At 33.4% G+C, this 72089-nt stretch overlaps 3 protein-coding genes across 3 annotated transcripts; 1 reads left to right on the top strand and 2 right to left on the bottom strand.

Moving 5' to 3' along the window:
- Positions 1-39046: 39046 nt before the first annotated feature.
- LOC111985178 (protein ROOT HAIR DEFECTIVE 3) lies at positions 39047-51992 on the bottom strand. The gene is made up of 22 exons (XM_065783085.1): positions 51732-51992; positions 50612-50761; positions 50058-50124; positions 49871-49973; positions 49169-49239; positions 48947-49010; positions 48793-48858; positions 48662-48709; positions 48517-48579; positions 48351-48407; positions 47649-47807; positions 47498-47566; positions 47285-47376; positions 46681-46759; positions 46025-46190; positions 42501-42625; positions 41539-41801; positions 41356-41452; positions 41106-41270; positions 40155-40259; positions 39520-39614; positions 39047-39417 (listed from the first exon to the last, which is right to left on the bottom strand). The coding sequence occupies exons 1-22, from the start codon at positions 51733-51735 to the stop codon at positions 39219-39221; spliced, it is 2307 nt and encodes a 768-aa protein (XP_065639157.1). The 5' UTR covers positions 51736-51992; the 3' UTR covers positions 39047-39218.
- LOC136071603 (protein ROOT HAIR DEFECTIVE 3-like) lies at positions 42906-44669 on the bottom strand. The gene is made up of 5 exons (XM_065783150.1): positions 44562-44669; positions 44411-44479; positions 44198-44289; positions 43579-43672; positions 42906-43103 (listed from the first exon to the last, which is right to left on the bottom strand). Exons 2-5 carry the CDS (start codon positions 44474-44476, stop codon positions 42906-42908), a joined length of 450 nt encoding a protein of 149 aa, XP_065639222.1. The 5' UTR covers positions 44477-44479; positions 44562-44669.
- A 9522-nt stretch (positions 51993-61514) lies between the features above and the next one.
- LOC111985253 (WD-40 repeat-containing protein MSI4) lies at positions 61515-69787 on the top strand. The gene is made up of 15 exons (XM_065783081.1): positions 61515-61834; positions 62977-63040; positions 63570-63656; positions 63793-63855; positions 63988-64053; positions 64201-64275; positions 64449-64524; positions 64867-65092; positions 65430-65511; positions 65813-65886; positions 66080-66191; positions 66311-66385; positions 68932-68999; positions 69195-69294; positions 69513-69787. Exons 1-15 carry the CDS (start codon positions 61707-61709, stop codon positions 69606-69608), a joined length of 1392 nt encoding a protein of 463 aa, XP_065639153.1. The 5' UTR covers positions 61515-61706; the 3' UTR covers positions 69609-69787.
- Positions 69788-72089: the final 2302 nt, after the last annotated feature.

Genomic DNA, 72089 nt, shown 5'->3' with positions numbered 1-72089 from the left:
CAAAATATAGCAAAACCCAAAAATTTTTTAGAATAAGAATAAATCACCTAGGTTCGGCGAGGTACAGCGGCGGTGGCGGAAGGAGGTCCAACAAGCTAGTGCAGTGGCAAACGGAGGTCCGATGAGGTAGTGCGGCGGCAAACGTTGGTCTGGCAAGGATGGGCTGGAGACGCATGAGCTGAAAAGTGATATGAGATTCTAAGGAAACGTGAAATAGGTTTTAATTATTCGTTTGTAGGGATGTTATTAGGTGTATTAGGATGTATTGATTTTACAATGAGTTTAAGTAAAAATCTGATGTGGCATTTACTTATTGGCTGGTGTAAACCCTTTGGTTTACACCCTGTCCTTATTAAATTTAATCTCATGAAGAAAATATTGCTGAAATAGTTAACCTGACAGGCTTTCCTACAACAGACATAATAATGACAGATTCCCCTTTAGAAAAAGAAATTTCACATGATAAAGAAATTGATCATAATAAACATAACATTCTGAGTTTAATTGACAGAGTTATTTTTCAAAAATAGCATACAGAAGTCACTCTAGTAATTAATAAAGAATTCTCTTTGACAGAAGTTGCTTTGATAGATTCTGGAGCTGACATGAATTGTATACAAGAAAGATTAATACCTCTAAAATATTATGAAAAATCATCTGAAAAATTAACTCAAGCCAATGGAGAAAAGCTGATAATTAATTATAAATTACCTAATGTTCACATTTGTAATGACGAAATATGTTTTGAAACTGTTTTTGTTCTAATAAAAAACCTTTCTTCCGAAGTCATTTTAGGAAATCCCTTTATGGCCTTACTTTACCTCTTTTTAACAATCGATGAAGGAATTAAAACTAATGTGTTAGGAAAAGACATATTTTTTATATTCATTTTACCACCTATCCCGAATAGGGATGGCAATTTTGCCCCACCCCGCTTTGACTCGCCCTACCCTCCCTCGCTCGTGCGGATTTTTCCCGCCCTGTAAAGGTGGTGGGGCAGGGATGGGGCAATATTTTGTCCCCGCACCCCAAGGCGTGGCAAGGATGGGTTTAGTATTTTTATCCCCGTCCCACCCCTCCCTGTCCCCACCCCGCACTAATAAGGACTATAATTATAAATTTAGTAACCCTAAATCACTAATATTTAAAGTGAAGCACAAGAGTATAAGACATGAGATAAATATTTTTTATTCTAAATCCCTAATACTATTGCCACCCTCTGACCCATCCCTCTTCTCTATAGTCTATACTTGATTTTCAAGTTTCAAGCCAAACTCCACTCCAAGTCCAAGACATTGCATTTTAGGTTCATCTCATTCACTATCTTCCTTTTGTTTTAGTGTTTCTTAAATCAATTTTTTTCAATTTAAATTTTGGTTCTTTTTTTCTATCTAAAATTAGAATTTTTGTTTATAGCTATTGAAGTTTGAAGAAGCACAGTTGGAAGGAAAAAAGGCTGGTCACGTAGTGCTTCAAGTGGGCAATAGGTTTGGTTCTTATCGTATTCCAAATGTTTCATTTTTTTTTTTTTTTTTACCAAAACAGCAAAAAAAAAAAAAAAAAAAAAAAAAAATCGTCCCTACTAGGATCAAACCCATATCTTTCCTTATTTCAAAAGAGCAACATACCCAAACCACGAAGATATCAAAATATAGCAACGGCCGAATCAATCAAAATATAGCAAAACCCAAAAATTTTTGAGAATAAGAATAAATCACCTAGGTTCGGCGAGGTACGGCGGCAGTGGCGGAAGGAGGTCCGACAAGCTAGTGCAGTGGCAAACGGAGGTCCAGTGAGGTAGTGCGGCGGCAAACGTTGGTCTGGCGAGAATGGGCTAGAGACGCATGAGCTGAAAAGTGATATGAGATTCTAGGGAAACGTGAAATAGGTTTTAATTATTTGTTTGTAGAGATGTTATTAGGTGTATTAGGATGTATTGATTTTACAATGAGTTTAAGTAAAAATCTGATGTAGCATTTACTTATCGGCTGGTGTAAACCCTTTGGTTTACACCCTGTCCTTATTAAATTTAATCTCATGAAGAAAATATTGCTGAAATAGTTAACCTGACAGGCTTTCCTACAACAGACATAATAATGACAGATTCCCCTTTAGAAAAAGAAATTTCACATGATAAAGAAATTGATCATAATAAACATAACATTCTGAGTTTAATTGACAGAGTTATTTTTCAAAAATGGCATACATGACATAATAAAATATTTTTCAGAGTTATTTTTCAAAAATGACAGAAGTCACTCTAGTAATTAATAAAGAATTCTCTTTGACAGAAGTTGCTTTGATAGATTCTGGAGCTGACATGAATTGTATACAAGAAAGATTAATACCTCTAAAATATTATAAAAAACCATCTGAAAGATTAACTCAAGCCAATGGAGAAAAGCTGATAATTAATTATAAATTACCTAATGTTCACATTTGTAATGACGAAATAGTTTTAAAATTGTTTTTGTTCTAATAAAAAACCTTTCTTCCAAAGTCATTTTAGGAAATCCCTTTATGGCCTTACTTTACCTCTTTTTAACAATAGATGAAGGAATTAAAACTAATGTGTTAGGAAAAGACATATTTTTTAGATTCATTTTACCACCTATCCTGAATAGGGATGGCAATTTTGCCCCACCCCGCTTTGACTCGCCCTGCCCTACCTCGCTCGTGCGGATTTTTTCCGCCCCGCAAAGGTGGTGGGGCAGGGATGAGGCAATATTTTGTCCCCGCACCCCAGGGCGAGGCAAGGATGGGTTTAGTATTTTTATCCCCGACCCACCCCTCCCCGTCCCCACCCCGCACTAATAAGGACTATAATTATAAATTTAGTAACCCTAAATCACTAATATTTAAAGTGAAGCACAAGAGTATAAGACATGAGATAAAATATTTTTTATTCTAAAACCCTAATACTATTGCCACCCTCTGACCCATCCCTCTTCTCTATAGTCTATACTTGATTTTCAAGTTTCAAGCCAAACTCCACTCCAAGTCCAAGACATTGCATTTTAGGTTCATCTCATTCACTATCTTCCTTTTGTTTTAGTGTTTCTTAAATCAATTTTTTTCAATTTAAATTTTGGTTCTTTTTTTCTATCTAAAATTGGTATTTTTGTTTATAGCTATTGAAGTTTGAAGAAGCACAGTTGGAAGGAAAAAAGGCTAGTCACGTAGTGCTTCAAGTGGGATAAGGTTTGGTTCTTATCATATTCCAAATGTTTCATTTTTTTTTTTTTTTTTTTGCACATTGTTTCATGTTTTTCAATCAAATAACTATAATATATTTATCTCTTGATAGTTGTTGATATATTCGGCCCCACACTTGGATTTCATTATGTATTATGCAGTTTGAAGCTAGATGTGATTCATTATATGTTCAACTCCACACTTGCTATTAGTAATCTATCCTAATCACTATTATAGTAAGGAAAGAAGCAAGGCAAATCGTAATCGTACTGAATCTATAAAGAAGAAAGTGGTGTCACTACATTAGGAGAAAGCGAAACTTATTCTTAAAGAACTAGTCAATTTTTATTTGTTATAAGACAATGTTTATTATTTTATGTTTATTTAAAAAATTATTTAAAAAAAAAAAAAAAAACTAGTCAATTATCCTTGATGATTCTGTCCATGCAAAGACAGTGTTGATTTTGTTATAAGAAATTTTGAATTATGTTGTTACGTATTAGACTATTTAAATACTTGGTTTATTTAAATGCTTGGATTTTAAAACATTTTGTTTTGTTGTGATTTATATTATTGTAGCAAAAAATTTATTTATATATATAAAATTGTATTAGGGGCGGGGTGGGGCGGGTCCTCGCGAGGCCCCAAGGGGCGGGAATGGGGCAAGGTAGTTTGCCCCACACCCCAAGACAGGGCAGGGACGGGGAAGGGCAACAACCACGCGAGGCAGGGACGAAGATCCCATCCTCCGGCCCCGCCCCGCCCCATTACCATCCCTAATCCCGAAAGAGATTGGTTCACTCAATAATACTTCCATAATAAAAAAGATTGATAAGGAAAGAATTGATAGAAAAAACAGGCATTTATTATTTTAAAAACAAAAATAATATATGAAAGAATTGCTAAACTATTGACAGACCCCATATTGAATCATAAAATAAAGCTTTTTAGACAACAGATTTAGACAAGTTCCAAAAGAACTTGATCATTTTAAAAACACAATATGATGTGTACATGAAGTTACAATCATTGAAAGTGCACATAAAGTTGCAACAATTTGAAATTGCACCTGAAGTTGCAATAATCAACTCACAATTAAAATTATGTGATAAAAGATACACATATCATGCCTCAAATATGTTCCTGCAATGTCAATATCGAGAATTTAAGTTAAAGAAGTATTCTGAACTAATTTAATTTGTTGAGTAAACATTAATGAGTTTCTATTGAGAAATCACCAATCAGGCCTGACTAACTCCACACCATTCCCTAAAGTGAATGGAACTTCATTTGAAAGAAATGGAGTAAATGTAACTCATCTTGAAGATTCTGACTTCTTTGAGAATATAAATTGCAAGGTTGAGAATCTTATTGATGATCAAAATGATCACACAAATTAAATATTTCCTCTCATTATATCATCACATTATCCTATGTAAATTATGTTTGTGTTTAAATTAATAAAGTTCGATTTAAATTTAACATATGATCTCATTAATTAATTAGTCGAGGAAGACCCTATTATTCAAAAAATTTCAAGAATTATTCTGACATACCTAGAAACCTATTTATTGTTCATGCAGATGGCTTGTCAACCATCCACTCACTACACTAGGAGACAAAAATCTAAAAGCAATATCCTAAGGGATCCTTTGCGTTAGATTTAGAGGATTTTGTCCCACAAGTGATAAGCTTTTAGCTGCTAAACCCCTTCCCCCTTCCCTCTATATATACATATGCATACATCCATTATAAAACACACTAGAAACCAGAGAAAAGACAGAGACATATATTTGCTATCAACAATATGATTTTCTTTTCTTTTTTTTCTTTCCATTCTCCTTATGATCTTTGTGTATCTATGCATGTAAATTGTGCAATACCATTATTCTACTTTGTATTCTGATTATCATCTATAATAGATTTAAATTTACTTCATTATATGTTTATTTTCTTTCAAAGATTAAAATTTAGTGTATATTTTTGCATATTTGAAAGATACGTGGATCTTACTGATGGATTTAATTTCAAGATGACTAGAGAAAATTTTCTAGTAGAAAAAGCAACAACACATACAATCCTTAAAGATAAGAAATATTTTCAAAAATTAACATTAATCAAAGTTAAGGTCAATACCATATCTAGTTCATTAAACATAACTGAAGGCTCTAGATGAGCAAATTTCATGTTGCCTAAGTGCACAAAATTTTGTATTGATGATGCTTTGTATTCTTCTAAATCTAGAAGAAATTTACTTAGCTTTAAAGATATACATAATAATGGTTATTATATTGAAACTGATAATGAAGACAATGAAGAATATCTTTATATTACTTCAATAGTTTCCAGCCAAAAGCTCGTATTAGAGAAATTGCATATTTTCTCTTCTGAGTTATATTATACTACGATGAGAACAATTGAAGCAAAGGTTGCATTGCACCAAAAATGCTCTAACCCAAAGATTTTTATGCTTTGGCATAATCGTCTTGGACATCTAGGACCAACAATGATATCTCAAATCATTGAAAACTCTCATGGACACCCCTTAAAGAATCAAAAAAATCTTTCAACAAATGACTATTCATGTAGTGTCTATTCTCATGGAAAATTAATTATCAGACCATCACCATAAAAAATTGTTTATGCATCTCCATCTTTCTTAGAAAGAATTCAAGAAGATATTGGTGGACATAAAATCCACCTTGTGGACATTCAATGTGTTATTATTTTGCAATTGTATTCAAATTTCATCACCATGACCACCAAATTTCCTTTATCTTCAAAGTTACGATTATCATGCTTGACATTAGTTTTACATTTATCCCTGAAATTTGAATTGCATAAGAAATCTATATATGAATTGTTGAGGCTCAAAAATGGCCAAATACCACAGATGGCTGAAATTTTCAGCAAATTATAATTGTTTGTATGCTTTATATACATCCAAATTAGCACCGTGTCTCACTTACCAAGCTGAGGCGCAACGTGGACAATTGCTGCCTTGGAGTCAACCAAATACACATAAAATTAAGCAAAGAAAATACATGAAAAATTATTTTTCAACCATATGCATCCAAATTAAATGAAAAATTATTTTTCAACCACAATGTCAATGATTTCTTTTATTCAGTATGCTACAGCTTCATATTAGCATCAATGTTAAAAAGTTTTAAAAAGTCAACCTACTTGGTAATCAAACCCACTAGCAAAGAAAATACAATAATTAGTTTAAGAATCATACCTTTGAAAAATCAAATCCAATTTACTCAAAATGGAGAGACGAGAAAATAGATGTGAGAAGTGATCAGATGGATCAAATTTGGGATTTTCTATTGGAAAAAGAGCTATGGATTGAGTGAGAGTGGAGGGAAGGACTTGGGTTTCTAGTGAGAGGAGAGGAAAAGAGAGACGGATTTGATTTCAATGGTGAGGAGAGTGAAGGAGATCAGTGAGGGACAGGAGTGAAGGAGAGGGAGAGTGATTGAATGAGAAGGATATTCATAAAACATGAGAACATATTGTTTTCAGGGTTTAAGTTGCTGTGGAACTCGATGTTAGAAATTTTGAATTCCACTTTATTTTTCTTTTAAATTTGTAAAGAAATAGAGTATTTGAATATCAAGTTCAACTTTAAAAAATTTGCAAAGAACTCGAGTTTAGTTATACCGAGCTCTACTTTAATTTTACAAAAAATTTGCGAGGAACTCAATTTGCAAGAATTTTTATGGACAAATGGCACATCACCTGGTGCCAATGTGGCAAAATCCTCATGGAATTCGATATATGAAAAAATCGAGTTATATGTGGAACTCGATCTTCAAAAAACTAAATTCCTAAAGGGTGGTACTTTGCTACAAAATTCATGAACAGTGCTACTTTGTTGAATATTTCAGACATTAGTGCTATTTGCCAATTTTGCCCAAAAAAGCTTTATTCTCTATTTTTAACATTGGTATTGAGTTATCATAAGCAAATATTCACAATACATTTTTATGGAAAATTGTCAAGAGGCCTCCTAAACTTTGAGGTTGTGGCCAGTAAACCCCCTAAACTTTTATTTTAGCCAATTTACTCCATAAATTTCACTCATGTGCCAAATCAATGCATTTGTTACTACTGTTTAAACTCACTAAACGTTGCCAAATCAAATTATGAGTCAAGTAACATTATTAATATATTACCTAAACAAATAACAAAAGCAATGCAATTGAGAAAATTGTTGAAATTAAAGAAGAATCGTAGAGAATCAAAAGCATGAGAAAATGAGAGAGAATACTTCCACGAGATAAAACTATAGTCACTATGTTTTACTGTATGCTCAATTATTAATTACAATGAACTATATTATAGTATAAGCAGTGTTTATTACACACACATGAAAAAATAACTAAAATCATGACTTCATTTTTAGCTATACTAAATAACAGAAGTTACAATAAATATTTTTCATAAAATGTTTTATATCGAAACAAATATAGAATTAATTTCATTTTTAATCCAAATAAACAAACAAGTTGAAATATGATTAAAAGATGATAACTTCACAAAATGTCGTATACATCTCAAATCCAAAATATTTTCTTTCATTGTTTTTTCTTCTTCCCCAAACAATATGTGTGTGTGTGTGTGTGTGTGTGTGTGTGTGTGTGTGTGTGTGTGTGTGTGTGTGTGTGTGTGTGTGTGTGTGTGTGAGAGAGAGAGAGAGAGAGAGGATAATAGAAACCGGCTTGGGTCCATTCAAATATGGACACATGTAAAATAATTGTGAAGTGTCAACATTTCAATATGTCCAGTGCACAGCTGCATTGAACCCAACCTTCCCCCAAAAACTTAATACCATAATAGTAAACCACCATTTATCCCAAAAAGTTAAATAATAGCTTGAAAATATTGAATTTAATCTATATATACTATAAAACCGAAATCAAAATCATCTATCTCACACTCTCTATTCTACTCCATGCTCCACAAATCAAAATAAAGTAAGTTTGGTACTACAATTAATTTCACAACTTTGCCCAATGACAACCCGTGAGTGGTGGAATCATGGACCCATTTGGACCCACCATTTTATTTTCACCGCTTATAACTCGTCACGTAAACAGGTTATGTCAAAAGTAATGGAAATTATTGTGGCACTAGACTTACTCATCAAAATAAGCCACATGTCTCTTAGTTCCTAATTTTAAGCTATTTTATTCAACTTACCTAAAATAAATTAGAAAGAAAAAACCCAGCACATATTCGTCCCAAACCCTCCCACCACCATCCTCCGCCCAAGGTCACTGACATGAGTGCACCAGCGCCGTCAACTCTTGTCATAGCCACTAGGTCCAAAGACTCCAAACAGATCTGAATTCAATTTGAATGCCCATAACCCCACCATCATTGTTGACTTTGCCTTGTCCCTTATTCGCTCTCAGACCATTGTCCCTACCTTCGCCTACTTCTTGTCTTCTTGCGATAAATGCCCAAGTAGCACAACCTGAACACAACACTTAGAAGATTTTGATTCGATAAATAGAACATGCTGGTGGTGGTCCCAGGCCCTTATTCTTCTTAATTTCGATTGGAATGTTTGAAATTTCTAACTATGTTTATTCTCCTTAAAATATATATTAGCTAGATACCTTCTTAATCATGATTCAAAATTTTGAAATTTTGGAGTTGAACCAGCGAGAAAGAATACAATCATCACTTCATCATTATAAGAATAAGGGAACCAGACAAAGTCAACAATGACGATGGTGGTGAGTATTCAAATTGACTGCAATTATTCCTGGACTTGGTGGCGGTACGGTGGCTATAAATGGAGTCAACGGCGCCAGTGAACTTATGTCAATGGCGTTGGGCAGAGGTTAGTGGTGGGACGGTTGGGGATGAATATCTACTGGGTTTTATCTTTCTTATTTATTTTAGGTAAGTCAAATAAAATAGCTTTAGGAATTAAGAGACATGTGGCTCATTTTGATTTGTGGAGCATGGGGTGGAATAGAGAGTGTGGGACAGATGATTTTGATTCATAAAACTGAAGTTTATTGACTTTTTGTTAATCTTTTCATATTGCTTCATATCGGGTCACATAAACTTTAGAAGCTCCACAATTTTATACATCATTTTAATTTTTAATTAAAAACCACACCAAATCTTTGAAAACCACCCGATTCTATTTCATGTACACTTCTTTGCTTTCTCCAAACCCTAAAGTAGCCTCCTCTATCCATCGAAAGAAAAAACTCTTTGGTACGCTTGTTCTTGCTCTCTCTTTTTTGTGAATAAGTTTTTTTTTTTTTTTTGCTTTTGTTTTTCCTTAACCCTTCTCAGCTGAGTCTGTTGGAGGTGATCTTGCGGCTGATTGTTCTTCAAGGCCTAATGAGATTTCACTTAACTTTTGTTGGTGATGGAGTAGTGCTTTACATTGTAGAGTATAACTACAAGTACTGCAGTAAGTTTGCTCACTTTTGTGTGGTTCAAAGATGCTATATTCTATGTTATTTTAGATTTGATGACCTTAAGCTTTACATTATGGAGATCTGATGGAGTAGTGTTTTACATTATATAGTATAACTACGAGTACAGCAATAAGTTTGCTAACTATTGTGTGGTTTAAAGATGCTATATTCAATGTTATTTTAGATTATATGACCTTAAGCTTTAAATTATACAGACGTATGTTAGACTGTCTCACATCAGAAGCAGCTTATTGCATTTGTTGTACAAGTCTTCAATTCCTTTTATGTGGATGTTTTTTCACAGCTGTGGTAAGGTCTATACACTATATGTTCAAAATGTTATCTTATGTTTTCTCTTATGGTGTCATGCTTCTTTATTAATTGAAGATTACATTGGAAGCCTATATTATCTGCCCCTTCAAAGTGTTCCAAAATGTCTGAACCAAATTTTTCATCGCTTAGGAAGAAAGTTTTACATCCTTACTGAAACTGTCTTGCAACAACGACTAAAGTCATGAATAGTGTAGTCACATATTTTTTTTTTGTTTTGTTTTGTTTTTATAATGTATAGGCTCTGAATCTTTTGATTTTTAATTTTATTGCCTTTTGAAAGTTTGAACATCTATATTCTTAGGTTCTTTTTTTTTTTTTTTGCAATATCTTAAATTGTTTGGCAAATTTCAACAAGTTATAACAATGGATTATTTTCTTAAAGATAACCCATCTTTTTCTTATATTTCTCTATCTATGTAGTCATATATATTTTGTTTTGTTTTAATAATTTCTAGGTAGTGCCAGAGAATCTTCTGATTCTTTAATATTTTTTGGCCTTTCAAAAATTTTAAGATCTGAATTTTTGAGTTATTTTTTTGCAATATCTAAAATTGTTTGCCAGAGTTTTTGCAAGCCATTACAAGTTCAAAAAATGACTTATTTATCAAATCATAACTCAAAAGAAATGTGAAATTCATGCAAATTTATAGTTTCATAATCAATTTAAAATTTTATAAAATTATCTTAGTCTATTACTAAATAGGTAGGTTCTCGTATTGCATTGCACCAAAAATGCTCTAACCCAAAGATTTTTATGCTTTGGCATAATCGTCTTGGACATCTAGGACCAACAATGATATCTCAAATCATTGAAAACTCTCATGGACACCCCTTAAAGAATCAAAAAAATCTTTCAACAAATGACTATTCATGTAGTGTCTATTCTCATGGAAAATTAATTATCAGACCATCACCATAAATATTGTTTATGCATCTCCATCTTTCTTAGAAAGAATTCAAGAAGATATTGGTGGACATAAAATCCACCTTGTGGACATTCAATGTGTTATTATTTTGTAATTGTATTCAAATTTCATCACCATGACCACCAAATTTCCTTTAGTTTTACATTTATCCCTGAAATTTGAATTGCATAAGAAATCTATATATGAATTGTTGAGGCTCAAAAATGGCCAAATACCACAGATGGCTGAAATTTTCAGCAAATTATAATTGTTCGTATGCTTTATATACATCCAAATTAGCACCGTGTCTCACTTACCAAGCTGAGGTGCAACGTGGACAATTTCTGCCTTGGAGTCAACCAAATACACATAAAATTAAGCAAAGAAAATACATGAAAAATTATTTTTCAACCATATACATCCAAATTTTAACAATATACATCCAAATTAAATGAAAAATTATTTTTCAACCACAATGTCAATGATTTCTTTTATTCAGTATGCTACAGCTTCATATTAGCATCAATGTTAAAAAATGTTAAAAAGTCAACCTACTTGGTAAACAAACCCACTAGCAAAGAAAATACAATAATTAGTTTAAGAATCATACCTTTGAAAAATCAAATCCAATTTACTCAAAATGGAGAGACGAGAAAATAGATGTGAGAAGTGATCAGATGGATCAAATTTGGGATTTTCTATTGGGAAAAGAGCTATGGACTGAGTGAGAGTGGAGGGAAGGACTTGGGTTTCTAGTGAGAGGAGAGGAAAAGAGAGACGGATTTGATTTCAATGGTGAGGAGAGTGAAGGAGATCAGTGAGGGACAGGAGTGAAGGAGAGGGAGAGTGATTGAATGAGAAGGATTCATAAAACATGAGAACATATTGTTTTCAGGGTTTAAGTTGCTGTGGAACTCGATGTTAGAAATTTTGAATTCCACTTTATTTTTCTTTTAAATTTGTAAAGAACTCGAGTATTTGAATATCAAGTTCAACTTTAAAAAATTTGCAAAGAACTCGAGTTTAGTTATACCAAGCTCTACTTTAATTTTACAAAAAATTTGCGAGGAACTCAATTTGCAAGAATTTTTATGGACAAATGACACATCACCTGGTGCCATTGTGGCAAAATCCTCATGGAATTCGATATATGAAAAAATCAAGTTATATGTGGAACTCGATTTTCAAAAAACCAAATTCCTAAAGGGTGGTACTCTGCTACAAAATTCACGAACAGTGCTACTTTCTTGAATATTTCGGACATTAGTGCTATTTGCCAATTTTGACCAAAAAAGCTTTATTCTCTATTTTTAACATTGGTATTGAGTTATCATAAGCAAATATTCACAATACATTTTTATGGAAAATTGTCAAGAGGCCTCCTAAACTTTGAGGTTGTGGCCAGTAAACCCCCTAAACTTTTATTTTAGCCAATTTACTCCATAAATTTCACTCATGTGCCAAATCAATGCATTTGTTACTACTGTTTAAACTCACTAAACGTTGCCAAATCAAATTATGAGTCAAGTAATATTGTTAATATATTACCTAAACAAATAACAAAAGCAATGCAATTGAGAAAATTGTTGAAATTAAAGAAGAATCGTAGAGAATCAAAAGCATGAGAAAACGAGAGAGACTACTTCCACGAGATAAAACTATAGTCACTATGTTTTACTGTATGCTCAATTATTAATTACAATGAACTATGTTATAGTATAAGCAGTGTTTATTACACACACATGAAAAAATAACTAAAATCATGACTTCATTTTTAGCTATACTAAATAACAAAAGTTACAATAAATATTTTTCATAAAATGTTTTATATCGAAACAAGTATAGAATTAATTTCATTTTTAATCCAAATAAACAAACAAGTTGAAATCTGATTAAAAGATGATAACTTCACAAAATGTCGTATACATCTCAAATCCAAAATATTTTCTTTCATTGTTTTTTCTTCTTCCCCAAACAATATGTGTGTGTGTGTGTGAGAGAGAGAGAGAGAGAGAGAGGATAATAGAAACCGGCTTTGGTCCATTCAAATATGGACACATGTAAAATAATTGTGAAGTGTCAACATTTCAATATGTCCAGTGCACAACTGCATTGAACCCAACCCTCCCCCAAAAACTTAATACCATAATAGTAAACCACCATTTATCCCAAAAAGTTAAATAATAGCTTGAAAATGTTGAATTTAATCTATATATACTATAAAACCGAAATCAAAATCATCTATCTCACACTCTCTATTCCGCCCCATGCTCCACAAATCAAAATAAAGTAAGTTTGGTACTACAATTAATTTCACAACTTTGCCAAATGACAACCCGTGAGTGGTGGAATCATGGACCTATTTGGACCCACCATTTTATTTTCACCGCTTATAACTCGTCTCGTAAACAGGTTATGTCAAACGTAGTGGAAATTATTGTGGCACTAGACTTACTCATCAAAATAAGCCACATGTCTCTTAGTTCCTAATTTTAAGCTATTTTATTCAACTTACCTAAAATAAATTAGAAAGAAAAAACCCAGCACATATTCGTCCCAAACCCTGCCACCACCATCCTCCGCCCAAGGTCACTGACATGAGTGCACCAACGCCGTCAACTCTTGTCATAGCCACTAGGTCCAAAGACTCCAAACAGATCTGAATTCAATTTGAATGCCCATAATCACCACCATCATTGTTGACTTTGCCTTGTCCCTTATTCGCTCTCAGACCATTGTCCCTACCTTCGCCTACTTCTTGTCTTCTTGCGATAAATGCCCAAGTAGCACAACCTGAACACAACACTTAGAAGATTTTGATTCGATAAATAGAACATGCTGGTGGTGGTCCCAGGCCCTTATTCTTCTTAATTTCGATTGGAATGTTTGAAATTTCTAACTATGTTTATTCTCCTTAAAATATATATTAGCTGGATACCTTCTTAATCATGATTCAAAATTTTGAAATTTTGGAGTTGAACCAGCGGGAAAGAATATAATCATCACTTCATCATTATAAGAATAAGGGAACCAGACAAAGTCAATAATGATGATGGTGGTGAGTATTCAAATTGACTGCAATTCTTCCTGGACTTGGTGGCGGTACGGTGGCTATAAATGGAGTCAACGGTGCCAGTGAACTTATGTCAATGGCGTTGGGCAGAGGTTAGTGGTGGGACGGTTGGGGATGAATATCTACTGGGTTTTATCTTTCTTATTTATTTTAGGTAAGTCAAATAAAATAGCTTTAGGAATTAAGAGACATGTGGCTCATTTTGATTTGTGGAGCATGGGGTGGAATAGAGAGTGTGGGACAGATGATTTTGATTCATAAAACTGAAGTCTATTGACTTTTTGTTAATCTTTTTATATTGCTTCATATCATGTCACATAAACTTTAGAAGTTCCACAATTTTATACATCATTTTAATTTTTAATTAAAAACCACATCAAATCTTTGAAAACCACCCAATTCTATTTCATGTACACTTCTTTGCTTTCTCCAAACCCTAAAGTAGCCTCCTCTATCCATCGAAAAAAAAAATAAAAAAACTCCTTGGTACGCGTTCGCTCTCTCTTTTTGTGAATAAGTTTTTTTTTTTTTTTTTGCTTTGTTTTTCCTTAACCCTTCTCAGCTGAGTCTGTTGAGGTGATCTTGCGGCTGATTGTTCTTCAAGGCCTAATGAGATTTCACTTAACTTTTGTTGGTGATGGAGTAGTGCTTTACATTGTAGAGTATAACTACAAGTACTGCAGTAAGTTTGCTCACTTTGTGTGGTTCAAAGATGCTATATTCTATGTTATTTTAGATTTGATGACCTTAAGCTTTACATTATGGAGATCTGATGGAGTAGTGTTTACATTATATAGTATAACTACGAGTACAGCAATAAGTTTGCTAATATTGTGTGGTTTAAAGATGCTATATTCAATGTTATTTTAGATTATATGACCTTAAGCTTTAAATTATACAGACGTATGTTAGACTGTCTCACATCAGAAGCAGCTTATTGCATTTGTTGTACAATCTTCAATTCCTTTTATGTGGATGTTTTTTCACAGCTGTGGTAAGGTCTATACACTATATGTTCAAAATGTTATCTTATGTTTTCTCTTATGGTGTCATGCTTCTTTATTAATTGAAGATTACATTGGAAGCCTATATTATCTGCCCTTCAAAAGTGTTCCAAAATGTCTGAACCAAATTTTTCATCGCTTAGGAAGAATTACATTTTATCTTACTGAAACTGTCTTGCAACAACGACTAAAGTCATGAATAGTGTAGTCATCATTTTTTTTTGTTTTGTTTTGTTTTTTATAATGTATAGGCTCTGAATCTTTTGATTTTTAATTTATTGCTTTTGAAAGTTTGAACATCTATATTCTTAGTTCTTTTTTTTTTTTTTTGCAATATCTTAAATTGTTTGGCAAATTTCAACAAGTTATAACAATGATTATTTCTTAAAGATAACCCATCTTTTTCTTATATTTCTCTATCTATGTAGTCATATATATTTTGTTTTGTTTTAATAATTTCTAGGTAGTGCCAGAGAATCTTCTGATTCTTTAATATTTTTTGGCCTTTCAAAAATTTTAAGATCTGAATTTTTGAGTTATTTTTTTGCAATATCTAAAATTGTTTGCCAGAGTTTTTGCAAGCCATTACAAGTTCAAAAAATGACTTATTTATCAAATCATAACTCAAAAGAAATGTGAAATTCATGCAAATTTATAGTTTCATAATCAATTTAAAATTTTATAAAATTATCTTAGTCTATTACTAAATAGGTAGGTTCTCGTGTGTTGCACAGATTTCAAACTAGTTGTTTAATAATTATAAAGCCCAACCCAAAATCTAAGAAGCATAGATGGACTAGACCACCCAGCTTAAACCCAATTGGGATAATGTTATATTCTAGAAAGAACTCAATTTAGATTAGGATTAGAATTCTATGGATTAGAGATATTGTTATTTTCTTGGAAAAACACAATTTCGAATGGGTCTATAATTATCTTTAACTAGCAAGTTACTCGTGTGATGTACGGATAATATTTTAATATTTTATGTAAGACGATTTTGGATAATATTGTACATATATTATAAAGAAAAAGTAAACTAAATTAGAGTAAAAAAAATATATAAATTTTGAGATATTAAAAATTAGTTTAGTAGTTTCACTACATATTTGTAGCCTTCTCAAGGTAAGATTAATTTTTTTTTTTTTTTTAAATCATGAAACTAAAGATAAATGCAAAAGAGTAACAGGACCATGAAAATCAACTAATTTGTGTTGTATTCACATATTTCATACCATGAAATGAAAGTATGTCCAACTCTCTCACCGTCTCATCGATAGTGTGACATTAAGACATGATGTGGACAAGTGTGTATGCATATATCTTATAGATGATTTAAAATTAAACTATGATAGAATATGGTTTTACATTGCGCACCAAATACTCTCTCTACTTATATAACCAAAACAAAAATTATACAACCAAACTACCCAAACTTAAATCATATTTAAGCCCCTAATTTTTTTATAAAAAAAAAATTTACCCGTAAGGGTTTTGGCATCTTGATGATAGTGGGAGGCCTGTATAACAAAGGTGGTGACCTCTTAGATTCCTCTTTCTCTCTCTTTCAAATGTTTTGTCAGTCTCAGGTCTTTTATTTTGGTAATATGCAGTGAAACAGTGCATTTTATTTAACAATCCACAACATTTTTGTGTCTCTCTATTTCTCTTCAAGGTCTTATGTAGTTAGTTATTACTATTAGTCCTTAATTTTCTTTTTCTTTTTTTTTAAATACTAAAATGGTAGGTATGCTAAAAGACATGAAGAATAGAGAAATGTGTGGTGTAAACCTAGTCAATTAATGAGATAACAGTAAAATAAGTTAATGTGAACTTTTGGGTAACAGTAAAATAAAATAAATAAATAAATAAAAATAAAATAAAAAACTTAATAAAAGAGGTAAAAAAAAAATGCTAAATGCAAGCTTAAAGCGCCACTTGACAAGACCTCATGCACTATCGCATGAGATTTTCGCTATTATATTCACTAGTTGCAAACCCACGTAATGTGTGGAAATATATAATTATATTTAGTTATGGTATAATATATAATTTGTTCTCTAAATTTTGAGGAAAATAATTTGTTCTACTAAAAACTTAAATAATTTCTAAAATTATTTTTCATTTATCTATCTCAAAAAATATATCATCCTTTATTATTTGGATTTATTCTTCTTATACAACTAAACAGTTTGAGCTTTAAATATATTATTCAAAAATTTTATTCTCTTAAATAGAGATTATTATATTTATAATTTTTCTTATTGTAGGAGTAGTTTCAAATTATTGATTGAGTTTTGTTTACTAATATAGATACATGAGTTTGGAATTGCATATTTCTTAGACATTCCTAAGAAACTATACCATATTATAAATATAATATTTAAAATAATATGTAGGAAAAAGGTAGACTTTATGTCTAAAATTGAACCCTTCACCTATCAAAATGAAAGAAAATAATATGTATAACAACAAAAAGAGAACATGATCTTTTTCTCACTTTTTTACTACATACACTTTTATTTATTAAGATTTAATTGTCTTTAACTGGATCTTCATATCGCATTTTTGTTGCTATGCTCCTGTTGAGTCTTCTCATTCGTCACATCATTAGCCACATCATTATTCTTTTTATTATTTATTTTTTACTTTTAATTTTTTGACAATATTATATATATATATATATATATATATTGAATTTACAAATTCATCTTAGGCAATTTTAACTTTACATATTCATTTACTTTAATTTTGATGTTATAACTAAATAATAAATCAATGAAAAATAAAAATAAAAGTATTGTTTATACATATTCATCTTAGGCGGTTTAATTTTAATAGTTGATAGACACATTCAAATATATAACAAACATTGTATTTTAATATAAATTCAAAATCTCACTTCTAAAATAACTAAGTATTATGTCAAAAAAAAAAAATCAAACAAAAGCTAAAAGAGGGGGAGAGAAGACTTGTGACGAAAATCTTAAAAAATCAAACATACTACCAAATCGTATTGACCAATAATATTATAAAAAAATAAAATAAAATGATTCATCAACCTAAAGTAATGTTGCAAAAAAGAATAAATAATATATATATATATATAGAGAGAGAGAGAGAGAGAGAGTAATCACCTTTTTTGGGAAAGAAATAGAAAATAAATGAGAAAAAGAAGCATCAAACTCTTCTTTTATAGTTTTCATCTTCCTATCTCCTGCTTCCATCTGTTGATCATCTATTCGCTTTTCTTCTGGTTGTCCGTCCCATCAGAGGCCTTATCGGTACTCAAGTGGCTCGCTCTAACCAACGTTATCCTGTCAAAGGGTTACCTCCCCATTAATGCGGCCAGGGGGGTTAGTTGAGTGCATTCAATGCGATAGTGACAACTTACTTTGGGGTTAAACTCTCCCCAAAACCACCCTTGTCAGGCCGAGGACAAGGTATCCTCGGCCTGACCCTAGGAAAGTAGGCTTCCCCCCCCCCTTCTCCTCAGAAATAGCTTGCACTCCTCGGCATGGGCCTTGGGCTTGCTATATGATGGGCCGAGGTTATCAGGCCCACAGGCCCCACATAACCCAAAGTAAAATTCTAAAGAACACATAAATTCATCAATCTAAAGTAGAGATACAAAAAATAAAAAATTCACACAAAAATAGAAACATGAGAGAGAGAGAGAGAGAGAGTAATAACAATTTTCATGTGAGAAAACATGTATAGAATGTGAGAGTGTTATAATTATAGTAATAGAATGGAGATAAGAAGAGTCAAAATAAAAGGAAGAGGAAGAGATAGATGAAGAGTGACATTAAGGTTGAGAGTAGTAGAGAATTGAAAAGGTAAAAGAGAAGTTATGGTTAGAAGTAGTGGAAAAAAATAGGAAATAAGTAAATGATATGATCATTGATGTGACTTAATAAGAGCGTAGCAATAATGAATGTCACGTTTTAGTTTTTAGATATATATAGGTATTGAATATTGATTATGAGAATATATGCAAACACTGTTGCTCTTGCTTTACGGTTCTATTTGAGTGATTAGTCATGGATGTTGTGCGATGCTCTTGCTCTCTTTTTCCCTGTCCGTCAATAGATGATCTTCCCGACTGTTTGTTGAATGAAATCCTGACCCGGCTGCCTCTGAAATCTATATTCAATGCATGCGCGTCTCACACCGATGGTGCTCTCTAATCTCTGCTTCTTCCTTCACTTACTTTGTTAACAGGCTCCACGCTTCTTCAATATTGCAACGACCCTCTACCTTGCTCATCAGCCACTACATTTATGGTATGAGGAAGGTCCTCGTGACATCGGAGGAACCAGAATTCAAATCTCTAGCCTCTTTAATAAATCAATATTACAGTAATAACAGCTTTGTTTCACTTGACAGCTTTGTTCCGCTTCACATTGTTCAAGCTTCGGGTCATGACTTGCTTTTATGCTGCGAAAATAAAATGTGGTAGGTGATGATATGGGGTCTGGTTCTATGACTGTGTACTATATATTAAATCCAATTACAAGGCAATCGGTGACGCTTCTTCCCCTACGTTATAGTGGAAGTGCTCGGATTGGATTCATCATCAGCTGTTACGACAATATTGCGCATGATCATGATAAGCAACATCAGCAATTCAGTTATAAGGTGATGCGCATTCCTAGATTTGAGGATGAATAATTCGAAGTAGATATATTCTCGTTCCACATAGGCAAATGGAGTGAGTCAGTAGTGTCGTGTCCGCAGGGGTTTCACTTGGCTGACTATGCCTACGCTCAGGGACGGAACCACCTTGGACTAGGGGGGCGATAGCCCCCTAAATGTTTTTTTTTTTTTTAATATTATAATATATATGTACTAATTTTAGCAATTTTGTTCTATAAAATTTCATTTTGTTTCCCTTTAACAATATTATTGATTCTTTTAAGAGTAATGTTATACTCACAAACTTTTTTATAACATTTTTACAAATTGTTTTGGTAGCAAATTCTTATTGGTTCGCATATGAGTACACCACTCACACCATTTTTTTACTTCCCAATAACCAATTATCGCATCAGTATTTATAAACTTGTAGCTGACAAATGACAAACCCATAGAATTGGCACCGGACCGTGAAATATTCAGCGCCCTGGTGTTTGTAATGGTGCCTTGAGAATATGCCAACTTCAAGGTTATCCTTAGGATGATGATGATACTGAGTTACTTGTTTGGGAGCTCAAGGACTATGATACAGAAGGCAAATGGTCTTTAGAGCACAAGCTGTTTTTCAACCAAATGGTTTCGAGGCGATGGCCCCTTAAATGTTTTTTTTTTTTTTAATATTATTATATATATGTGTACTAATTTTAGCAATTTTGTTCTATAAAATTTCATTTTGTTTCCCTTTAACAATATTATTGATTCTTTTAAGAATAATGTTATACTCACAAACTTTTTTATAACATTTTTACAAACTGTTTTGGTAGCAAATTTTTATTGGTTCGCATATGAGTACACCACTCACACCATTTTTTTACTTATCAATAACCACTTATCGCATCAGTATTTATAAACTTGTAGCTGACAAATGACAAACCCATAGAATTGGCACCGGACCGTGAAATATTCAGCGCCCTGGTGTTTGTAATGGTGCCTTGAGAATATGCCAACTTGAAGGTTATCCTAAGGATGATGATGATACTGAGTTACTTGTTTGGGAGCTCAAGGACTATGATACAGAAGGCAAATGGTCTTTAGAGCACAAGCTGTTTTTCAACCAAATGGTTTCGAAAAATCCTTCGCTCACAGAATGCATAAAACATATGTATATAGAGTCAGTGCTAGGCTATCATCCGTATGACAGGGATATTGTGTATTTGATGCTTCCACTTCCACTTTAATCTATGGTTGTTGCATCACTCGACTTGAGGAGAAAACAGTGGAAATGGTCTGTGATATTCAGAGGCCTTATCTGTTCAACGTCTTCAACTTTGTTCTTCCTTGTTGGCCAACTCCCATTCCTTCTTCTCCCTTAGAGAATGAGATGGCTGCCAAATTATTCTGCCGCTTGGATCTTAGGCAATGATTTGCTTACATTGTGCTTTATAGTATTTTTCTTTTTCTTTTTCTTTTTCTATTTTTTATTTACTGTTTCGTATTTGTTATATCAATAATCAATTATTTCGTAATTTATTCTTACGGTGATTTTGTAAACTTGGTTATCACTGGCTCTGGCTTTATATTCAACAATTAATAGACATCACAGGCAAGACCCATATATAGTTTTCTTAGTTTTTCTTGGAAGAAGAGAAACAAATGCACAAACACTATCCATAGGGTCAAGCTTAGGTTCAGTATCTAGAAATACTGAACCCGTTGAGATAATGACATGTGTTCACTTTTAGACACGTGTCACTATCTAATCGGGTCCAGTGCATGCACTAGACCTAAACCAATCCATAAATATAATTCATTGCCTGGAGTAAGCAAGATGCATCTATGAACTCTCTTAAAAAAGAAAGTAAAAGACTTTCGAAAAGGCTTTGCATCACAACTCAATAGAGGAACTAATCTAGTGGCCATGCCACATGCAATGAGGACTTGCAAATATAATTATTTTTAAGGGCAAATTACAACTTACCCAATTGTAGTTTGGTAGAAATGCTGAAATTTAAGTTACCTACATATAGTTCAAAATTTGACACTTAACATTCTATTAGAATTTCGTAACCCACCTTTGTTAAAAATAGGGCTTAATATGTAAATGTGCTCCACTTTTATGTCTCTTTCTTCCAAAAACATTTATAAAAAAAATATTAAAAAAATAAATAAAAATACATAAAAATACAAGAGAAAATAAGATCAAAAGGTGGTTGGTAACAAATTTTATTCAATGTCTTAGCATTTGCATTATAAGTAACTACCTACAAGCAAGCTCGAGCCTTGATATCTCTAACAATTCAGTTTGTGAGTTTATAGAAAAGACACACACAATGAGAGGATACATGAAAAGATTCACAAAGAATAAATTTTCAAAAAAGAGTTACCTCTACATCTGCGTAGGTTGAATGACACCTAAGACTACAACAATGATACTTAACAACTGATTTTGAACCATACCACTTTAGCTTTAAGGGTCTGTTTGGTTGCAGGGGTGAAAAAGTGAGAGGATAAAAAATGATAAGAGGGTGGAAAAGTAAGAGGATAGAAAAGATTTTAATTTCTCTCCTTTTTGTTTGGTTGGCAGTGGAAAAGTGGAGGGATGAAAAAATTGTGTTTATATAAATTTACTTATATACCCTTGTTAAATAATGATACCCAATTAAAACCAAAAAAAAAAAAAAGTAGTCACCCAAATTTATTAAAAATAAAAATCATGTCTAAACAAACAAAAAAACTCAAAAGAAAGTAAAAGAAAAAAAGGGGGGGAGGGAAGAAAAAGAGCAACGTACTAGACAAAGCCTGCCCAGGAAAAAAAAAAAAAAAAGTAAGCCCGCCCATGTGCAAATACACATAGGCATTTTCGCCATTTACCCATCAAACTCCCCCCACTCAGTTTTCTCTCCATTTTGAAGAGAAAACTTTTTGGTAAGTTCTGGGAAAAAACACCCAGGTCCTACTATCATTTTCCTCTCTCCCCCTCCCAACCAAACACTCTCCAAAAAACTTTCTCTCCTTTTCTTTCCATCCTCCCTAAAATCTAATCTACCAAACACACACCTAACTATTATCATATAACAATTTGTTAAACCTCATAGGCCAATAAACAATCACATAAATGATAATTTCAGTTCGAAATTGAGATTGAAAAGAGTTAATCAAGTTGACATCTACTTTATTAAACATGTCATCAACTATCAAAGGTTTGTCACCGAACGTAACATGCATCCCCTGCCTACAACAACAACAACAAAAAACCTGCATTAAATTCAAAGAAATTACACATTGCCAAACCATAAATTTAATGACACGAAGATGGGAGACTTGATGGGACCCACGAAGGGATTCTTTACTGGCAAGGTCAATGGGTTTCTTTATTAGCAGAGTCGATGGGAGTATGGGACCCATGAAAATGTAAGAGGGAGACTCTGTGTTGGCGCAGGTTGCTGAGTTTTTGCTGGGTTTTTACAAATTTGTGTTGGGAAATTTAGACCCTGGTTGATAGAATTAATAAGTTTTAAACCTAAGTTGTTAATTAAATTTATTACGAATAAAACTTGTTAAACCAAACAAACATCAATATCATGTCAAAATCATGCAGCGGAAAAATAAATAAGATAAGATATGATGACCCATAAAAACCAATGAAACCAACCAATTTCACAGTAAAAAACCTGGGGGGAAACCTTCCCGAAAAGCAATCCACTATAGTAAAGAGAAGTTTTAGACCTAATACAAAACCTTTGTCCCTAGACTCTACAATCCCCGTAGATGAACTCACAGCAGAAACCTTCTACCGCTTCAGAACCTCTGAATTCTTCAATATATGAACGCCACCCTTTTATGTTGCACAAATCCCAATACGTGACTAACTCCTTTGTACGAATCCTAGTACGTGACTTACTCACCAACTTAAGGAAGAAGAATGTTGGCTGCAAAGTTCTTCACTTCATCAACAATGAAGATCAAGAAACACTTGGTTACAAAACCCTAAGACACAAAGACGCAGTAGCTTCTTTCAGAAAGAATAAGGTATTAATCACCTTTTGCATATGTTCTTCTTGTATTCTCTTATGTGACGGCCTCTAAAATAAGCCTTATATAGGTCTAGGGTTGTGAGAGAAAAAACCCTACACAAATACAAAAGCTTGGCCTAAAAATCAGATTTGAAAATTCTGATTTTCGTAACCTCGATCGATTGGAAGGTGTCGAGGAGGCGCCGAGCTTTAAACCTCGATAGATACAGCTATCAAGAAGGTATCGAAAAGGTGTCGAGGGGACAGAAACTTTCTCGATCGATCCACCAGCTGTCGAGAAGGTGTCGAGATTGCGATAAGAAACACCTTAAAAATCTCGATAGATAGCCAGTTGTCGAGCTATCTGTCTGCAGGTGTCAAGCTATCTGTCCAACTTTAATGAACACCTTTTCTTCACTTGTTTCTTGGTCCAATCTTCATGACTTTAATACTAGACTTGAACAACATGTTTCTTGAAATATTAAACACATCCTAGATCAACCCAATTATAAGTAAAGTGCGTTTTGTCAAAGGATTAGCCAACTACATAAAATAATGACATATGTTCTTTAACAAGTGAACCACATATGTCCTAACAATCTGGGTTGTGAGTTCTGTTCTGATGATGCTTAGGTCTAAATAAATTTGAGTTCAAGATTTTTGTGGGTAAAAATTGATGAAGGAATTTGTATGGTTGTTGGATCTGATGATTCTTTTATGATATTTGTTTGAATCGTTGCATTTTGATGCAATAAGTGTAAATACATGTTTAAAATGCTAAGACATTGAATAAAATTTGTTACCAACCTCCTTTTGATCTTATTTTCTCTTGTATTTTTATATTTTTTATGTTTTTGAAGGAGAGAGACATAAAAGTGGAGCAAAATTACCTATTTAGCTCTGTTTTTAACAAAAGTGGGTTACGGAACTCTAACTAAGCTAACCCTAGGTGAGTAAAATGTCAAATTTCAAACCACAAAAAGGCAACTTAAATATCAGCCAAACCACAGGTAGGTAAATTGTAATTTGCCCAATTTTTAAACTTAAATGTTTGGGAAAATTGCACTTTGCCCACCTGTGGTTTGGCCCGTTTTAACAATGCCCACTCTTTGTTTGAAATTTGTCACTTAACCCAGTTGAGGTGGCCTTCGTTAGACCCCCGTTACCCATCTCTGCCCTTTCCGTTAGAAAATCTCATTTATTATATAAGCCAAAATTAGAACCCAATTAGAACACAATTAGAACCCTAACTGACCAAGCTCTCTCCCTCTCTCTACCTTCGAACCCTTAAAAATCCCCAAACCCATAATCCCTTTTTTTCTTTACGTTGATTGCCAAAGTGAAATCCCTTACCGAACACTTGCAAACAAGGAGGAGGTGTGAGTGTTGAAGCTTGGGTTTTCCTCTTTATCAGGTATGAAATGACTTTCTAGGGTTTACTACTGTTGTGTTTATTCTTTTTCAATGTGTAACGATTGATGAAGGTGATTCGGATTAAAGTTTTTCTATTATAAAATTAGTTGTTTACCATTATTGGGTTTACCATTGGTGTGTTTATTCTTTTATAGTTAACATTGATGATTGTGGTCCCTAGGAATATTTTGGTTAGATGCATCTTTAGGTTGTTTGTGGTCCCATGGAGACAAATTTTTTAGTTGGTTGTGTTTCTTGTCTCTGACCCCACGTTACTTGGTGTTTGGTGTGCAACTGAAATTATTTTGCTCTTGTCATTGGTGCTCTTTATGCATGTGTTGGTTATGTATTTAATTACTGTTGTTTGTGCATGTGTTTTAACTCCTGCAGATGGCTGCTGAAATTCGTTTTGATTTTACTATTCATCGTAGTGGGAATTTTGAGTGGAACCCTAGTTTAAAGTATGTAGGTGGTGAGACAATGGCTAATGTTGATCCAGATCTACTAAGTCATTTTGAGATATAAGACATTTGTGCTGAGGCTAGGGGACTCATTAACAGTAGGATTTATTATTTAATACCTGGTGGTGAATTAGAGCAAGGGTTAAGGTTAATTACTTATGATGATGATGTGACCTACATGTGTGAACTACATGCTGAATGGCCAACAAATGAAATCACACTTTATGTAGAACCTGAAGTTGAACCAATTGCTATTAAAGAACCTATACTTGAAGCAGATCAACCAATTGCAGTAAACCATTTATGGGAAATGAATGATGAAGATGATGATCCTGATTATGAAGAGGTGACCAATACTTTTAGATCATCTATGGTTAACCAAAATGATGTTAGGGCAGAACCTGTTGAGGGTTTGAAAAATGTCAGTGTTGGTGGAGTTGTGCATGTGGATGACCATACTACACATGTAGAAATTGTTGGTAGTGAAGATGTTCATGTGGATGTACCCGATTAGCTAAAGGAATGGTATGAAGGACCAAATTATCCTAATGACATATTTGGTGCTCAGAACAATGAGGTGCCCAATATGAGAGAGCATCAAAGAAATACTAAAAATGTAAATGAGGGAGATGGTATGAGAGAGCAAGTTATAGATAATGGGAAGAGACCAAAAGCTACTACCAGTGATCAAGCTGGTGATAATAATGATTGGGCTGAAAAGGCTCTTGATGATGATGACACTAGGAGCATAGACAGTTTAGAGGATAAGGATGAAAAGGTGAGATGTCCAGAGTTTAATGAGAACACTGGCATGAGTAACCCTCAATTATGCAAGGGTATGAAGTTCCCAAATGGGAAGGTGTTTAGGGCTGCCTTGAGGGAATATGCAATGAGAAAGCCCGTGGACATTAAGTTCAAACTTAATGAGAAGACCAAAGTTTCTGTCCACTGCAAGTATAAATGTGGTTGGAGGGTATATGCATCACAGATTGCAGGGGAGTTAACCTTCCAGATAAAGACCATGGTTCCAACTTGTACATGTGGGAGGACATTCAAGCATAGTCAGGTCACTTCTACATATGTGGCTAGGAAATACTTGGATGATTTCAACAAAAACCCTAATTGGGCAGTTTCTGGTGTGAATCATCGAGTTATGCAGGATGTGTATGTGGACTTGAGCATAAATCAAGTGTACAGAGTTAAGAGGAAAGCTAGAAAGTTCATACTAGGTGATGAGAGGTTGTAGTATGGGAAGCTTAGGGACTATGCAGAGATGATAAGAGTAACTGATGTGGTAAGGTGATTCTACAAACTGAGATTACTAAGCCAAACACACAACCCAAGTTCAAGAGGATGTATGTGAGATACAATGCACAGAAAGTTGGATTCTTGGGGGGGTGCAAGCCACTTGTAGGATTAGATGGTTGCCACTTGAAAGGCAAGTTTGGTGGACATATATTGTCAACAACTGCAAGGGATGGGAATGACAATTTTTTCCCTGTTGCATTAGGTGTAGTTGAGCAAGAAAACAAGGATTCTTGGGTGTGGTTTTTACAAACATTTGCAAACGATATTGGGAGGCCAAATGAGCTGAATCTGGTGTTCATTTCAGATAAGCAGAAGGTAATACAATTCTTAATCTGCTATTTGTTTTTAATCATTACATTTCTGCTTTATACTTGTTTTGTTTTTATTCTTAGGCAGATGGTGTTCATTTTTTTACTGTATTGATGATAACCAAGGATTGATATCTGCCATAGAGATGTTGTTCCCAACAGTGGAACATAGATTTTGTGTGAAGCATATTTACAACAACTTTAAGTTAAACTTCAAGGGTTTAGAATTAAAGGCTGCATTATGGAGGTGTACTGCAGCAACAACAGTTAGAGAGTTTGAGAAGAGAATGCAAGATATGAAGGAATTAGACAAAGAAGCATGGGAGTATCTAGCAGACATCCAACCAACCCAATAGACCAAGTCACATTTCACTCCAAGGGCCATCTCTAATTGTTATGTGAACAATCTTAGTGAGTCATTTAATTCTATGGCACTAGAAGCTAGGGATAAGCCTATCATTGCCATGCTAGAGTGAATTAGGGTTAGGTTGATAACTAGAATGTACAGTAAGAGGACTGGGATTGAAAAATTCACTACTAACATATGTCCAAACATAGTGCAGAAGCTTGAGCAGTTGAAAGTTGATTCTAAGTCATTTTCTGCTATTCCATCAGGTTGCTATATATATGAGGTTGATAATGAGTATGAGAGGCATGTGGTTAACCTTACAAGAAAGTGTTGTACTTGTAGAGTTTGGGATTTGACAGGAATCTCATGTAAACATGGTGTTGCAGCAATCTATAAGAACCTGGAGAGACTTAAAGATTATATGCATGCATGCTTTAGAAAGAATACCTATGTGGCTACATATAAAGAGATTATTACCCCCACTGCCTAGCCAAGATGAATGGGTTGAAACCAACCAGCCTGTCCCTGTTGTTCTAATTGTGTACAAGCCTCCAGGTAGGCCACCAATGAAAAGGAAGAAAGATGTAGATGAGCCAAACAAGCCATACAAAGTCTCTAGGTCATATAGACCTATAAAATGTGAGTTTTGTCATCATAAAGGGCATAATTCAAGGAGGTGTAAGGCTGGAATAACTGGTGAGACACCATGGCAAAGGAGGCAAAGACTTGAAAGGCAAAAAAAATTTGTAAGTAAAGCAAGAATGTGTTCACTATGACAATTATATTACAAATATATTTCTAATGCAAGGAAATTCTTTGTAAGGAGAAGAGAGACAAGGAACAAACAGCCATCCAACTAGCCACCTAGGCAACCACCAAGGAGGTTTGCAAGGCAGCCACCCTGGTTTGCCGACCAGATAGCCAACTAGGCAGGCAGGCAAGCAGCCAACCAACCTAGCAGGCAGCCAACTAGGCAACCACCAATGAGGTTTGCAAGGTAGCCAGCCACCCAAGTAGTTAACCAGGCAACCAATGAGCAAACAAGGCAGTCAACCAAATTAGCAAACAAGAAGGCCAAGGCCAACCAGTCAACCAAAGCAGTAGACAACCAGTCAACCAACAAGTGGGGTAGCTAGCCATTCAACAAGAAAGCCAACCACCCATCAACCAAGTTAACTAGTCAACCAACCACAAAAGCAACCACTGAGGCAGCCAACAGGCAAACCCTACACACAGCCAACTAAAACATCTGCTTCAGCTTCAAGCAGACCATCACCATCTACAACAGATTCAAGCAGACTACCACCAAGTCAAGCACCCACTGCTCAATGGTTCTCATGCAGTCAAGGGTAAAAGCAAGGACAAGGGCAAGGTCTTTGGAAAATGAAATTTGGAGAATGTGAAGCAGAAACTTTACTTTACCCTTTTTTGTTATTGTGCATGTCTGATAGTGGCATGTCACCACTTTTTTTGTTTTTTTTTTATTATTATTATGAACTTTATACTGTAAAGTTATTTTTTTGTTCTTGTCTTAGTGGGGACAAAACCACCTATTATGTAGATGAAATTTGGCAATGTTTAGCCATTAATGTTTGGTGGAGTCCACTTGTTTTGAACAATGCTTATTATATATGTATGGAATGGTTTCACTTTAAAACATACTTCTTTATACTTCTTCAATTGATGTAAATAGAATCTTGTGGAGTGCATGTCCTTGCCTACCCTACCGAATTGATGTACAACATACACAATCTTTATAAAGAACAAATAGCATACCTTATTCAAATTACAAGAATCGCATTACATAAAGAACACATTACAAGGCAGCGTTACACATTACATAAACAAGGCAACATGCTCTATTCAAATTACAATATCACATTACTTAAACAATGTAGCATTACATAAACAAGAACACATCACATAAAGAACAAATTGCACACTCTATTCAAATAAACAACAACATTACATAGTGCCAAATACATGGAATACACTTGTCAAAAGTGGTAGTACCTAAAATTATACAATAACTACAACAACTTGCCTTCAAGGCAGACTCAATGGCTTTGTTCCAAATTCTCCCATCCTACCAGAAAACATATAAAAAATAGCAAAACTCCCATGACACAACAAGTGCAAATTTGTACTTCTGTAACTTCTCTTTAGCTATCCTCTCTCTCACCCTAGCTTTTTCTTCCCTTCGCTTGGCTTTGTTTTCCCTCTCAATAACTGTTGTTTCCCTATCACTAGCCTCCTTTTCCTTTTCCTCTACAACTCTTGCTTGATTCTTGTACATACTGAATCTTGCAAGGACAATGGATGTAACTTCAGATCCACGCTTACATGTTTTTCCATCCAACTGCCTAAAGTATTTACAAGTAGATTCATCATCCTACAAACAAAATCAAATTAGGGTTATTCATAAAGCCAACAAAACAAGAAATAAAAAAGGAAAAAAAATATGAAACCCAACTATTACTCACCACATCATAGTAGCTGCACCCATAAAACCTTCTCCCAAAATTGTTCAAGGTCAAAGCAATCCGTAGCCGACAATGGTCAGCAGAGCATGAATGGTGACTGGAACCCGAGTAATAACTTAAAGAAGACATGTTCAAATTTCACTTTGGCAATCGGAGTATTAAGGGAAATGGGCTTGGGGATTTTTGAGTGTTCGAAGATAGAAAGAGGGAGAAAGCTCGGTCAGTTAGGGTTCTAATTGTGTTCTAACTGGGTTCTAATTTTAGCTTATATAGTAAATGAGATTTTTAAACAGAAAGGGCAGAGGTGGGTAACGAGGGTCTAACGGAGGCCACCTCAGGTGGGTTAAGTGACAAATTTCAAACCACGGGTGGGCATTGTTAAAACAAGCCAAACCACAGGTGGGCAAAGTGCAATTTCCCCTACATGTTTTGTCTACCCTATAAAAAGTTATAGGAAAATCCAATTTGATAATCTCTAGAATTTGGGTTCAACCAATGTAAAGTAATACTATATTTATAACAATTTCATAACAAGTTATAAGTTTACAAAAGTACCCAATACGTACCACCTTGAGTTGGTTTCACCATTTTCATTTTGTCTGCCTCTCTCATGTGATTCTCGTAAGTTATAAGTTTAAAAATAAATTTTAAATGATACCATATAAGTTTAACTGAAATTCATTTCAATTATTTAACTTTACTTTCATTCAATTGAATAATCTAAGTTTAAAATTTATTTAATTTAGGCCTTCATTCTAATTTAATTAGTTAAAATTTTCCATTAAAATATTATTTTTCTCAAAGGGAAAAAATCTATAAAATTAATAAAAATATTTTATAGATTTTTTTATATAAGAAATTTTTTTTTAATATATATATATATATATTAAAAAAAAAAACTTTTTATATCATCTCATGCTTTACATGGTTAGTAACCAGAAAATTGGGGTAGGGAATTGAATATGTTTAGGAAATTGCATCTGTTTGTTATTTAGTTTTATTATTGGTATGATGTTTTAACTAAAATCAAAAATGGGTTTGATTTTGTGGACTTAAATGAGTGTTCCATCTATATAATTGTATATAGAGGATTCTCTAATGAAATTAGTGTTCAAGTAAATTCGAGTCTAACCCTTAAAAACTAACCCCCACGTATATTGCGTTTGTAGTAAGCCATTCTTATCTGTTTTACTTGGTTACCGAAAGGATCTAAGGACTAAAACAAAAGGGCTTTATAATCTATTTTTAACATTGGTATTAAGTTATCATACGCAGATATTCTAAATACCAAAGCCATGCCATTGAAAAAATTGTTGAAATTAAAGGAGAATTGAAGAGATAATCAGAAGTGTGAGAGAACAAGAGAAAATATTTCCTCGAAATACAGCTCTAGTGACTATATTTTAACTCTAGCTCAATTGTTAATTACAATGAACCCTATTATGATTAAACTCTATATGGGCTTACAAAATAGCGCCAATGTTGGATATTTAATTTGTATATCCAAATAGTGTAATTCAAGTTTGATCACATTTTGATAGTAGAAAAATATTATTTAATCCCATTTTGTATGTGGAAAAGTATTATTAGCTCTTTAGGTGTAGTGGAGTGAAAGAAACAATAGTAAACAAGAAGTCGAAAAGCAGAAAATATACATAAGGCCTTGACTCTACACTATTCTACAAAGGGTAATGTAAAATATACTCTCTCTCTCTCTCTCTCTCTCTCTCTCTCTCTTATTATTTGTTGTATTAGTGCAATGTGTTTGATGATCATTGATCACTAAAGATGCCCATGCATGATCATTGGCTTTTTCAATTTACAGACAAATAGAAGAGAAGGCCTTTCTCTTTAGAGTTTCTATTGTACTAATTACAAAAGTTACAATACTCATGATATAGCAAGCGTGGTCAAACTCTCTCAAACTCAGTTGTGCAAACAAAAGCAAGTGTTTTACTCAAAAAAATACAAAACAAAAGCAAGCGCAAGCTTCAACAAATTGACTACCTTGCTTACTGCTTAGCATGATTTTCGCATTTCACAAGCTAGAAGCTTTAATTATATATATATATATATATATGGTAATTACTAATGTAATAAATAGAAAATTAGAGGAGGGATAAATTCTTAGAGTTTTAATGGGGGTATAATCCAAATTTAAGATACAGTTGCCTAAGTGAACATGCTACCCGTACTCAATTTAACTGTAATGGTAGAGCCACATTAGAATTTAGAACCTACCATATATATATTGGACTTTGCCAAGAGCCATTTAACTTAATTGGCACATCTAGGTGTTCTAAATGAAGACATCTAGAAATTATATCTCCTCACCCCGATATAAGCATATATGTAACTCTGTAATTACCAAAAAATAAAAGTTGACAATTTAACAGTCATAAAATTTGTTGTAAAAATTATTAAGTATATAACATTGCTCATATATTCCCTTGTTGATAGTGGTGGGCTTAGTCTCATAATTTTTTTTTTTTTCCCCAATTCTGGACTGGTTGGATTTTCTTTTTCCTTCGTACAAATTGACTAGTATTTTGTTGCAAGAACAGCACAGTTGTTATTTGAGCTAAGCCTATCTCTCCTCTTTTATTGGGATTTCGATCCGCTGCAATAGTTAGAGGTATTGCACCATGCAATACCGCCTTAACTGTGAGAGGGGAAGGTTAAAGAGTAAAGACATAAAAATATTGAAGTTAAAAAGTTAAATTTTTTTTTCAATGTGGTATTGCACAATGCAATTGCGCGGAATCTCAATTCCCTTACTAATATTGACATGGGTTTGAGACCATGCTATAGCAAGTACAACACTGTTTAAATGATTAATATGGCTTGACAGTGTCAGAGGGAGAGAAGTTTAAGATCTGGAAGGTTTTTTTTTTTTTTTTGTCAAACTCTGTTGAAAAGGAAACCATATAATGTTTAGAATATTTTATGTTCCTCAAAAAGAAAAATATTTTAGGATTTTTTTTGTTTTATTTTTTATGGACACAAAGTTTTAGCTATACCAACAACTGGAAGAAACATAAAATATTTTCAATAAAATATTTTACATTGAAACAAATAAAGGATCAAATTTATGTTTAATCCATATAAATAACAAGTTAAAAATTTTAAAATTACATAATATTTTTGGCCTAATGTGAGACCTATATTTATTTGATTTCTAAATACCACATGTCTTACATATAAATAAAAATAAGAGGGAATTGAAGGGTTCAAGGAGTTGATAAAAAACAGTCATCCAGAATGATTATTTGTAATATATCTAACATCACTCAATGTTGTATTCTTTGGACAAAAACAAAAAATCAAAGAAGAAAAAGTCAAAAAAGTTCAATATATGAATGTTGGGATGGGCAATTGTGCCTAAAACACAACCCCTCTTTTTCTATCCAGTTTTCTCACTGATCTGGGGAGAAAATATTTGGTAGGCCAAAAAAGAAAACACCTAGACCCCACCAAATTTTCTATCATTTCTACTCTTCAACCAAACACCGAGAAAAAACCATTTTCTCTCCTAGGGGTGTAAAAAAATTGATAAACTGAATAATCCACTCGAACCAAATCCAAAATTTCAGTTCAGTTTCAGTACGGTTTAGTTTCGATTTCAGTTATGTGTCCTACACAAATACAATGACCAGACCGAAACTGAACTGAAATATATTGAATATTAATATATACAAGTTATATCAAGATAGTTCCTAGTAGCAGAGTGGCAAGGACACATGTCTTCACACCTTTTAACCTAGGTTCGACCCATAGTAAAAGCATTTTTATTCTCACCTTATTAGAACAAAACTATGTCATTTTGGGTTTATTTTATACCCGTACTAACCCTATTTTTTATCTCATCTCTCTCACTTTAGTGGCAGCCATTCTCCTCTCTCTCTCTCTCTCTCTCTCTCTCTCTCTCTCTCTCTCCTGCCTTACCTTTCTCCAACTCCCTCCTCATCACCTTTCTCTCTTATTATGGCATGTTCTCTGAATATATACATGTATTTTTTTTTTTTTTTTTTTTTTCTTCTGTTTTTTTGTTTGAAAAAAATTCTAATGAAGCTGATTTATAACTGTGTAATTTGGCAGCTTCCTGGGCTTATCTCCTTGTCCTCCAAGTTCCTTCCCACTGTCATGAATCTTCTTAAAGATTAGCAGAGGAGGGCAAACCCTATGACTAATGATCCCAATAGAAACCCTGCAACTAATGATCAACAACGAAACCCTGCACTGGAATCAAGAAACTTTAGGAATGGAGTAAGTGCCAGCAGTAGTATGTCATCTAGTGCTCATCTGAAGTAATTTCGTCTGAATACTCCAGTCCTGCAAAAGAAGACTAGAGGAACTAATCCATCCGATTAAATAGAAATTCTTCAGTTTAAAGTGCTGGTGTCTTGCTTGCTCTTTGGTCGGTTGTTGCACGTTTATGGCCCATGAAGCTTAATTCTTGTTAGCATGCGAGAGGAATAGGTTTTTAAGGCATTGATTTTTGTTCGAGTGCCACATACGGGGGCTGTTGCTCAGGAGGCCCCATCAATAGTTTCCATATTTAAATTAGGTGTTTCCATTTTGTTTATTGGATGATCAACAGGTTTCTTCTTTGTCATATGCTGATGATGGTTCATTATGCTTGTTCTTATTCAATTTTGTCTTGTGAGTTGTAACTCTGTGTGACTGTAATAACTTAGATTTGTTAATGAGCATTCTTATTTGATATTTTACTGGTTTGAAAACCAGTTGAAGACTAATTTATGTAAGGTTGATAAATCATAAGTGTTTATTGATTAGCACTTATTTCTTTCTTCGATTGCCTTTCCTATTACCTTTAAAATTTAGTACTTATTTGTCACCGTTACATTGTTTTCACAGTTTCAAGTAAAGAAGTGAAGTATCAATTAGAGGCAGGTCTATTTATCTTATACCCTAAACATTATATAAATAGCATGAAAGCAGGAATAGTATCTGCTGGGGGTAGGATACTTTTTATGTGCATTGTTAAAATTTATCAAGGGAGAAGTTTATACACAAGTTTGAAACTTGAAAGATAGTTGTAGTCTGATTACTGATGTTTGTCGAGGAATGTAAAAATAGAAGGTAATAATCAATGCTGATGGTAATACTTAAGATACAAACTTAATAATGTATAGACAAAAAGTTTACAAGTGATCATTAAATTTGATTATAATTTATCATTAACAATACGAATAAAATAGATGTGGGCGGATGGTAAAACACAAATCAGAAAAGGAAAATGCAAGTGAGCAGAATGATAAATTAGTTGACGTTCTTTAAAGGAGAAGCTACTGGAGTTGGCCCCCATGGGAGGCNTAAACAAATTAACCATAAAATTTGATAATACTTTTATCAATTGTCAATACCAATAAAATGAATGTAGGCATATCACAAATCAAAAGAGGAAGATGCAAGCAAGTAGAATGTTAATTAGATGGTATCAGAACACTATCCTCTTAAGAGAAAAGGTATACGAGTAGGCCAACATTGGAGAACCAAAGTGAAAACATCATCAGCAGGGTGAGAAATGCTTCTTGTGAATTCTTCATGAAAGATCACTTCTAGTGTTTTTCTCCTCATGTTGCTTGATATGACTATTTGATATTGTTTGCAGATAAACTCATGATACCCCATATTTAATTATCAAATAGATGATATCCCCATCGTTTGGATGAAAGGTTAGTGATAGCTTTGGAGGATGTGGTCTGTCTATGTATTGTTTGAGGTGAGAATATATATCTTTCTGAAACCATCTTGTCAAAATGAACCTCATGCTCCAAGCACCATTTCCCTCCTTCATCATCATCATAGTCCTTGAGCTCCCAAAGTCGTGAAATCTTTTCTGGATTCTTAAAAATCTGACATACCCTCAAGCAACCACGACAACCTACAACTTTTTTGGGTGCTCAAAGAAACGATAATGAGCATTGTTGTATGGATCAAACCCAATAAGGCGGCCATGCTTGCTATCCCACCGGAAGAGCAAATTCTTATAGGAAACACCACGGCAATGAAATTTACCCGGACAAAAAACCACCATTGACTTCCTCCATTCACCGGTTTTTGATATAAATATATCCAACTCAACTTTCTTTAACTTGCTATTGAATCCACGAATTAGCACCACCCTATAACTGAGCTGGTCATGATTGTCATAACGGTATATAAACCCGCCAACCCAACCCTCACCCTCATATGAATCGAATATGAGTTGCCTAGTAATTGGATTTAATATGCGGGGGAGAGTCTCGCTTTGCCTAGTAATTGGATTCTCATTTACTACGTAGTAGTTGTGGACTAGGCTGCATAAGAGCAAGTCATTATACACGAAGCTTCAACTATTACTGGAATGAGCGAGGAAATGAATATGGTTTCAGGTATGTAAGGATTTGAGTTCGGGTTCCTTGGGAGTTATGTAGTGTTTTTTTTTTTTTGTATATTTGCATGATAAAGGTGAAGGGTGCATCCATGGAAGAGTGGTGGCTAACAAAGCGGTTAAGACAACCAACGCTTCGAGACGGACTTGCATTGAAACACAGATGTTAAAGGCAGTCGAAGTAAGATTTCCACCAATACCCGTCATGCAAATCGTTCATAGTTCTTCTGCGTTTTCGTGACAGAATTAATGGACCTTTGTTTGCGAGGAAGAGAACATGGTACAGATCCGCAGGTAACTCTTTGATCCTCCTCCGTGTGCGTTTCCATGAGCATAGCATCAAATCCATGGCAATATCAGCGTAGACGAGAGTCGAGCTTTAGTTTAGCCTTGGATTATAGAATACTACTATTTTGTTTATAAGAGGGAAAAGAGGATTCAGACGTAAACCTAAGCCGCTAATCCTAATTGGGATTGGAATAATACTTATCAAAATTGAATCGTTTCAGCCATTAAGGGGCCACTGGGATTGGTTTGGCAATATTCTGCCTCATTGGATCACCCAACTAAGTGACAATAATCATAATATGTCACACCTCTAAAAAAAAGGGTGATAATATAACAAACTTTAATCTAAGTGAAACTCTAGAGATTGGGGTTCAATACTTCAAACGATAGCTTATATATGTGGTTCAATTTTCACCTCTCTCCCATCGACTATGTACCTATCAAAACAATTTTATTTATTTATTTTATTTTTATTTTTTTTATAAAAAAAATACAACATTATTTCAATTCAGTCTCAATTATAAATTTACTTAGAATTTCATAATTTATTTTAGATGGTTTTTTCTCAATAAATAAGTAGAATTTAAACCTAGCATCGACTTCACGATGATTGCTCTTATCATGAGGCTAAGGCACCAGTTGAATTCTATGATAGTTGCTCTTATCATTAAACTAAGATATCAATTGATTTTTAGTGTAGGATAGTTTTTGAATCCTAGGTATCTTATTTGAGTGACTAGAGACTTTAATAATTGAACTAACTAGAGCCCACTATTCCAAATTATTTCATTTATACTATTATTAATGTTTTTGAGATATATTTGATTAAGAGTATACATAATTTATATCTTTTTTCTTGATGGCATAATCTATATCTTTTAATAATTAGAACTCTAAATAATGTCTGGTTGGAAACACCAAGAGGTGCTAGCCAATCAAGCTACAAGCTCTTGGCATAATCTATATCTATATCTATTTATGCTATATTAAAAATTGGAGGCTTAGCATTTAATTAAGCCCACTTTTTGTTGTGACATGTCAAATTTTACTTGCCTTGGTCTTTTTGTTGTTGTTTTTGTTTCTTTTTTAAATGTTAATTTTCCTATATTTCATAAATCCATCAACATAAATAAGTGATAACTCTCTTTCTCTGTGTCTCTATCTATTGTGTTTGTTCGGTTCCTCTCGTTATTTAAGCATTCTTTTAAGAGATAATTTCAACTTATGACGTCTACTTTGATGAAGAATTTTAGATTTCTTATTCAACGACAAAAGACTATATGAGTTGAGTTAACTGGAACTCACTTTGTTGTCTAAGCATTGAATATCCTTATATGTATGTTTCTTTTTAATGCTTGCCAGCCACAACTATGACCCTTAGGGTTCATTTGGTTGGGTAGATTTTAGGGAGGTTGGAAAAAAAATGAGAGAAAATAGGAGAGAATATGGGTGTAATTGGTTAGTTTCAATCGGTTTGAAGTGCAGTTTATCCACCACGCGAACCGAAATTTTCAATTTTACCAAATTTGGTACCAACACCGAATTGTAGGGGAGGAACACCCTCATCGAACTAATTGGATTTCAATCGGTTCGGTTTGGTTGGCTTTCAGTTTCTTCCAATTTCTTAGAAAGCAAACAGATTATAGTAAAAAAAACTATTTCCCTTTGCTTTCCCACATTTTTTTTAGCACCCAAACACCAAGCAAACACAAAAAAAAAAAAAAAACCTCAAAATCATGTATACATTCAGAGGACATACCAAAATAAGAAAAAACCCATTTCCCTTTACTTTCCTATGTTTTCTCAACATTCAAACACCAAGCAAGCAAATAAATAATTAAAAACACTAAAGGATTTTTTTTTTTTTTTTTTTTTTTTTTGCCACACAATTATTATTCAAAAGGGATTCATTGTCATAATGGGAGGAGCAGAACTTTAAAGCTACTTAATTGGTATTTTATGGTTCTCACTTATTGGCGTTTCTTTTATACAACACATGAACTAGGTTGGGCCCCCTTTTGGGAGAAATAATCACAAAGCGGCCCCCTCACAGCAAGTGGATCCAACACACCCACGAGACCCACATGCTGAGAAAAAACCACAGCATAAAATGGGTCCATGAGAAACTACACATCTTTTGGGGCTTTTCTTAATGAATTGTCTTTCTGAAGAATAGTTTAAAATGTTAAAGGGATTTATCCCTCCTATATCAACTGCATGAGCCTATAGTTTTGATGAATAAGATATTGATTGGCCTAAACAACATGCATTCTTATTCTCTCAATAATCCCTATTAAAGATAAAATATAAAAGCAGGAATCAATTTAAAAGATAACTTCCAAGAAACAGTTTTTCTAAACCATAATCTACAAATTTAAGAAAAGAAAAAATAAAATGACAATAATACGTCCGCTATTTGTGGAACTCATTGCGAAGAATTTCAATTATATGGATTGGTGTCTTTGAGATTTGAACTTTAATTTTTTGATAAGTAGAGATTTGAACTTTAATTCAAGAGCCTTTTGTGTTATATAGCGATTAAGTAGTTGAAAAAGGACTTAGTCTCAAAGTTCAGTTTTCAGATGCACTTTCAAACAATCAACCAGTTGTAGAGTTTCTTAAAATCAATCTTCCAAATTGACCATCAATTGACAATAAACTAATGGGGTTTAAACAATCACAATTGAATTTAATACTCACAGCACCATTGCGAAATTCACCCGAAATGTCCAGCTGCACCCACAATGCTTTGAATAGTAAAAAACCAACAAAGATGACACACAAATACAAAGGATTTCTGCAATGAAGACATACCAAATTAAGTTAAACCATTATACATCAGGGGTATATACATGAACCTAAACAAAATCAAATTTCACAATACATGAAAAACATGTACCTTAGAAGTGTCATAAATTCATTGAATCCCAAGATTACCATGGCAGCAATGGCCCATGGTGGTGGCAACCAGTTGTTATTACGCTTGTTGGCTTCCTGAAAAATCATATAAGAGTGAAAGAAGTAAATTATTTCCTAGTAAAATGACAATGATAAAGATAGTCTTCTGATATGCATTTGTGTACATCTTCAACTATAATAAACACAGATCAGAATAAAAGAAATTGCAAATCAAGATACTGAATAATGCACCCTGAGAGAAATGATGCAGGTAGTCATATTGTGAAGAGATTTTTTTAGGCATACAATAGTTCTAATTGCTTATAGAATAATACAAAATTAAAAAATTTATATAAAAAATGAGAGATTAACAACCTACAAGGATTTTTTTTTTTTTTTTTTTGGTTTAACAGGACTATTTTTATAATATTTATCACTTCCTTTCTTCTAATATTATTATATAATTTATATTACACAGGCTTCCCACCAGCAAATCTTAAGACCAATCAAACTAAAAAATTATGGCAGAATGAAATCCAGTATTCAGCAATTTTGGTTTTCATCCTTTTAAGAGAATCAATATTTAAAATGAAATGAAATGAATCATCTAAATCATTAACATGCAATATATCATGCCTGTGCAGCGATGGCCTGGGAGACGGTATATTCCGTCTCTGACTTGAATTGTCTCCACAAAGATTTGCACTGGACAGGTGAAATCAATGTTTTCTTTGGTGAAACCTGCATGGAAGAAACCAACCACATTAACCAAATGGAGCTTAAGAGCAAAACAATGATACAAAACACTAAAACCATACAAGAGATAGGCACAGAATTGAATCATAATCGAGCATTGAGTCCACTATGGAAGCTTGCTCACCAAAATAAATCAATTTCTGAAATCAAGACTATATTTGTATATATAGTAACAAATTTCTTGTTCTTTTTTTACTTTTTCCTTTTTGTTTCCGATAAGCAAACATGTACATGTCATGTACTCAAATTGAACTAAAAGGTTAAGGGTCCGTTTGGGATCTACTTATTTTGCTGAAACTGAAAACTTTTTGCTGAAAATACTTTAGATAAAAGTAAAAATTGGTTGAAATAGTACAGTGAGACCATGAATAGTACCAAAAAGTGCAGTGAGACCCATAAATAATAGCAAAAATAAGCTGAATAGTAAAATAAGTTGATAAAAATAGTTTTTGCCAAACACACACTAAATCCCAATTAAATTTGAGTGGGCTCTTTGGATTATTGTCAACTAATCAGAATAAGCATGATGTACTTTTTGCAACCATAATATCCTATTCAAAATTAACGTGTCATATCATATACGTATCCAAATTTTTCCTTAAGACTAACCCACTTGCCAAATTGGACCTGTTGACAGATTTGGTCAGAGCTAAAAGGACCAGATCTTGAACAGTAAATAAGGGTCCAAACATTATGCTTGAAAAACTTTTCTAGAGAGAACCCTGTTGTTTCATTTTACATCTGTTTTATTATATTGAGATTTGAGAATAAAAATTTTTAGCATAAAATTATGAACTCCAGATGTAAGAACTTCAGTTGAACAAAAGTCACCTCTTCCCAAGTGCTTGAGGCAAGTGGATCAAATGATGTAATGCTCCTATCTTTAACAGCACCATTTGTGGATTCCACCAAAGCAACAGATAGTGTACCCTCAATGTTATCACTATGATCATCATCCAAACGGGTCACGGCCATAACAGCCAGAAGCTTTAAGGACTGGACAAATTAATAGGAATAATTAACAGACATGCAATACATGGTTAATAATTAACAGAAAATATTTATATAAACTGTGGCATACTGCAGAGCGAGCAGTTTTGGTGATTGCTCGAATGTCTTCCTTCCCAGTCCAAACCCGCGGCATTGAATCGGAATCATGACTAAACAATGTTGTAAACCTGTTGGCAACTTAAAGTTAATCCCAACAAGAGGAATCTGGAAAAATATGAAATAATTAGAATCAGATATTGCAAGGAGTTGCTACCTGTCCTTCATGCGGGTCAGGACCCTTCCTGCTTCTTCTCTTGCTTTTGCTTCAACCACTCCTCTTGCATAGTCCTTTGTACTTGAAAGCATTTTGTCCTTTGTTTGTTCGTCCAAGTCAAAACCAGAAAGCGCATCAGAAAGCCCAGAAACAGCAGCTTCAGTCTCACGCCTAAGAAGTTTCCTTATAGCTGGCCAGGTCTCATTACTAGCTCCATCTAATAGAGCTTCCACAGGTCCTGATAATGCCTCTTTAAGCTTTGCCTGCAAATTTGTTATAATCATCAGCAAGGTTATCATAAATTGCTTATTCTGCCAACTTTAAATATCTAGGCACTAAAGAAAGGAAACAATTCTCCATATATTAAGAAATCTATAACCATATGAGGTAGAGTTATAAAGCACAAGGACGCAAGAAGTTTTTGTAGAGACAACAGGCTCTAAGGAGAAAACCGTGATGGTTAATCTGAAATATCAAATGTAACAAGATATCTCATGATATTAAAGAAGTTAATAGAAAAATCAGATCAATTTCCATTGATGGTTTTAAAGCCAATTTCCACAGATTTTGTTTAAATTGTCAAGGTTATAAATTCGATGGTTTAAGGATATATGTAAAGCCAATTTCCATAGTTTTTAATAATTATGGATATTAGTAGTCAGCTGTTAATTGGCAACCAAAAAAAAATTATTATTTTCAAATTGATAAGTATACAAATCATACAAAAATGCATACTTCTTTTGTCAGCCATGACAGACATGATCACATCAGATTTGCATAATTCTTTTTTAATTTTTTTTGAACCCTGGATGTGTCCTTTAGAAACACCAGGAGGTGCCAACCAAACCATATAAGTATAGTTCCCATCAGATGTTGAAGTTACCAACCCATTTGAATCTTAACATTGTTACTATGCTTGAATAAAATCAGTTGAGAATCAAAAAGGCTACAGGTTATTATACCTCATACAAAGAAGTAAGTTCAGAAAGCTTGGCAGCACGGACAGAATCAATATGTGCATCTATATCACGTCGAAGTTTATCCCTCACTTTAGATGTGTCCCAGTTTGCGTGTTCAATAACAGCATCTGCAAGGCTACTGCGTCAATATAATCATCGCACTCAAGTGCCACACCACTGAAACCTATCCCCCAAAACCAAAGGCATACAAGACTAAAACCCTATACCTCTCAAACCTATTCAGACTATTCCAAGTTTTATTACTTTCATAAAATTTATTCATATAAATGATCCAAAACCCCTTTTAGCCTAAAACACAATTATAATTAATCCGTTATCAACTTGTTTTGTCATCAATAGTTTCCTGTTTAAAAACTCTTTTTCTCCATTGGTTTCAATTCACTTTGGCTAACAAAATGGCAGTTTCAAGTTTAACACACCTGCACATCCTTCATCAAATAGAGCCATACAAAACTGTGCGCAGTTACAAGAGGCCAGAGAAAATGCTTCCCCTCCATTCAGAGCTTTATCAAATACTTGCTTGAATTTTTCTAAAGTTTCAGAACGAATGTGTCCCAGCAGGGATTGGAATGCCGGTTGGATAAGCTAACAAATCAGAAAAAACAACATAATTGAATCATTAAATGAGTAGACACTGAATCACAGTTTTTATTGTCCAAAAGATAATAACTAAGAAAAGTTGAAAACGTTCTGAGCTTAATCAAAAGAAATCATTATAACAGCAAGTTCAATGCTTTAAGAAGTCCTAGAAGCTCCTTTTAAAGCTTTCCCCTATAAAGATATGTGCAACAGAGTTTTTTTACTTCAAACATTTATTCTCAATTTCATAAACATGCAATTATTGGTGACCAGCTTGTGAACATAGAATAGAGAAATTATCAGATCTTATAAAACCTATCAAAAGAATTACGAGCTCATTTTCAGATACTGCTAACAAACCAGCATCCTAAATTCTCAGTTTCACATTGTACTCCAGTCATGTAATTTACATGATTGTACTAAGCCTTGATCCCAACTAATGGGTTCAGCAACATGAATGGGAGAAACTACCAAATCGCACGCAGAGATGAATTACCTGCAACAATTTCTCCTCAAACTGCCTCCGCTTTGCAGATCGGACACCTTCGTCAAAATAGGTAGCTTCTGCATCATACCTAGAAAGACAGAAAAACAGGAAGTTTTCAGTACTGAGGAAATTCATCATGAACAGTATTTCTAGAGACATGAGAAGAGGGAGGAGGGAGATGATTATAAATGATATCATCCACACTAAAGCTTATTGCTAAAGTTGACATGAAAAGGTTTAGAAACCATACATGGTGACATTAGGCACTAATAACCAACAAGGCAAACAAAACCATCAGGCCAAATAGAAACAATTCATAATCCCAAAAGGCCAATGGGAAACAATAATTACAATACTACCCACCCTTCAAAAGATCCTCCTGACAAGCTTCTAATCCTTATCACAAGAGGTGTACAATTGAGCGTTAATATACATCAACTATGCATACATCTAGTTCATTGGTCCTTATCTAGGTCCTAGATCTACTCAAATCTGCCAATTGTTTACAAGCACAAGCAGTGACCAGGAAGCATATCCATCTTAATATTCATATTTCCTTGGCTATGTAGCATATGCTGCTAAACCAATTAAAAATTACATGAAACATACTTACTCTGATAAAAACGAATCAAGAATTGAACTGAGCTTTTTCCCAAATCCAGAAACAGGACCAGACTGCACAGCCTCTTCCAAATGACACCAATCCTGTGGTCATTTGTTGCAATTTGGATGTTGGTAGTTATTATCTTGGCAAAAATTATGGAATTTAAAAATAAAAAATATAAATAAATAAAAGGAAACCAAAAGCCTAGATTATATGAAGTACCTCATTTGAAGCAAAAGAGGCATACTTTTCATTGGCGATTTCTTCACAGCGTACAGTAGCCACCATGACCTACAAATGGATGGATCTTGCATGACATAAACAACAACATAATATACATATGCTACATATGGCATCTGGTTAACAATATTACCTTGTGAGCGGGAAGGTCAAGGTCCTTGTTCTCCTTAATAACTTTCCAAATTTGCTGTGCACTAAAGGAAAAACCTGAAGCAGGAACTACTCCCCGCCGGTCTCCCGCAAGCCCCCCAGGGGTAATAGAATGAAAGAATCGTTGCCTCAAGCTAGCAACCTACTTTTTTAACAATAAGTCAATAACTAATACAAAAACACACACAAATATATGTCAGATAAGTTCGCCAAGCCAAAAGGCCCAACTCCATGCTTCAAACTGAAACCCAGATTCTAAGTAATGTAATGGCAAAGAAATGTATACAATTAAAATTATTAATTAAAATAACAGCATGCTGGGAGAATTTATAACTAAAATCATTTAAATTCAACATCTAACCTAGCCCATTACTTTAAGTAATGCTATTCTAAGGTGCCTAATAAATTCAATAAGGTAAACTTTGAAAGCAATGAATAATGATAAAATAAGGCAAAATTGAGCAAGATAAGAAAAATTCATCAACATGGCATTACTTATAACTTTTGAATCAGATCATTATAAGAAATCTGCAATTCCTTCTTTATTTCTTTACAAACAATTCAAGAAAATAACCAAAAAAATGGGCTCATTTCAACAGTTATGAATAAACACAACAGAATAATATCATTCCAGGGCAGTCCCAATAAGAGATAAGAAGCATTTATGTGTACCTGCTCTTTAAATTGCTCTTCTTTTTCTTCATAACTAGAAAGAGCAACAACTTCAACCTGACCATTTAATCATTAACAATAAAACCATAAATGTATGATAATTACTCCCAACATACGGGATAAGGACATGTCTAAGCTAATCTTGCAAAAAAGCATGGCATCTTACATTAAAAAATTCGCTTAATGGAGTTTCCTTGTGTGCATGGGGCTTAGGAACAGAGTCCCAAATCTGAAATTAAATAGAATTAAAGAAAATATCAATAATCAACAAAGATCAACCAAATAACTATGCTTGAATAAAATCAGTTGAGAATCAAAAAGGCTACAGGTTATTATACCTCATACAAAGAAGTAAGTTCAGAAAGCTTGGCAGCACGGACAGAATCAATATGTGCATCTATATCACGTCGAAATTTATCCCTCACTTTAGATGTGTCCCAGTTTGCGTGTTCAATAACAGCATCTGCAAGGCTACTGCGTCAATATAATCATCGCACTCAAGTGCCACACCACTGAAACCTATCCCCAAAACCAAAGGCATACAAGACTAAAACCCTATACCTCTCAAACCTATTCAGACTATTCCAAGTTTTATTACTTTCATAAAATTTATTCATATAAATGATCCAAAACCCCTTTTAGCCTAAAACACAATTATAATTAATCCGTTATCAACTTGTTTTGTCATCAATAGTTTCCTGTTTAAAAACTCTTTTTCTCCATTGGTTTCAATTCACTTTGGCTAACAAAATGGCAGTTTCAAGTTTAACACACCTGCACATCCTTCATCAAATAGAGCCATACAAAACTGTGCGCAGTTACAAGAGGCCAGAGAAAATGCTTCCCCTCCATTCAGAGCTTTATCAAATACTTGCTTGAATTTTTCTAAAGTTTCAGAACGAATGTGTCCCAGCAGGGATTGGAATGCCGGTTGGATAAGCTAACAAATCAGAAAAAACAACATAATTGAATCATTAAATGAGTAGACACTGAATCACAGTTTTTATTGTCCAAAAGATAATAACTAAGAAAAGTTGAAAACGTTCTGAGCTTAATCAAAAGAAATCATTATAACAGCAAGTTCAATGCTTTAAGAAGTCCTAGAAGCTCCTTTTAAAGCTTTCCCCTATAAAGATATGTGCAACAGAGTTTTTTTACTTCAAACATTTATTCTCAATTTCATAAACATGCAATTATTGGTGACCAGCTTGTGAACATAGAATAGAGAAATTATCAGATCTTATAAAACCTATCAAAAGAATTACGAGCTCATTTTCAGATACTGCTAACAAACCAGCATCCTAAATTCTCAGTTTCACATTGTACTCCAGTCATGTAATTTACATGATTGTACTAAGCCTTGATCCCAACTAATGGGTTCAGCAACATGAATGGGAGAAACTACCAAATCGCACGCAGAGATGAATTACCTGCAACAATTTCTCCTCAAACTGCCTCCGCTTTGCAGATCGGACACCTTCGTCAAAATAGGTAGCTTCTGCATCATACCTAGAAAGACAGAAAAACAGGAAGTTTTCAGTACTGAGGAAATTCATCATGAACAGTATTTCTAGAGACATGAGAAGAGGGAGGAGGGAGATGATTATAAATGATATCATCCACACTAAAGCTTATTGCTAAAGTTGACATGAAAAGGTTTAGAAACCATACATGGTGACATTAGGCACTAATAACCAACAAGGCAAACAAAACCATCAGGCCAAATAGAAACAATTCATAATCCCAAAAGGCCAATGGGAAACAATAATTACAATACTACCCACCCTTCAAAAGATCCTCCTGACAAGCTTCTAATCCTTATCACAAGAGGTGTACAATTGAGCGTTAATATACATCAACTATGCATACATCTAGTTCATTGGTCCTTATCTAGGTCCTAGATCTACTCAAATCTGCCAATTGTTTACAAGCACAAGCAGTGACTAGGAAGCATATCCATCTTAATATTCATATTTCCTAGGCTATGTAGCATATGCTGCTAAACCAATTAAAAATTACATGAAACATACTTACTCTGATAAAAACGAATCAAGAATTGAACTGAGCTTTTTCCCAAATCCAGAAACAGGACCGGACTGCACAGCCTCTTCCAAATGACACCAATCCTGTGGTCATTTGTTGCAATTTGGATGTTGGTAGTTATTATCTTGGCAAAAATTATGGAATTTAAAAATAAAAAATATAAATAAATAAAAGGAAACCAAAAGCCTAGATTATATGAAGTACCTCATTTGAAGCAAAAGAGGCATACTTTTCATTGGCGATTTCTTCACAGCGTACAGTAGCCACCATGACCTACAAATGGATGGATCTTGCATGACATAAACAACAACATAATATACATATGCTACATATGGCATCTGGTTAACAATATTACCTTGTGAGCGGGAAGGTCAAGGTCCTTGTTCTCCTTAATAACTTTCCAAATTTGCTGTGCACTAAAGGAAAAACCTGAAGCAGGAACTACTCCCCGCCGGTCTCCCGCAAGCCCCCCAGGGGTAATAGAATGAAAGAATCGTTGCCTCAAGCTAGCAACCTACTTTTTTAACAATAAGTCAATAACTAATACAAAAACACACACAAATATATGTCAGATAAGTTCGCCAAGCCAAAAGGCCAAGCCAAAAGGCCCAACTCCATGCTTCAAACTGAAACCCAGATTCTAAGTAATGTAATGGCAAAGAAATGTATACAATTAAAATTATTAATTAAAATAACAGCATGCTGGGAGAATTTATAACTAAAATCATTTAAATTCAACATCTAACCTAGCCCATTACTTTAAGTAATGCTGTTCTAAGGTGCCTAATAAATTCAATAAGGTAAACTTTGAAAGCAATGAATAATGATAAAATAAGGCAAAATTGAGCAAGATAAGAAAAATTCATCAACACGGCATTACTTATAACTTTTTAATCAGATCATTATAAGAAATCTGCAATTCCTTCTTTATTTCTTTACAAACAATTCAAGAAAATAACCAAAAAAATGGGCTCATTTCAACAGTTATGAATAAACACAACAGAATAATATCATTCCAGGGCAGTCCCAATAAGAGATAAGAAGCATTTATGTGTACCTGCTCTTTAAATTGCTCTTCTTTTTCTTCATAACTAGAAAGAGCAACAACTTCAACCTGACCATTTAATCATTAACAATAAAACCATAAATGTATGATAATTACTCCCAACATACGGGATAAGGACATGTCTAAGCTAATCTTGCAAAAAAGCATGGCATCTTACATTAAAAAATTCGCTTAATGGAGTTTCCTTGTGTGCATGGGGCTTAGGAACAGAGTCCCAAATCTGAAATTAAATAGAATTAAAGAAAATATCAATAATCAACAAAGATCAACCAAATAAGAAAAGCTAAAAAAAAATCCCTTACCTTCTGAATATCTTCTCTTAGAACAGGTTCTAAATTTTCTAGTGGAGTCTACAAACAAACAAGGTTTAACACAATTAGAAATTTTTCTCAACTCAACAAGGAATAATAGATCAATAAAGAGAGGAACACACCCTTGTTTTATCACGTATGACAAACATCAAAGTCGTTTTGCGTGGACTAAACAGTCGCATCATGACCTGCAAGCATATGCCAGCATAAAGTTGACTTAAAAAAAACCTTCCAGAATCGAATAATCACTAATATATCGCAGGAAGATGGACATACCTGGAACACAGTCTTTAGTAGAGGCTTATTTGCAGCTTGCTCACGGCCAATGTCATGACACCACCTAGATCAAAGGCTCAAGAAGATTAACTTTACAATCTAGAAGAAGTAACAACAAAAAACTATAAACAACAATAATTAAATAAATGTATAAATTTTAAGATAGTAGAACTTACTAGACAAGGATACTTGTAAATTTCTCTAGTTTTACAGACAACTTACATGTTTATTAGCACTATATCTGATACAGCGAGAGCAAAAAGGGCACTCTGCTTCTCAAATGCAGTATCATCCTGAAACGAAGATTAAACCCATTAAAACAGACAGCAAGATACTGATATCCATATCACCATGTATAACTACATCCATAAAGAGTCATGACATATGAAATTAACATGTAACTAGAATTTCACCATTCTAACTTTGGGGGGGAAAAAATCATTTGTCACAATGATGTCAATAATTAAATGGCTTGTTCTCATTTCTCTAGTCCCAAATAAAGATTGTACATAACAGCTTAATGAACCTGGATTGAATCTTACAATTGACTTATAATTAACAAAACAAAGGATTTATTTTTTGATCGGTAACAAAACAAAGGATTTATTACATTTTAATAAACTTTAAACAATCAAAAAAAAAAAAAATCGTAATATAATCTTGAAAAATTAAGGACATCATTGCCAACCTGTAATACAAAAGTTTTTCTCTTTATACTACATGGCATGGGCACTCGAGCAGAATGCAAAAATTTCCATTACGGAGCTTATGACACTAGTGGATATATGTGCATTACAGGAGCAGTGATTTAGTAGATTGAGCCAGACAATATTAAGACAGAACTGCTTATGAGGATAACAATAAGATTTATGTCATGACTGGAGCAATTTGAAATTATTAAAAAAGATATCGGAGGAAAGGCACCTCTCCACGTTCTCTTCCATCTGTACCCTCCAAATCCATTACAAGAGTACAAGGCTCAATACCAGCACATCTTGCCAACCAAATACCTTTAGTCGTTTGGGACCTAGAGACAGCAAATTAAGTCAGTTCGTAGATATCTGCTGAGAAACATAAATGCTGCAGTATTAAGAGAATTATGATAACATACCTTCCTTTAAAAGCATCCATCTCCCTGAATTTGGTACCAAACAAGTGATTTAGTAGAGTACTCTTCCCTGTTCAGACCATAGAAATTAATGTAAAACTCTTAATTTTTCCATGAGTTAACAACTGACATAAGCAGCAATTGGCAATTGCAGGGTTCCAATAGAAAATAAATTACATTAAATTACCATTATGGAGAAAAAGGTGAAATCCCAGTATGTAAAAGCAAATGACAAAAGGAGGGTGAACAAAATTAACAGCTCAGCCAAATCAGATAAACGAAAATTAATATTTGACATCAGAATGATAGCCATGTCTCAGATTGCGCAAGATTAAAGTGAACCCGCTTCCACTTAATGTCTCAATTCATATAGCACAAAGTCTCAACTCAAAAATTTGTTCCATGTTGTTCACAAGAACAACATTGTAACAGCTTTAGAAGATTATTAGAACGAAATCTATTGCATGTAAATCCTTCTCACAAAAAAAAAAAAAAAAAGCATAACTGTCGAATAAAAATACTTAAGACCAAAGAGTTTATGAGGAAAAAATGCATACCACTACTTTGGGGGCCCATGATCGAGACAACAGCATATGATAGTCCACATGCCGCTAATCTTATCTCCTTGATTAATTTATCAATTCCAGTAGCATTGAACACACCATCTCCGTCAATGAGTTGAGTGGAACAAGACTCCTCGCTATTTGCTGCATAAGAACATAGTTCATATATTGGTGAGAACAAGAAAACAAGTCAAGGCTTCTAAGTATTCAAATTTCTCATATACTTGACTAAGCAAGAAGTCGCATAGAAACCTCAAAATGAATATTTCGCCATGCATTCTAATGACAAGCACTGCTATGAGAAAATTTCTTTAAAGATTGAAGACTATAAGCTGGCAAAACACTTCTCCCTTATTTTTATCAAATTAACAACCATCTTTTTCCAATTTCAATAGTGCAGCCACACTAATCTAAACAACCTTATCGTACAAGTCCCTCAATAAGTCTAGCATTTCCATAAAGGCTTAAACCATGGCCATCTATCTATCTTCTTGCACCAACTAAAAAAGCAAGCCAATAAGAATCACAACATTTTGCACCTAAACCTGTATTTGGCTGCTGATAAAACTGAGAGCGAAAAGGAAATAAAATAACCCCAACACCCAAATCAAAATCTTTTGCATGTTATGTGGTTCCTCAAGTAAGCCAAATAGATCACATTACCCCCAAGCCTTAAAACACCATAAATTTCTACTTCCACGCCCTAAAAAGCTAAAAAAAACTAAAATCCACACCCCAATTTCTCATCTTTCCTTTCCCTACACTTTCTCAGCAACCAAACAAAAAGCAATCCAATAATCTATTGACGATCCACAAGCAAAAAAAAGTTAATAAAGCTGAAACCCATAAACCTAAAATTCAATTTGACACAAAATCAATCAAAAACTAATTACACCCATTAAATAAAACAAAAACCCCATTAAAAATTTTGACAAACCCAGCTGTAACTTCCACTTTTTCGGTTACATTGGTCAATACAATAAAAATAAAATTAAAAAAACCCAAATTGAAATTCAATTCAATACGATACTAACAAAAAGGGAAAACGTAAAAAGGCAATAATTGTGTGATAAATTAAATGAATTAGTATAAATCAGATGGATCAGAGAAATACCCATCAAAAAAGATTGAGTTTTGCTTCGGATTCCGAGCTTCTGAGGAATGCGTGAGATAGATTGGAGATCGATGATGATTACGCTCAGACAGAAACAGAGAGAGAAAAAGAGAGAGAGAGAGACTAGGAGAGAGAAAGAAAAAGAGAGAGACAGAGAGATCTGAGATGGTGAGGGATTGATAGTATGGAATTGACTGTGTTGGAATGGTTCCTAATTCCCTATGACGAAAGTAGTACCAAACGATTGTTTCTCTTTTGTATTTGGCCTATCTTTTTGGGTTAAAGATGAAAAAAGCTTCATAAAGTTTATTCTAAATTAAAATTAAAATTACGAAAATATTAAAAATAAAATATATTATAATGTAAATGTTATTAAAATTCGCTGAGGCTCAGGCTAATGCCAATTTGGTCCAAAATATTTTAAAATTGTCCAATTTTTCTAAACTCAACTTGATTCCTAAGACAAAAAGATTCCTAAGAGAAACAATTCATTCAAAAAAACTAACTGTGATGAAAATTCTTTCTCCAAAAAAAAAAAAAAAAAAATCTCGATTCCTAACTCCTAAGACAAGGAAGAGAAAGAAAAACTAACTTGCCTAACTGTGTTAGGAACCAAGTTGATTAGTTTAAAATGCTTTAGATTTGGTTGGTATTAGCTCAAACCTGTTAAGTGGCTAGAGATATAAAAAATTTTACAATAAAATGATAAGCTTATATTGAAGTAATATAACTTTCGTATGAACTCATAACTATAGCAAATTCAATCCTTGTGAATAAACTTATGATAAATTTTTTGAGACTAGATATATTATTAAAAGATAAAATTATAATATGGTATAGGGAATTTTAAATTATTAACAATTAATTAATTAAATTTTAAAAGAAAAACAATTGTGTAGGAGGGAGATGCTGATTGTGTTGAATAAGATATTAGTCTATTGTTTGATAACCAATCAAATTTTTATTGCAAAATTATGTGAAAATATTCAAGATTATACAAAATAAATTTGAATGCTAGATGAGTGAAATATTTTTAAAAACTTCATATTTTTGGTATGATCTATTTTTGAAGTAAAATAAGTCAATCAAAATAAACTCGTCTAAACATATATCTCTTGACAAAAATTACTCTTTCAAACACCCATTATAGTCTCTTGTGCTATTCTCGTGTGATAGAAGGTTCAAATTCTTTTTTTAATTTCAAAATAATAAATCAAAACTAATACCTTTTTATGTAAGAATATAAAAAAAAAAATTATTTATTAGAAATAAAAAATGTAAGTGCATTGAATATGATCCATCTAATTAATTAATGAAATACATGCACACATTAATTTAAATAAAATAAATAAATAATTTGTTTTGAGAATCAGAAAATTATTCAATGCAATAATGAAAAATAATTAAGCAAATTACACGAAAAGATAAATTGAATGCATTCATGAAAAAAAAAGATACAATTTATTAGGTACAACACTTTTAATTGTCATTGGAAAATTCAACATTATTTGCAATCCATTGGTCAATGTTGTTGGGCGGTAAACTTTAGTTAAAACCATGAGGTACAACACTTTTAAAAAACTGAAACTAAATCATTTTTAAAAAATAATAATAATACTTAAGGGCCTAAGGCAAGTGAAAAACAAACAAACACTTAAAAAGAAGTTAATCAAAATGTTGTTGTTTTATAATCTATCAATGAATTTTATAATATATAAAAATGAAAAAAAAAAAAAGGCACAAATATATGACTTTACATTTATATAGTTGATTTTTTATTTGTATTTTACCAATACCTCCTTAAATAATAGTATTTCACTCTTCTCTCACTTTTGAAATATATAAAAAGAAATATGATGGGATGAGTATTTATTATTATTATTATTGTATAGAAACAAACATTCACACAAGTGAAAACAAATAAGGTTCTAATACAAGCCATGCTAATGTTTAAGACAAAATAAAACAAGTTACACTACACACACATATGTTCTTTATTACCACTACTCTCAAACAATATTATAGATAAAATATTCCATAAAAATTCCTTCCAATCAATTATATTCTAGGGTAAAATATCATTTTCGTCCCTAAACTATTACAAAAGTTTGTTTTTCGTCCCTAAACTTTCAAAAGTTCTATTTTCGTCCCTAAACTATCACAAAAGTTCATTTTTCGTCCTTAAACTTTCAAAAGTTCTATTTTCATCCCTAAACTTTCAAAAGTTCTGACGGAGTGCTGACGTGGCTTGACAGAGTGCTGATGTGGGAGAGACGAAAATCAATACGTTTGGAAAAGTTTAGGGACGAAAATAGAACTTTTGAAAGTTTAAGAACGAAAAACAAACTTTTGTGATAGTTTAGGGACGAAAATAGAACTTTTGAAAGTTTAGGGACGAAAAACTAACTTTTGTGATAGTTTAGGGACGAAAATAATATTTTACCCTATATTCTATTATCTGTTACCTCCCAAACAAGCTTTTTCTAATTATAGTCTTAAATTCATATTAGAAATTAGTATTGGCTTCTAATAAATTTGTACTAACTATTTGTATAATTACAATAATTCTAATTATAGTCTTAAATTCTTATTAGAAATTAGTACTAGTTTCTAATAAATTTGTACTAACTATTTGCATAATTACAGTAATGGAGGCCTACGTGGGGGACATGTAAAAATGAAACAATGCAAACCCCAAGTTCCAACCTTCCCCCACTACAATCGGAAATGCCCCATATATTAAAATTCGTCCATCACAAAATTTATGGTTGATGACGTGGCAGGATTTCATTGGTTAAGACTAGACATGGCAAAACGGGTCAGAATTTCCTGACCCGACCCGACCCGACCCGAAAAATACCCGACCCGAACCCGATTTTTTTGACCCGAAGCAAAAACGGGTTGACCCGTGACCCGACCCGTGTTTTTTGCGGGTCAACCCGACCCGACCCGCGACCCGACCCGAACCCGAACCATTTTTTTAAAACTTTTTTTTTTTTAGTAAAAAAATAGTAAAACTAAGACAATATTGGTTTAATTGTTTATTGTGAACTTTAAGGAAACAATTGATACATTTACATAACTATATGCAAATTAATTGAAAGATAAATGGTTGAACATTCTGTAATGAGTAAATATTTTTAGATATCAAATAGCAAAGTACATGCCAAGATAATCTGGTTACAGTAGAGTTAAAAACATAGATTTAAAATTGTAGACATGTGAGAAATATTCACAAGTGTGAAAATAGTGAAGCTAAAGTATCAAATTAGTATAAATTATGAATACTTAGACCTATTTTTTAATAATTTATGTCCAAAATAAACGGCTTTTCAAAATAAATTATGATATTTCCTAGAGTGTGTTTACTTAACAATAATATGATATTCATAAAAGAGACCATGTATAAATAAGTAAGCAATCAAATTTTAAAGTATATCTCAAATTGAAATAGAGTGTCAACCACAACTGATAATAGATTATAAAATTAATTTTCAAGATTGTAAATTTCTTATATATTTTTATTCTTTATCAAATGAGTTATCCAATAAGTCATTTGTAATTTTGTTTTATATTTGGAATGTTGATATTGTGTAGAAATAAAACTTGTGTATTTGTTTTACTTATCTTTGTGTTATTTGTTTTAGATAGTAATGTTAGGATTTGTATAATTTTAAAATTGTTGAATAAGTATTAATAAGTTTAACTGAGTTCATTCTTGATATAAGTGGTGAATTCAAAATAATGCATTTTACATTAAGTAATTTGTTGCATAACTTTCCAAATGACAGATACATGTTGTTTTCTATAAAAAAAAAAAAAAAAAAAAAATTCATGTGAAAAATACGGGTCAACCCGACCCGACCCGACCCGACCCGCAACCCGATTGACCCGAACCCGATTTTGACCCGCTTAAAATGACCCGTTTTTGACCCGTGACCCGATTGACCCGCAACCCGATTGACCCGACCCGAACCCGACCCGACCCGCCCGTTTTGCCATGTCTAGACTTAAGACTATGGAGATTGTCTACAGTAGACATAAATGTTTACAATTTCCCACGGTTTGGTAAGATTTTAGGCACTATAGGAAATTGGGACCCATTTACACCGACCCTAGTGGGACCCACTTGCCGCCCATGTATGATTTCTAGGAGTAAAAGTGGACGGTTTGATCGAACGGTGAGCGCGTGGGGATACGAACCAATCAATATCGTTCATAGTGCAACTTTCGGTCTTTTAAGTTGTAACTTGGGCTCTAGTGGATCCCCACATGCAAATTCAAAGCATCACACGGACCAACATTCCTTTGTAGATCTGCCCATAGAATACATATTGTTAGATATAATTATTTTTTAAAGCTCCATACAATCCATTTTTCTATACTATAAAAAGGTCTTTAGCAAGCTGTCTTTTTTTTTTTTGAAACTTTTAGCAAGCTGTATTTGATCGGATTAAATGTAATTGTATTGATTGGAATCATTTGGTGTAGATTTTTTTTGGTTGGTTTATTTAGTTTTGAAAATAAGACATGAAAAAATATACAGTATAATTTTTTAAAGTTGTATACAACCGAATAGATCAGATCAAATTAAGTGCAAAATAAACCTAACCAAACAATGTACTAATAAGTATCATGACATGTTCTTAAGTATTAAGACAGTCAGCAAAAAGCCTTATAACTCAACTAATTAGCATATTCGAGGTTCAATTTCATTCTCCCCTGTTATTACTATTGAATTATTAGAAAGTATTAAGACAACTAGGTTCACATTAACAAAGGCAATGGAACTTGGGCATAAGCACCAAGAGCTTTGTTAGTCGTCTAACACCTCCCAGTGTTTAAAACAAAGATGTCAAGTATTCAAATATCATCTCCCCACTTATAATTATCGACTCATCAAATAAGAATTTGGGTATAAGTAACTAAGTAAGAACTTTCGAAGCCGGTATTCTAAATGTTGTTCAACATCTACCGAATTCCACGTCTTTACCCTCATTGAGTGATCAAACATATTGTTGATGAGATCACCTTTTTTGAATGGTTTGTATATCATACCCATAGAAAGGCTAATTTTATTGCTGATAGTTGAATTGGCCAATTTGAGATATATTGAGTTACCCCAATCCCTTCCATTCCTAATTGCCTTGTGGAATTAATAGAATCAAAAAATTTGGCTACAAACTTAGTTGTAGCCAAGGACCTAATCATTGAATTGCATATTCTTTTATGTTCTTAATACTCATGTCAAATTTTGTGCATATCAAATATTATTTACTATTCGATCCATAAACTTATATTTTATGCATAATTTTATACTACAAAAATTTGAACATTTGATTGATGACATAACTATTGATCTTCGATTATTTGAAAATTTTGCAAACATAAAAGATATTAAAAGAAATGTTATCCAATAATGAATTTGTCAAAATTCACATAAAGTAAAAAGATTAAGTAGAGTTGTATCCACTGGTTACAACCAAATTTGTTACTAAATTTTGTCCTTGTCCTTGATAGAATGAGTATGGGATCCCCCTTTTTGTAACTTGCTTTTTTTTTTTTCCCCCCCTAATAAATAGTTATTACTTAGACAAAAAAATAAATAATAATTAATGAGTGTCCTAGGGACACGCGTTAAGAAATAATAAACATTCAACTATGAGATTGTATTTAAGATAGTTATAATATATTCCTAATCCCGTAGCTCGAACATTTATCCCCCTAGATTCCCAAAGCACTTTATGTATAGAGAAGTATCAATTAAACTACAAGGCTATTGGCTCAACTATGAGATGTAATGCATTTAAAAAAAAAAAAAAAACAAACAAACGTACTTGTCAATAATTCTAATTCATTGTACACATAAATTTATTGTAGCTGTTTGTATTTTTCTTGATATGTATGTACACTATAACTATATTTTTTGAACATTTTTAATGGAGTATTCAATATAACTTGACTTGTGCCCTTATGACACTCATCAACAAAAGTCAAAATAATATCATGGCATGTTTCATTCAACATGTTATGAATTTTTTTTTTTTTTTATAATTTGACTCGTGTATGTCAATATTCTTACACCATGTTTTATATATTATATGCTCTAAAGTTAAAATACCACACAATTTTGTATCAAATATATATTTATATATATCACACAATTTCGCCTTTTTGTTTTGTATATAAAAAAGAAAAAAACACAATGATTGGCTTGCGGGCAATGTTGCTCAATAAATTGAGTTTAGTTTGAAACTTGAATTTGTTTTCTATAATACTCAACGATGTCTTTTGACTCTCACAATGCATTTTTGAAATTTTTTTGGTAATTCTATATATAAATTATATGGCATGGTGATTTTTCTCTAACTATCTATAAGGATTAGTAAAGTCCAAATTAACATTAAATTTAAAAGGATTAGATGGTAATTTTATTAAAAACTTAATTCTACTTTGCTTTCAAAAATTGAATTATCACTCTTTTTTTTTTTTTTTGAATTATCATGTTGAAAGATCAAACCATAACAATTTTCAATTGACAAAATATATTATTGGAATTAGGGTTGAACGTATGTTATTATGAATAATTAATTATGATTGGTTCTTAAAAAGAATTAATTATAATTAATAATGTGTCAAAAATGGACAAGAGTGCATAGGATGAATGTAATAAATAATGGATATTTTAAATTATTTAGATATTATCTTCTTATAAAATGGATGACTAATTTTTATCCCAAAAAAAAAAAAAGGATGACTAATTAAATTTTTTAAATTTTAAAATATCCTTTTGGGGTGTTTAATTCATTGTAATGTGATAGACGTTACGATAACGTAGATATCATAGTGTTTAGTTTTTTTTTTAGAAGAAATAGCATTTAGTTCGTTTATTTGTAAACAACACAAAAATTTCACATTACCATAAATCATTATAATATGATGATTACCTAATTAGATGGTGGTAACTTTATATCTTACTTATAAGGATATCAAATACACCTTTGAAATAACCAAAACACTCCATTAAATGTGTCTAAATTTTGGTTTAAAACTCATAATTATCTCCAGGAAAAATTAGAAAAGTGAATAATAAGGCTAGAAGTATGTACCATAAGTCTGGAGTGTAAATCGACACCATGACCGTTTATTAAATTGTCAATTGACACTTAGAGTCTGTTTAGATACTGTTTATTGCTGAAAACTGAAAACATTGTAACAAAATAATTTTAAAACGTGTGAATAGTGCCGTGAGACCTAATTTTAAAGAAAAATTTGCATAAATTAATAACTTGTGAGTCATGTAAATAGTGCACAGGACCCAAAAAAAAAGGTCAAGCGCATATCAAAAGAATCCCAGCAACATCCAAACACTCACTTAGGGCCTCTAAGTCTGCACTTCAGCCTTAAGATGCCAAAATTCAACCATTTTGCTTAGTTTTATGATTTGCACTCCTATTTTATCATCTTATGGAATAATTACGAGCTCGGTAATTATGAAATGAAAAATCCTCTATAAAATTGTTTGGATGATAGAAAAGCCCAATATGGCTGAAATAGTATTCTTGATCACGTTCCTCTATTTGCCGCATGACATTGGAAGCAAGCGTGATTACGTGGGCAAGTCTGTAATGATGATGGGGTGAGCAAATAAAGGCATTCCATAAAGGCAAAGTCAAGTGGTCATTGAAAACCTTTCGCAGTTTGACTGTAATTACTTATAGAAAATTGTTTGGAATGTATTAAGACAAAGCCTGAAGATCTCTAGACCTTGATCAAATTCGACCTAAGCCTAGGTGTCTTGTTATTTGATCAAGTCTAAAGTCTCTCTCATATCCCCCCAAAATGTTAAAATTTTAATCACATCTTTTTAATATGATTAGACTGGTTTGGGTTGAAGGTAACGATTATTGTCTCATTTGAACCAATTATATGTGAATGATCTACCCATTGCCTTACCTTACTGTATCTACTTAACGGCTTAAATAGAAGAGTAAATTTCACAAACCTACTATGAGGTTTGTGATAATGTCAACTAGATCCAAAACATTTTAAAACATACAATTTGGTCCTCAAAAGACAACTTTGTCCCTAACTTTTATTCTCTCCTCTCTCCCTCTCTCCCTCTCTCTCTCTCTCTCTCTCAATCATAAAATACCCATTTCAAAACCTATCTTCTTTGTCTTCTTCTTGCTTGTTTTAGGAGAATTCACAGCCTCTTCGAGAGTTAAAGCCAACGCTAAAATCTTAGCTTAAGTCTTAAACAGCTCCTTTGGTAACAACACCTTGTCGATCATGTAGATCACAATCGACTGCTCATTGATTGAAGTGTGGTGGTGTTATTGAATCTCTCTTTTTCTCTCAGCTCTCTCTCTCTCACCCTCTAACTTTGTCTTCTCTTTTCTTTCTCTTAGCTTTCTCCCTCTCACACCTTGACTCTCTAACTCTCTGTCTTATGATTTTGGGTGAAGGAGGAGCAATGGTTGAGCAATTGATCGGTGGGTTGTGTTTTGGGTGGAAGTGGATTGTGATTTTGGGTAGGTGTGTTGAAGTTTTGTTGGTTGGTTTCGGTTTTGCGTTGGTTTTTAGGTGGCATCGTGATAGTGGTAGTGGTTCGATTCTAATGGCTGTGGGTGTGGGATCTATGAGTGATATGGGTTTGTTGGGCAGTGGGTTTTCTAGGCGGCTGTGGGTGTGGGTGATATAGGTTTGCTGGCCAATGGGTTTTCTAGGCGGTAATGGGTGTAGGTGATATGAGTTTGCTAGGCGGTGGGTTTTTTAGGTGACTATGGGTGTGGGTGATATGGGTTTGTTAGGCGATGGGTTTCACTGGTTAGAGAGAGAATTTTGAGAGAGAGAATTCAGAGAAGAGAGTTTAAGAGAGAGAGAGAGAGAGAGAAGAGAGTCAAATTTAGGGACAAAGTTGTCTTTTAAGGACTAAATTGGTGGGTTTTAAAATATTTTGGACCTAGTTAGTATTATCACAAACCTTAGGGTAGGTTTGTGAAATTTACCGATCTAGATTGGGTACTTGCTAACCAATGTGGCATTATGTGTAAATTTTATATTTAACATCCCTATCACATAAGGATGAGTCTCACACAGTCACACTTGCTGGGTCCATTCCTACACGAGAGAATGTTGCATACTAACATATAACACAAAAAGTTAATGGCCATAAATTCATAAACTTAGTATGTATAGAGTTTCGATTTTTCATTCTAAAACCTTAAGGTTTATATATATATATATAATCTTTTTTTTACCATCTACCATATTGTTTTTTGGGACTAACTTTTATTAGCTTTTATGAACGAAAAATCATGCAACCATCATGTGAGTAATGATGTAAATCAATTGGTGAGTATTTTTAATATGATCGCATGATGGTCAAGTGATTTTTCCGTCCATAAGAGTTAATAAAAATTAGTTTCAATGTTCAATTTGGCAGATATATAAATTCCAGAAAGCCATAAGAAATAATTGAAATCTTAGGAGGTGTTTTGGCAAAAAAATAATGTTAATGATCTTTAGGTTAGAAGTTTCTAATGGAGTAAATTGTAATAGGAAAATGATGTTTATTTATGAAAACAGAAAGAAAATAACAAATTCCTTTTAAAAAAAAATTATAGGTAACTTCATTTCTTTTTTATAATACAAGATAAAATTTTTACTAATTTAATTATACATTTATGTGAAGCAGAGATAGGAGTATAATCCTAATCACCACTCTTTATTCTCTTGAAGGAGACTATCGTTGTGTTAAAGCCCCGAGGCCCCTGACAAGTGACAGACACACGTATTGGTCCATTTTTCACTTCTTACATAAAGAGAGTGAGTGAGAGACTCTGACAGACAGACAGACCCTACATTTTCATAGGCGGGAAATTGAAACCCACCTCACCAACTTTGATATATAAAACAAGAGGAAGAAAGTCTCACAAAGAGAGAATCAGAGAGATAGAGAAAGAGAGAGAAATGAAAGAGAGAGGGAAAGGAACAGAGCCATCAGTGGATGAGAGGTACACTCAATGGAAATCGCTGGTGCCAGTGCTCTACGACTGGCTCGCCAATCACAACCTCGTTTGGCCTTCTCTCTCTTGCCGGTCTGTACTTACTTCTCTCTAAATCAAAACCCCCATTGCTCTCTCTTTCTCACTCTTTAGGGTTTCCATTTTTGTTTGATTTTGTTGGGTTAGTGTCTGTTTGGATGCTGGGAAAAGTGTTAGGGAAAGCAAAGGAAAAAAAAAGTAAAAGAGTAAAGTAAAGTATATTAAAATGATGGGTTTTTGGTTTTATGCTGTTTTGGGTTCTGGGGTTTGATGAAAATTAAAAACAAATTGCAATGTGGGTTGTCCGTACTATTCTGTCTTGAGGGTTTTGTTTGCATTTCAAGGTACTTGCTTTTTATTGTGTAATATTGCCTATAACTGTCTTTGTGGATGCAGGGAAAACTGTAGGGAAAATGAAGGAAAGAAAAAGTTGAATTAGATTAAGATGATGGGTTTTTGGTTTTATGCTGTTTTCGGTTCTGGGATTTGATGAACATTAAGAATAAATAGCAATGTGGGTTGTCCGTACTATGCTTTCTAGAGGATTTTTTTGCATTTTTTTTTTGGTAGTTAAAGATAATTGCTTTCTATTGTGTAATATTGGCTTTTTTTACTGTCTTTTTGGATGCTGAGAAAATGTGGGAAAAGTAGATGGAAAGTGGAGAAAGGAAAAGTCGGTTTAGAATAAAGTTGTGGGCTTTAGGTTTTATTTTGTTTTGTTCTCTAGAATGTGAAGGAAGATGGGTATTAGACATGCATTCCATTGTTTTTAAGATGTTGAGAATACTGTCTTTTTTAAAGAATGTTTGTGAATTTGTAGTACTAAGTTAATTTTTAGATCTGTTTTGGCAGGTGGGAAAATGTGGGTAAAGGAAAAGAGAAATGAATCGTTTGGGATAATGTCTTATGTCTGATTTAATTTCTAAACCATGAATGCAATGGAATGAAAAGTTTGATTATGGTGGTGCTCAACTATATGTCTCGTATCACGCCTATGTAAAAATTCCACTTCAAGGGTTTTGATTATGTGTGTTACTGTAATTTATTTGGTGGGCATGTGTTTGTCCATAAAAATCTTGTAGTTAGGGTTTCTCATATGGAAATGAAATGAAGCTGCTAGGTAACATAGCTACGCTTTATTTATGGTTAAAGGTTCAGAAAAAGTAAGCTGATCCTTTATTTGTTGGTATTGATAGATGGGGTCCGCAACTAGAGCAAGCCACTTACAAGAATCGCCAACGTCTTTACCTTTCGGAACAGGCAAGATATTTTCTGTCTGTTGCAGTGTTTGAATCTGTTTTTTCATTGTTGATTGTCAAGGCATTGTGTTGATTTTGGAATGTTAATTGTAAATCAAAGAATGAAATTACCAATGAATTTATTCTGTAATTGTGGGAATTGGTTCAATATGTTTGTTCTGGGAAATGAGTAATTCTGAAGTTAAAGTTCAGTAATGAGTATTTCTAACAGCTTAACACTACAAATTTAAAACATTCTCATGAGTGCCTGGTTGGAAATTTGTTATACATTCTAGATTACTTATTCCAACTGCCAGATCTTTGTTGCTGTATTTTATTATGTATGATTTGAAAAATAAATTATTAATATTGTTGAACTTATCATTATTTTCATATTGTGCATTTGTGATTTACTTTCCTGCTCATATGGAGTTGATATTAAGTCACTGTGTGATGTCATTGTCTGTTGTTTGTGTATCATCTTGTTTACTCTGGGATTGTATATGTTGATTTATCCTAGTGGTTTTATCTTTTGTTGTCTTTTTAATCAGACTGATGGCAGTGTTCCAAATACCCTTGTCATAGCAAACTGTGAGGTAGTTAAACCTAGGGTTGCAGCAGCAGAGCACATATCACAGGTGATTTCCTGATGGAACATGCATTATTCATAATCCCCCACACCCAATCTTCCGTTTGTTTTTGGTGGTGGTTCTGTGACAATGTTTGCTCATCAGTTGCATTCTCTTGGCATGCTCTGGTTGCTTGATCTTACAGTTCAATGAGGAAGCGCGTTCTCCATTTGTAAAGAAGTTCAAAACTATTATACATCCTGGCGAGGTACATGTGACTTTTAAAGAAAATTACATTTCTACTTAAAATGGCTGCAAATGAGGATCTTTTAGTCTTATTAGCTATCAAATATCAATGATTACAGTTGTTTTTGTTCTTATTCTTATTATTATTTTGCAGGTGAACAGAATCAGGGAACTCCCACAGAATAGTAAGATTGTGGCCACACACACTGATAGTCCTGATGTAAGCATTTATCTTCATGTTACCCTTTTCTTTTAAATGCAGATTATCAAGATTTCAAGGTTTTTAAATCTTGTATTTTGTCTTTGAATATGAAGTTTATAAACTAGGGAAGCTCAATATGCATTAAAGTTTTGAGTTTATGATCAGGTCCTTATTTGGGACGTTGAGGCTCAACCAAATCGTCATGCTGTTTTGGGAGCTACAAATTCTCGTCCAGACCTGGTGCGCCTTGTGCAATGAAACTCTTTTTGCTATCCTTTTCATGAATTTTTTTAATACATTGAAAATTCTTTGTTATTTGTCCTATTTCATTTCCCCCCTTCGTATCTTATATATATATATATATATCTATATCAAGGCTGGCAATTGTTAACTCCAAATGCATTGTCTTACAGATATTGACTGGGCATCAAGATAATGCTGAATTTGCTCTTGCTATGTGTCCTACTGAACCCTTTGTGCTTTCTGGAGGTTGGATTTCTTTTATTATCATTTTATCTAATGTTAGATAGTGTTAGTGTGATGGATATATTTATCTTGTGCCTCTGTCAATGTCAGCTAACTAGCCATGTGTGTGTGTGTGTGTGTGTGTGTGTGTGTGTGTATATGTATGTATATATCCTCGTTTATTGAGTCATGTGATATTGGGTTTGTAATTGAATAACTTTGCTGCATGTCTATCCCCCAGATAATGTCAATATTAAAACTTCTTTGTGATGTTGAACTTGAGTTGATCATCTTCTTCCTCTACTTAAGTTATGAACTATATCTCCTTTCAAATCATATCATTTGTTGGGGAACTTTCTATGCCAGGCAAGGACAAATCTGTAGTTTTGTGGAGTATTCATGATCATATCTCGACTTTAGCAGCAGACACAGGGGCTACGAAGTCTCCAGGGTCTGGTGGCAGCAGTGCTAAGCATGCCTCTAAGGCTGGTGGGACTAATGATAAACCTGCAGACAGCCCTTCTATTGGTCCACGGGGTGTCTACCAAGGGCACGAGGATACCGTAGAAGATGTGCAGTTCTGCCCATCAAGGTAGCTTTCATCAATCATAGTCAAATGCATTGATTATGTATGGTTTTGTGGTTCTATATTCGTGATTTTTCCACATGGTCTATAACTTATTATCTGTCACATATTTGCAATTATGCATTTAATTTAGTGATTAACATGTTCTTTATTTCTGTCATTTGACATCGAGGTAGTGCCTGGGGATTACTCGGGAATTATCCCCTTGTAGATATTTCAAGAGAAAACAAAGCTCTTCCCTATTTCCTGAATCTCATGCCTTTTTTATACTTATATTGCACAGGAACTGTAGGTGCTGTTTTTCCCTGATTTCCTGATAAGCATTTATTATTTGTGTTAAAAGTGCACAGGAGTTCTGTAGCGTAGGCGATGATTCTTGCCTTATATTATGGGATGCAAGAGTGGGATCCTCTCCAGTTGTCAAGGTTGCAATTCTTCCTCTTTTGACTATCAGTTTAGTGTGCCATGGCAAGCTGTGGTACAATACCAAAGATTTTCTAAGTATGAATTACTGGCATATAAAATCTAAATATTCATCTGATTATTCTAATAGGAATTTTATTTATTTTCTCATCTTAATTGTTTTAGGGATCCTTTCTCATTGTCTACAGTGTCTTTATTATGCAAATTTTGTGTTGTAGAATTGAAAATGCTGCTGCCTTCTCTTCTCATGGCTTTGCATTAAATGTTTGATGCGACTCAGTTATTTGGTTGTCATTTGGGCAGGTTGAGAAAGCTCATGATGCTGATCTTCATTGTGTTGATTGGAATCCTCATGATGTAAATTTCATTCTGACAGGGTATTTATTTCTCTCAGGCTTTGCATAATGAAATTGATCTCTTGGATGCTGCACAATGCAGAATGTGTCATGATCTGTGTGCTTTTGTTTCAATGTTTTCTATTTCTGGACCTATTTGAATTGTCATTTAAAAAAAAAAAAATAGTTCATACCGTTATTTAGTTTACTTAAATTTGCTTTGCTTTTGTTTTAGGTCTGCTGATGCTACTGTTCGCATGTTTGATCGCCGTAATCTCACCTCTGGGGGTGTTGGATCACCTGTTCATAAATTTGAGGGTCACAATGCAGCTGTCCTTTGTGTACAGGTGATAGAAAAGATTTGGGATTATTTTCTTGGCTTTATGTTACATAATGCCTTTTGTTATATATTCAGGAATAGGACTTATTTAGTTATTTTTAACAAAAAATATGCATTTGTTTTCAGTGGTCTCCTGACAAGTCATCCGTCTTTGGAAGTTCTGCTGAGGATGGCATTTTGAACATTTGGGATCATGAGAAGGTATGAAGCTATAATTTTTCTCTATACAGCCTTGCTCTCTCTCTCTCTCTCTCTCTCTCTCTCTCTCTCTCTCTCTCTCTCTCTCTCTCTCTCACACACACACACACACACAAGATTATAGGACAAAATATAGATCATATCAAAAAAAGAACCAACAATGCTGTGATGGTAAGAGATGGAAACTGATAGATATATGGTGAACTGACAGTAAATGAGGAAAGTTATTATTCCTATAATGATCAAATGCAGTGTATAAGGTGGTTCTACATATGTATGGGTTGATTTGTTGGGGGGAGGAATTTATGCAAAGCCTTCAAGCAGATTTCCAGCGTCACAATTTGCCTGTTATAAATGTGGCTTGCATTCACTATTTGATTAGCGAGCAAACTGATTTCCAGAGGTAGTTTTGATTATTGATAAGTATTGAGGGTATTTTATTTATTTTTGGTGAAAATGCACTTTTCGTCCTTACATTTTGGGTCAATTCCCATTTTGGTCCCAAAATTTATTTCTTTGCAAATTTCATCCCTAAAAAAGGAAAATTGTTTTGAAAATGGTCATTGCCGTCAGTCCACTGACGGAAACCTCCTACGTGGCAAACGGAGTGCCCTTCTTGCTAACATGGCCATTAAAATATTATTAAAAATAATTATTTGGCATTTTAAAATCCATGTCAGCATTTTAATTTTTTTTTTAAATAAAGCCACGTCAGAAAATTTATATAAAAAAGAAATTAAATTTTTTTAAAAAACCTTAAATCTAATTTAATTAAAAAAAATTATTACTTATCATTATTAATTTTCATAAGAACATTACAACTTGTTCTTCGTGTTCTTCCCAATCAAACCTAGGAACGAATAACTCAACCTAGATTACAAGAACACAAACCTAGCAACCAATAACTCAAACCCAGATCACAACAACACAAACTAAAAAAGAAGAAAGAAACAGAGATTAAACATAAACACACCCAGCTCACAACAACACAAACGAAAAAAGAAAAAAGAAAAAGAAAAAAGAGAAAGAAACAGAATCTAACACAAATACAAACCCAGATCACAAATAAAGATCAAACACAGACCCAGATCACAAAAAAAAAAAAAAAAAAAAAAAAAAAAAAAAAACAAACAAACCAACCAACCAACCAAACAAACAAATAGAGATCAAACACAAACACAGACCCAGATCCAAAATTTTCCCATTGTTTTCACGGCATTAAGACCCCATGGCCTCCATGATCAAAACTTCGAAGATCAGCCTCTTAATATGCTCGCCGTTGGTCAATATTGGGTGTAAGGTTTTGAGTGGAGATGAGATTTTGAGATTAGAGAGTTTGGGGTCAGATAGGCAGTGCGTGGTGGAGAAGAATTCGTCTCCAAATCGTTCACAAACCCAAACCACCGAAGCGATGGCGCTCTTCTTCACCGGAAAAGGCAGCGACCTCAACGCCTGAGCTAGATCGGCACGGTCGTGAACCAACTTGATTCGTCTTGGGTTGCTAGGGTTTGATCGTGGGATGGGTTTTGTGGGTCTTCAATTTAAAGGGTTAGGGTTTGTCGGGTTAGGGATCATGAGATTGTGGGTTCTCTTGGTCTTGATTTTGATTTTTGAGTGGTCACGCTATTTGGCTCTTGAGACCGAGAGAGGTGTTTAGTGTGTGTGAGAGAGTGAGAGATGAGAACACGATGGAGCTTGATCTTCAATCTTTACAGCTTAAAAAAAGTAAATTTTTTCTATTTGTTTTTCATTTTTTTTTAATTGAAATTAAAATTGAGAAATCTGGATTTTTATTTTTAATAAAATTAAAATTAAAATTGAGAAAACTAACGTGGTGCTGATGTGGATTTAAAAATGCCAAATAATTATTTTTAATAATATTTTAATGGCCACGTCAGTGCCACGTCAGCAAGGACAGTCCGTTTGCCACGTAGGAGGTTTCCGTTAGTGGGTTGACGGCAGGGACCATTTTAAAAATGATTTTCTTTTTTTAGGGATGAAATTTGCAAAGAAATCAATTTTGAGACCAAAATGGGAATTGACCCAAAATGTAGGGACGAAAAGTGCATTTTCGCCTTTATTTTTTATTGTTCCAAGTGCTGTTTTTTGCTAATCTCAAGCTTCTCAGGAAGTTTTAGAAGTAATCTGGTTTCGTTCACTGGTATTATTCGTTAGTAGTGAAGGTATCAAATTATCAATCCAATGGTCCCTACTACTATGACTGATTATAAGTATTATTCTGAATCACTTTATAATTTCTTACTTGTTGAGTGGATGATTTTAGTCATACATGGTTTTGGACTTTGAAGTATTTCTACTTCAGTTTTACACCAAAGCGATTCAGAGTGGTTAAGTGAGATTTAATTACTCCAACTAGATCTTCCCTGCTACTCATTGCTCAATTCTTGCTTAGTCATTGTTGCATTTATGTTTCTTGTGTTATGCATGTAACTGATCCTATTGCCTTTCAGGTTGGTAATGTTGGATCTAAAATGCAAAATGTTCCTCCAGGATGTGTTATGCATGTAACTGATCCTATTGCCTTTCAGGTTGGTAATGTTGGATCTAAAATGCAAAATGTTCCTCCAGGCTTATTCTTCCGACATGCTGGGCATAGGTATGAATTTGTGTATCTTATGTGTGTGTGATTTGCTATACAAAAGAGAAGAAATCTATACAGGTTTTTTTGGGGGGCCTGAATTTGGTATTTGTTACTACTTGTTTATTGGATGTTAATACACTTATATGCTTTCTGGATGCTTTTTTCTGAAGTTTTTGTACACAATACTTGATTTATATTTTATGCATGTAGGGACAAGGTTGTGGACTTCCATTGGAATGCATCTGATCCGTGGACAATTGTCAGTGTGTCTGATGATTGTGAAAGTACTGGAGGAGGTGGTACACTGCAGGTAAGCAATATATATATATTAACACTGGTATCTTATCATTTAGAATGTGCATTTTTTTCCTTCAGTAGTTTAATAGTGAAAAATATCAGAGGGATAGCGTTTTGCTTGAATAATAATCAACTTGCATGTAAAAATAAAATGTACTTCAAGATATGATATTATTTTGGGTTTTTGCTGCTGTACATTTTCTTGATGAAAAATTGATGGTTCTGGTGCAGATATGGCGGATGATTGATTTGATATACAGGCCCGAGGAAGAAGTTCTAGCTGAATTGGATTCATTCAAGTCCCACATTTTAACATGTTCCTCTTGATGCCTATTTAAAAAGTTGTTAAACTTTCGTTTTCTAGTTTGCTCAAGCTACTGACTTCCACCTAAAGTTTCCAAACCTTGGTAGTTCAATATTTTGTTGGTTCCGAATTTGACTATTAAAATATCCTCTCTTTGTCTCTCTCTGTTCATTAAGTGCAAAACTGAGCTCCTTTTGTGTCATTTGGTAACTGGTACAGTTTAGTCATTTAGCTGGACCTTCATTTCAAATACTAGTACTACCCTTGTCTGGGAGTTTTAAGCAAATGACATAGCAATTACTCTAAACTGTTTTAACTCCGTTCATCAACAATATGTCTATGGATACAATGCTTTTAAAAAAAAAAAAAATTCACAACAAATTAAAAGTGGTGATTGGTGCATAATAATATTATCAATAGTGGTGATTGGTGCATAATAATATTATCAATAGTGGACTTGGATGAAAGTGATCTTCAATTACAATAGGCTATGTTAATAATTGTGAAAATATTGTGTCTTTATTACGTTCATAGCATTACTTTTTGGGAAAAAATTGAAAAATAAAGTTTCAAACAATTTCGTTAGTTAGCAACGTTTCTAAATTATTTAAAAAACAAGCATCTTGAGTCATGTAGACTCGAATTCACCATAGCAACTTGAGTCTCATAGACTAGAATTTTAGTGGAACTTGAGTATGAACCACTTGAGTTCTTGCTATGCACGTTTAGGGTTAAAAGAGATAGTGGAAAAACAAACGCTTGAGAAAGAAAAAAAGCTCTACAACAAATCCTTTGCTTTGAGCCTTGTCGCTGTCGCTTGGAGCTTTTGCTGCCTGAGTTCAGTGTCAGCTGCCGTTGCTTGGATTCAGTTCAAGCTGAAGGGTGGTTAGGGAGATCTAGGTTTGTGGGTGGAGCTGAGGGCATGGTTCTTTGTTTTTGATCTCTTTGGGTTTGTTGTTACTGTTACAGGTGTGAGTTTGTTGTTTTTGATCTGCCTTTTTCCTCTTTGTTGATCTGCATCTGCTTCTTTTTTTTAGTTAACATTTGCCTTTTTTGTTGCGTTCTTTCTTCTTTAAAGTTCTTTGAATTCTTTGTTCTTTGGTTTTTTCGTTACGGTTGTTCTTTGGATTCTTTGTTCGTTATGGAACTCCAAGTTCCATGTGGAGAAATCATAAAACTTGAGGCTTTGTAACTTGATTTCAAAGAGCAAAATCGAGTCACTCAAACTCAAGATGTTAGTTTTTTAAATAGTTTGGAAATGTTGCTAACTAATGAAATTGTTTGAGACTTGATATTAGTTTCCAATTTTTTCCTTACTTTTTTGGTCAATGCGATATGAGTACCAGTAACAAACATTAGGCCTTGGAGGGGGGAAAAAGCATAGGAAATAAGACGTCAACCCTCTTTGGCCTAGTTATATGTATTCCATCTTTTGTTACTGACATGAACATTGATCTTCGTTATTTGCTTTCTGGACAACAAAGGAATTTATTTTATGAGTTCATCTCCTGTGCCCCTTGAATAGAACACAAAATACAAAAGCCCAGTACATAAGAAAGAGTTCTATGAAACTAATGAAACTTGGGCAACTTAAACCATGATGTGTACTTAAAATCTTAAGTTTTGTTTAATCTTTCACCTTTTTGCATTTTTCGAGGTTAAGATTACAACTTTCATCGAGGTGGAAGTGGAAAGTATATTAAGAAATAAAATCCCCTCCCCATTTTAGTTTAAATGTAAGACATATCACGACCGGTTAAAAATAGGAGGAAGTATTTTTTTTTCTCTATATCGCTGGATGTGAGGCACATGACATTTATTTGATTTTTAAATGTCACATGTCTAAAATTTAAATAAAAATTTGAGAAATTTAAAGGATTCAATGAAAGGGGGTCTTATTCCAATCCAATCTCAACTTTTGCTAAAGACTAAAACTATATTAACTTAATCTTATCCACGCGTGATCAATAACAACTAATAACAACCTGCCACTTAAGATTTGTTATGAAAATATTATAAAAAGAGAAATAATATGTCCACAACATTTTTACAACAAATTCTAAGCGGTAAGTTGTTATTGGTTCTTATTGTTAAGGCAAAAAAGTCATCTTAGTATTAGTTTCAAATTTGAACTAATAACAACTAGTTATCTATGATTTATTGTAAAAATGTTGTAGACGTAACCAGGGCTTGCTTAATGTGTTTTGGGGCCTAAGACAACAATTTTGAGTGGGGCCTTTTTAAAAAAAATTAAATATTAAAATTTTTTAATGATATTTTTTTTTTTCCTCACAAAAATAGTTTTATTTGTTAACAAAATAACAACAAGTGTTAATGGGTCCAAATAGTTTTATTTGTTAACAAAATAACAACAAGTGTTAATGTGGACCCATATAAGAGAATACAAGTAAATTTATTTTATAACAAATCAATGAAATTCTCAACCAAAAAAAAATTGAAGGTGAAATTTATTTAAAAAATTAAAACCCTAAGAGATAAGTACA

Source organism: Quercus suber, unplaced genomic scaffold (genome assembly GCF_002906115.3).
Source record: "Quercus suber isolate HL8 unplaced genomic scaffold, Cork oak 2.0 scaffold_16, whole genome shotgun sequence".
NCBI classification, from domain to species: domain Eukaryota; kingdom Viridiplantae; phylum Streptophyta; class Magnoliopsida; order Fagales; family Fagaceae; genus Quercus; species Quercus suber.
This window is presented reverse-complemented; position numbering and strand designations above follow the sequence as displayed.

Bases quoted from the DNA above. Each gene is read 5' to 3' on its own strand.
- LOC136071603 (XM_065783150.1), bottom strand. From the start codon at position 44,476: ATGGTGGCTACTGTACGCTGTGAAGAAATCGCCAATGAAAAGTATGCC. The intron at 44,290-44,410 runs GTACTTCATATA...AAATGACCACAG, and splicing joins CCTCTTTTGCTTCAAATGAG to GATTGGTGTCATTTGGAAGA. The intron at 43,673-44,197 runs GTAAGTATGTTT...CTGTCTTTCTAG, and splicing joins CTTGATTCGTTTTTATCAGA to GTATGATGCAGAAGCTACCT.
- LOC111985178 (XM_065783085.1), bottom strand. The intron at 49,011-49,168 runs GTAAGTTGTCTG...CCTTTGATCTAG, and splicing joins GATATAGTGCTAATAAACAT to GTGGTGTCATGACATTGGCC. The intron at 47,377-47,497 runs GTACTTCATATA...AAATGACCACAG, and splicing joins CCTCTTTTGCTTCAAATGAG to GATTGGTGTCATTTGGAAGA.
- LOC111985253 (XM_065783081.1), top strand. From the start codon at position 61,707: ATGAAAGAGAGAGGGAAAGGAACAGAGCCATCAGTGGATGAGAGGTAC. The intron at 63,657-63,792 runs GTGATTTCCTGA...TTGATCTTACAG, and splicing joins CAGCAGAGCACATATCACAG to TTCAATGAGGAAGCGCGTTC. The intron at 69,000-69,194 runs GTATGAATTTGT...TTATGCATGTAG, and splicing joins TTCCGACATGCTGGGCATAG to GGACAAGGTTGTGGACTTCC.